The following is a 72,089-nucleotide window of genomic DNA, read 5'->3' on the forward strand; positions in this document are numbered from 1 at the left end:
CTCTGTCTCAGCTGTCCCTTTGCTGCAACATTGTGACTGGCTCTTCTAGCTTTTGGGAAACTGTATGGCTGTGTTTTCTCAGATCTGTGTATTATGGATGATGGAGTAGTAATTACAAATGTGCTTTCTCTTATGTGGCATGAATTAATAATAATATCAATGGTAAAGATCATAGTAGTAATAAGAATTCAAGTTTAGACTCAAGAATACCCCCTGCTTTTACACGTTCTTTCTCCTCTTTTTATCCCTCTGAATTAAAAAAGAACAAAAACTAACAAACAAACAATCAATAAATAAATGTCCAGCTATTTTCACTGAAAGGACCTTTCAGTTTCAAAGGTCTGAGAACTAGTAGTTTTGTTGTTTTTTTTTTTTTTTGTAGGTTTTAAAAAATTTATTTTTTAAAAGTTAACATGTGCGTAAAAGGAAATTGAAAAACACAAGAAGCAAAGAACAAAGTCATCCATAATCACAAGCAGTTGACAGTTTGACTTCTAGGTCCCATGTGTGTATCTACAAAAGTAAGCATTTTAATGTAATTAAGATCATAGTTATGTATCATGCTTTTTTACACACCATGAATATTTACCATTTCAAAGTCCCCAAACTATGAGTATGTAATGACTGTTAATGTGTGTGCGCGTCTCTTTGGCTGTACTATAGGAATACATTAAGTGGTTCAATGGAAACATACCCTGTTGCTAATATTTGAATAGTATAGATTGGATAATGAATTCTTTTAGAAATATTATACATTGTGTCCTCTTACTTATGTCTGTTTAATTGAACATTAAAGGAATGCAGTATTTTAATGGTAACCCTGCCAGTATCTTTATCTAGAGGCCTGTTGTCATTTTTGTCTTCTCTGAAATCTTTGTCACCGAGAAAGGCAGGATTACACTTTTTTCTTTCAGATGGAGTTGGTGTAATATATTCTTGATTATAGAACTAATAGTTTTTGATAACTGTTAATTATGTGGTTTGGCTCTCATTTAGAAGAAACTGAGCATTTAAACACAAGCCCAGGTATGGTGCTACCATTATTCAATCTATGGGGCCCTAAGGGAATTTTTACTAGTCCTTGAATTACAACCTATCTCAAAGAATTTCTTCCTCCACTTTTTGAACATTTGAAAGATGACAATGTCAACTTCTTTTGAAATTATTGGTATTTTCTTATTCACAATCATGTTACCCAATTTATAATCATGTATGGAGGTACTTTAGTAAATGACCATCATATTAATAATTTTATTTTCCACTTATTTCTGAGACTGGTGACTTGCAATTATGTTTTAGAAATTCAAAATATAGCACTTGTATTTAATTCCTTTTTTGCATAATCCATTTTACTTTAATTTTAGAAGAAAAAAATCTCACCAATATTTTCTACAGCTCCAATTTCAATTTTTTCTTCAATATCTTCTGAGGTAATTTGATTGCAGCTATCCACAATAGATTGATGCCATAGGGACTGCTTTGTGAATAATTATTATCAGAGAATCTCTGACCTCCAAAACTCAAAAGCTGGCAGAAATCAGGTCTTTGTCATTCCTGATTTTTGTCTCCTACCTATTGAAATCTGAACTTCACAGCATATTTGGCAATAAATGCTGTTTTCTCTACTTCTTATAAGGTCTGTTTAAAGAGAGTGATGCAAAACGTTAATGACCTTGGGGAAAGGCTTTCTCCCAAAGTCTCCCTCCATATTCAGAAACACAATAGACAACTAACAATGAGCTTTAATTTCAAGAGGTCTTTTCAACTTGTTAAATTTTAAGTTTTTTTTCCTTATTTCCTAATTTAATTAATTTGTTTATTTACTTATTTAATTTATTTTTATTCCTATTACATTTATTGAATAAATTTTAAACCTATGACACATGGGTTTTTCACAGCTTTCATTAAGGTTGTTTTTTTTCACAGTTTTATTTTTTTAAGTTCAATTAGCCAACTTTTATTACATCATTAGTTTTTGGTGTAATGTTGAAGGATTCATTTGTTGCATATAATACCCACTACACATCACAACATGTGCCCTCCTTAATAACCATCACCTGGTTACCCCATCACCTCAATTTCCTCTCTTCTGTAAGAGTTTGTTTCCCAGAGTCCAGAGTCTCTCATGGCTTGTCTCCCTCTCTGATTTCTTCCCATTCAGGTTTCCTTCCCATCCCCTAGGGTTCTCTGCTATTCCTTATATTACACATACAAGTGATACCATATTATAATTTTCTTTCTCTGATTAACTTATTTCACTTAGCATAATCCCCTCCAGCTCCATCCATGTTGATGCAAATGGTGTGTATTCATAATTTCTGATGGTTGAGTTATATTCCATTGTATATATGAATCACATCTTCTTTATTCATCTGTTGAAGGACAACTTGGCTCCTTTCACTGTTTGGCTATTGTGGATATTGTTATGAACATTGGGGTACATGTGTCCCTTCTTTTCATTACATGTATATATTTATTGTGAATACCTGGTAGTGCAATTCCTGGGTCATAGGGTAGCTCTATTTTTAAGGTCTTGAGGAACCTCCATACTGTTTTCCAAAGTGGCTGTACCAATTTCATTCCCACCAACAATGTAATAGGTTTCCCTTTTCTCCACATTCTCACTAACACTTGTTTCCTGTCTTGCTAACTTTTGTCATTTTAACTGGTGTAAGGTGGTATCTCACTGTGGTTTTTATTTGTATTTTCATGATGGCTAGTGATCTGAACATTTTTTTGATGTGTCTGTTAGCCATTTATAGGTCTTTGAGAAAAGTCTATTCATGTATTTTGCCCATTTCTTGACTGAATTATTTGGTTCTGGGTGTTGAATTTGGTGAGTTCTTTATACATCTTAGATACCAGCCCTTTATCTGTAATGTCATTTGCAAATACCTTCTCCCATTCCGTGGTTTGCCTCTTAATTTTGTTGGCTGTTTCCTTTGATGTGCGGAAGGTTCTAATCTTGATGAAGTCCCAAAAGTTCATTTTTACTTTTATTTCCTTTGCCTTTAGAGACATGTCTTGAAATAAGCTGCTGTGGTTAATGTCAAAGAGGTGGCTGACTATGTTCTCCTCAAGGATTTTGATGAATTCTTGTCTCATATTTAGGTCTTCATCCATTTTGAGTTTATCTTTGTGTATGATGTAATGGAATGGTCCAGTTTTATTCTTCTGCATATGGTTGTCCAATTTTCCCAGCACCATTTATTGAAAAGACTGTCTTTTTCCCTTTGGATCTTCTTTCCTGCTTAGCCGAAGATTAGTTGACCATAGAGTTGAGGGTCCATTTCTGGGGTGTCTATCCTGTTCCATTGATCTATATGTGTTTTTGTGCCAATACCATGCTGTCTTGATAATCACACATTTGCAATAAAGCTTAAAATCAGGCATTGTGATGCTCTCAGCTTTTTTTTTTTTTTTTTTTCAACTTTCCCCTGGTGATTTGGGGTCTTTTCTGTTTCCACACAAATTTTAGGATTGTTTGTTCCAGCTCTGTGAATAATGTTGATAGTATTTTGAAAGGGATTGCACTGGAAGTGTAGATAGCTCTGGGAAGCATTATCATTTTAACAATATTTGTTATTCCAATCAATGAACATGGTATGTTTTTCAATCTCTTTGCATCTTCCTCAGTTTCTTTCATAAGTGTTCTGTAGTTTCTGGAGTACAGCTCTTTTACCTCTTTGTTTAGGTTTATTCCTAGTTATCTTGTGGTTTTTGGTGCAATTGTAAATGGAATCTATTCCCGAATTTCTCTTTCATCAGTCACATTGTTAGTGTATAGAAATACAACTAAATTATGTGCATTGATTCCATATCTTGACACATTGCTGAATTGCTGTATGAGTTCAAGTAATTTGAGTGTGGAGTCATTTGGGTTTTCAACATAAAGTATCATGTCATCTGCAAAGAGAGAGAGTTTGGCTTCTTCTTTGCCAGTTTGGATGCCTTTTATTTCTTTTTGTTATCTGATTACCATTGCTAGGACTTCTAGTACTATGTTGAACAAGAGTTGTGAGATTGGGACATCCTTATCATGTTCCTAATCTTTAGGGAAAGGTTCTCAGCTTTTCCCCATTGAGAATGCTATTTTTTGTGGTCTTTTCATAGATGTATTTTATGAAGTTGAGGAATGTTCCCTCTATCCTTAAATTCTGAAGAGCTTTAATCAGGAAAGGATGCTGCATTTTCTCAAGTGCATTTTCTGCATCAGTTGAGAGGAACTTGTGGTTCTTCTCCATTCTCTTATTAATTTGTTCTATCACATTGAATGATTTGTGAATGTTGAACCACGCTTGCATCCCAGGAATAAATCCCAATTGTTCATTATGAATATTCCCTTTAGTATACTATTGGATCCTATTGACTAGGATTTTGTTGAGTATTTTGGTATCCATGTTCATCTGGGATACTGGTTTGTAATTCTCCTTTTTGATGGGGTCTTTGTCTAGTTTTGAAGTCAGGATAACCCTGGTCTCATAGAAAAAAAAAAATGAAAGTTTTCCTTCCATTTCTATTTTTTTAAACAGCTTCATTAGAATAGGTATGATTTTTTCTTTAAATGATTGGTAGAATTCTGCTGGGAAGCCTTCTGGTCCCAGACTCTTGTTTTTGTTTTTGTTGTAGTTGTTGTTTGTTTGTTTGTTTTGTTTTTCTTTCTTTTTTTTTTTTTTTGAGACTTTTGATTACTTTACTTGCTGGTTATTGGTCTGTTCATATTGTACATTTATTCCTGTTTCAGTCTTCATAGTTTATAAGTTTCCAAGAATGCATCCCTTTCTTCCAGATTGCCTAATTTGTTGGCATATAGCTGCTGATAATAAGTCCTAATAATTGTCTCTATTTCCTCATGATTATATTAATTTGGCTCCTTTCTCCTTTCTTTTGGATAAATTTGGCCAGAAGTTTATCATTCTTATTAATTCTTTCAAAAAAACAGCTTCTAGTTTTGTTGATTTGTTCTACCATTCTTCTGGGTTCTATTTCATTAATTTCTGCTCTAATATTTATTACTTATCTTCTCCTGCTTGGTTTAAGCTTTATTTGCTGTTCTTCCTCCAGGTCCTTTTGGTGTAAGGTTAGGTTGTGCATTTGGGATTTTTCTAATTATTTTGATCGAGGCTTGGATGGCTATGAATTTCCCTCTTAGGACCACCTTTGCAGTATCCCATAAATTTTGAACTGATGTGTTTTCATTTTCATTGGTTCAAAAAATTGTTTAAGTTCTTCTTTAATTTCCTGGTAGACCTAATCATTCTTTATTAAGAAGCTCTTTATCCTCAAAGTGCTTGAGTTCCTTTCAAATTTCTTCTTCTGATAGGTCCAGTTTCAAAGCCTTGTGGTCTGAAGATATGCAGGGAATAATCTCAGTCTTTTGGTATCAGTTGAGACCTGATTTGTAACCCAGTATGTGGTCTATTCTAGAAAAAGTTCCATGTGCACTTGAGAAGAATGAGTGTTCTGTTGTTTTAGGATGCAATGTTCTGGATATATCTATGAAGTTCTCTTGGTGCAGTATGTCCTTCAAAGCTCTTGTTTCTTTGTTGATCTCCCTAGAAAATTTTTCCTTTGCTGTGAGTGGAGTGTTGAGGTGTCCTACCTTTAATATATTATTGATGTTTCTTTATTTTGGTTATTAATTGGATTATATAATTGGCTGCTCCAATGCTGGGGGCATAGATATTTAAAATTGTTAGATCTTCTTGTTGGATAGACCCTTTAAGTATGATATAATATCCCTCTACATCTCTTACTACAGTCTTTGGTTTAAAATCTAATTTGTCTGATATGAGGATTGCTACCCCAGCTTTCTTTTGAGGTCCATTCATGTAGTAAATTGTTCTCCATCCCATCACTTTTAATCTGAAGATATCTTTAGATTCAAAATGAGTCTCTTATAGATAGCATATGGATGGGTCCTGCCTTTTTATTCAATCTGAAGCCTTGTGTCTTTTGATAGGAGTATTCATCCCATTCACATTCAGAGTAACTAGTGAAAATATGAATTTAGTGTCACTGTATTGCCTGTAAAGTTCCTGTTTCTTTAGATTGCCTCTGTTACTTTATGGTCTATATTATTCTTGGGGTCTCTTCACTTACAGAATCCCCTTTAATATTTCTTGCAAGGCTGGCTTTGTGGTTAAATACTCTTTCAGGTTCTTCCTGTCCTGGGAGCTCTTTATCTCTTCATCCATTCTGGATGACAGTCTTGCTGGATAAAGTATTCTTGGCTACATGTTCTTCTCAGCCGGTATCATGAATATGCCTTGCTAGCACTTTCTGACGGATAGGTTTCTGTGGATAGGTCTGATGTTATTTTGATGTTCCTCCCTCCACTGCTAAGTAACCACCTCTCCCTGGCTATCCTCAGGATATTTTCTTTGGTTGTACTATTTGTAAGCTTCACTATTGTATGTCAGGGTGTTGATTTATTTTTTTTTTAACAAGTATTTTTTTTTAAGATTTTATTGATTTATTAGAGAAATGGAGAGAGAGCACAACTAGGCAAAGCAGCAGGCTGGGGGAGAAGGAGAAGCAGGCTCTCCACTGATTGGTGAACCCAATGCAGGGCTCGATCCCAGGACCCTGGGATCATGACCTGAGCCGAAGGTAGCTGCTTAACTGACTGAGCCACCCAGACGCCCCTGATCTATTTCTATTGATTTTCAGAGGGGTCTTCTCTGACTCTTGGAATTGAATGCTTGTTTTCTTCCTCAGATTAGGGAAGTTCTCAGCTATAAATGGCTTAAATATACCTTCTGGTCATCTCTTTCTCTCTCTTCACCCCCTCAAGAATCCCAATAATTTAAACCTGGGGGGTACCCAATCTGATTGTTTTGTCCCACAAATTGACCTCCTCCCATGAGCATGTTAATATTCCAGTGGGGATTCCCTGACACGGCGTTACGCCGGGCAGTTTCTGAGCTACACACTTGCCAAGCAGTTTTCCATATCAAGTATTGTCCACCAGACAGAGTTGCTTTTGCCATGTTAGTCCAATCGTCTGGGGTAAGGTTCATGCTACCGACTGCTTCCAAAAGTGAAAGTGTATAAGCAGCCTGTGGCCCATAAGTAGTGACTGCTTCCTTAAACTGTTTAATAAGTTTGAAGTCTAGTGGTTGATGAAACCTCTGTTGATTTTGATCTTCTAACACTGGGTATGCAAGAGGGGAGGGTTTAGTAAAGTCTGTAATGTCCCTCCATCCTGCATTTCTACATTCTGGACAACCGCTTGCCCCTCGGGAGCATGAAGTGTTATATGGTGGCGGCCATTCTGCAGGTGGCACTATAGGCCTACATTCAGGGGTAGGAATTCTTGACCTTCTGACAGAGGGCGCTAGGGAGTCATATTTTTTCCCCCGCTTCTTTGTATGTCTTTCCCTTTAAAGGTTCGCTAGGGACTTCCTCTTTTAATTTTAAGTATGTCATGGCTTCCCCAAGCTCATCTTCAGAGGACCTCTCCTCTGAATTTTCTCCGCCTCTGCTAGATCCTGCCTTAGAGGCTTCTCTGACCTGCTCCTCGATAACATTTTTAACCGTTTTATGGTTAGAGTCTAGAGGAGTGCCTTAGCCTTAAGCACTTCCGTTAGTAATCCTCCCATCTTAGTAAACTTTGATCCCATTATTTCTCGTCCTATGACTAGGAACCCTTTTACTTCTCGTCCTATACTTAGGAACTTTCTCACTTCTCGTCCTATACCTAGGAACTTTCTCACTTCTCATCCTATACTTAGGAACTTGCTTATCTGAAATTTTGTGCACACTTACCAGATCATTGCGTTCACTGAGAACTCCTCGGTGTAGGTTTCGGGTTTCCCGGGTTTCGGCACCACTTGTCGCTCTCGCCAGCAAGAACGACCAGGAGACCTCAGCGAAGCAAGCTTTATTTCTGCGTAGCTGTTGGGATCCCACTCTCTCCCTCCCGTGCATGTCTATATATACCAAGGTTGCACAACCAATCACTTGCAGCCACATAGATACAAAATCCTAAGTTCCGCCTACTGGCTCGCATCCAGCCGCCATCTTAATGGTGTGTTTACTTTCGGGCACCGACAAAGTCGTGCGGCGCCCGGGGCACCCCCGCGGGCCCAGCCGGAGCAGCTCTGCACCGTCGCCACCCGGTGGCAGCGGCGGCTTGAGGCAGCGGCGGCCGAGGCAACAAGCGGGCACGGCGGAGCCCAGAAGCATCACCGCGCATGAGCTACAAGCCTCTCAGGCACCCACATTTTTCCAAGTCCCTGATTATTCAGCCATTCCTTTGGCTAAAATTCATGAGTTAATATATGATGTACATCTGGCCATTTGTCTTTCCAAGAATGTGAATACCAGGTGCATTGGTTAAAGTTCTACCCATTGAAATAATTTCTCTTCACTACTGAACCTTATGGATTTTTCAGAATGGGGCTGTAGTTCTGTGTCTATTCTTTCATGAGTTACACCCACATATCAGTGTAGAATTTTCTGTATACCAGGCCCAAATCTTTTCTTCTTCTGTCAGTTGATCATAACGAAGCTCCACAAGACCTTGGGTGCATGCTGGGAGAATGAAGCCATCATAGTAAAAGTGGTGATCATGAACAATTGGGCACTTCTTCATGTAATTTTTCTTTAGTTCTTGCTTGGGCAGACCACCTATGGAGTTGTCCCTCCTTATGTGGGAGAAGAGATATGTTTCAAGACCCTCAGTAGATGCCTGAAACTATGGATAGTAATATATATATACTATTTTTTCTATACATTCATACCTCAGATATAGCATACTTTATAAATTAGGCACAGTAAAATATTAACAACAATAATAATAAATAGAAAAAATTCATCAATAGCTGTAACAAAAGTTTTCTGAATGTGGTATCTCTCTCTCTCAAAATACCTGTTTGCACTAGTCACCCTTCTTCTTGTGATGATGTGAGGTGAAAAAATACCATTGTGATGAAATGAAGTGAGGTGAATGACATGGGCATTGTGATGTAGCATTAGACTATTATTTATTTTCTGATGATATGTCAGAAGAACCATCATCTGTTTCTGAACTTCAGGTCACTGTGTCCATGGAAAACAAAACCATGTATAACAGGAGATTATTCTATTCCATAATGGAGTGCTGCTTCACACATCAACTGTATGGCTTTAAGGGTCTGAAAACACAAAGTTCATGATAAAAAATTCAGGTTTCATGGAAACTTGGTGGCCCATGGCTAAGCCCAGTAGCAGACCAAGAGCCATTTCTCAAAAGAATAATAATTATCCATAGAAGATGGCAGAATTTTGCTCCAATATTCTGAAAGTCTGCACTTCAGTTCATATAGGGAGGACTCCCAAGGCTGTCAACATCAACATAAAAGACTAATGTTGTACTATAAGTTAGCTAACTGAAATTAAATAAAAATGCCCACTTGGCAACCTTAAAAATATTTATTTTGAAAGAATAAATAATATAGGATAAAAACAGAGAGGGAGACAAACCTTAAACCATAAGAAAAAACTGAGGGTTGGTGGAGAAGTAGGTGGTAAGATGGGATAACTGGATGATGGGTATTAAGGAGGGCACTTGATATAATGAGCAGTAGGTGTTATAAGCAACCAATGAATCACTGCATTCTAAACCAAAAATAATAATACACCATATGGTAAGGACACTAAGTGCTGCCAAACCTTTCTTCCATCGACACATTAAGCACCATTGGATTTGCTGAATCATAACACCTATGTGGAATAGAAGCTTTCACCATAGCCTGGACATGTAACAGGACCTCTTCTTTTTTATGAGCTCCATGGAAACCAGCAGCTTTTTGATTCACTTGATAAATAGGCCAGAGTAAAATACCCAGAGGAAAAATCTTTCATCGTCCCAGTCCAAAGAGTCTTACTTGGTATTGTGTATCTTTTGATGTTGGAGGGGATAGATAGACCAAGATACCCTTCACCTTGAAAGGGACATTTTTTTTTTTCCTGGTTTCATTTAAATTCATTTGGTTACTAGATGGTGTTGGTGTTGTTGGGGTCCGTGATCAAAGGAAAGAGACTGATACAAAGCGAAAGTCAAGCAAAGCTTTATTTCACGCCAAGCATCAAGAATCTAACTGACCGGTCAGGGCTGTTTCTTACGAAAAGGGGATGACGACGACCCTGGCAAGTCCGCTCCCAATGTGGCTGCTCTGGATGAGGCCTCTCCCCAGACTATGCTGCTCCTGACTAGGCCTCTCACTGAGGAGGCCTCAAGTAGAGGAAGCTGCTCCCAGAATGAAGCTGCTCCTGCAAGGCATCTCGGTGAGGCCACGGCTTGGAGCAGTGGGGCTGCTGGTGGCCCTCACAACTCTCACAGCTCTGACAAGAGCTCTGACAGCTCTGACAGCTCTTACAAGAGCTCTGATGTCTCTGATGGCTCTTACAGCTCTTACAAGAGCTCTGATGGCTCTGACAGCTCTGACTCTCCCAGCTCTGATGACTCTCCTACTCCTCCGATGGCTCTCCTTCTTCTTCTCTGAGGGCTCTCCTTCTTCTTCTCTGAGGGCTCTCCTACTCCTCTGATGACTCTCCTACTCCTCCCCAGCCTCAGCCTTGCAGACTAACCTTTATAGGGGTGGTTGAGCCCCGCCTCCACACAGGTGGCCAATGGAATTTAAACTCACCTCAGTAAATATATGTGTGCCCCTCTGATTGGATATCTTCACCTGGCCTGACTCACCCTTGTATCTAGGCTTTGTAAGTAAGTTCCTCTGGGAGGGGCAGGGTCAATCTAAGTTCACTGCAACAAAATGGCTCCCTCTGGCCAACCAGGCCCTTACATTCCCCCCTTTTCTTTGGAGATTAGTCAAATCCTTGACTTTTCAGCAAGTTCTATGTTATATTGAGCATGTAAGACTAACATTTTATCACTCTAATTTTCTTTGGTACAAAAGACATTAGGGCATTTATAATACAGGAGTGAAAAAGTAACAGTAATATACAGTCGACTCATAAGTTAGCTATTCAACACTTTGTATAACCTTTTCCATTTTTCCTAATTCCGTTCATCTAATTTCCCACCTATACTTTACATAAACAGGTAACAATAGGAGCAACAATAAACTCAGTTTTTTTAGTCTTAGCTTTAGTCCATGGCCAGCAGGGTCTGTTGGCTGCAGCTTCCATCTCTGTGGGGCGTCCTTACTCTCAGCTCGTTTGACGTGACTCTCATGAACCCAGGCCCCAATGCCTTCTACTTTTACTGCCATGGGGGTGGTTAAGATAACAGTAAACAGTCCCTTCCAGCGAGGCTCCAAGTTCCCCACTTGATAGCGACATATCCAAACCAAGTCCCCGGGTTGGTAAGGATGTGGTTCCACCACTGTCTCCGTCCCAGTGTGGGCAGTTCAGATCCCTGCATGGCCTTTTAAGACAGACTGTAATGCCTGCAGTGACTGGAGTATAGACTGATCAGTCATTTCTGCTAGGGCAACCTCCTGTAGCCGAGGACAGAGCTGGGGAGGGGTCCCCCAAACATTATTTCAAATGGGGTCACCTTGTTTAAATAGGGTGTACATCGTGCCCTGAGGAGGGTGAAAGAAGGAGATCCACCCATCCACTGCCAGTCTCCAGAATTAGTTTTGTCAAGGTCTCTTTAAGAGTCTGGTTCATTCTCTCTACTTGCCCAGAACTCTGGGGCCAATAGGCACAATGTAGTTTCCAATTAGTGCCCACGGCCTTGGCCAATGCCTGTGAGACTGAACTCACAAATGCAGGGCCATTGTCTGATCCAATCGCAAGAGGCAGCCCAAACCTAGGAATTATTTCTTCTAGTAGCTTTTTGGCTACCACTCCTGCCATCTCATGTTTGGCAGAAAAAGCCTCTACCCAGCCTGAAAAAGTATCTACAAAAACTAACATATATTTGTGCCCATATTTTCCAGGTTTCATTTCTATAAAATCTATTTCCCAATAAATTTTTTTCCTTACCTCTTTCTCTTTTCCCTCTTCCCATTTTAGTTCTTCCCACATTAACTGCCTGGCATTGAGCACATCTATCAACTACATCCTGAACCATATGCCCTAATTTAGAAACCTGAAATTGCTTGCCTATAAGGTCCTTGAGTTTGCGTATCCCCAAATTAATACCCTGATGTATCTGGTCTATTAACTTCTTACCTAGTTTTCAAGGAAGAATTATTTTTCCTGCTTTAGTCTTATCCCAGTCCCCTTCATAGTCCAATTTAACCCATTTCTGTAAATACTTTAAATCTTCTTCTGAATAGTTCGGTTTTTCTGGTAGGGCTGGATCCAGGAGTGTAACCAGTTCTTGCACTGTTTCTCAGGCTGCTTGCTTTGTGGCTTGATCTACTAAGTGGTTTCCTTTTGAAATCAGATCAGTCCCCTTTTGGTGTCCCAGGCAATGCATAACAGCCACCTCTTTTGGGTCCCAAATAGCCTGGAGGAGAGCCAATATTTCTCCTCTGTTTTTAATTCCTTTTCCTTCTGCTGTTTTACCTTTGGCCATCTGCAGTGCCTTAGTGAATGCAATCAGTTCCACTTTTAGTGCCGAAGTTCCATGTGGCAGGGCTGCTATCCAGAGTTCCTGCTCAGGAGAAACCACCACAGCCCCCGCATACTTCTTTCCATCGACCATGTAGCTACTCCCATCTGTGAACAGAGTCATTTTGGCATCTGGGAGGGGAATGTCTCTGAGATCCAGCCTTATTCCTGTGACTTGGGTTAGGACCTCCCCACAGTCGTGTGGATGGTCAGCCAGCTCCTCTGGCAGCACTGTGGCTGGATTTAGCACCACTGGAGGCTGGAAGGTCATTCTTCGTTCATTGAGGAGGAGGGCCTGATACCCTGTCACTTGGGTGTTCATCATGCGTCAGTTGGGTGGAGTCCGGAGAAGGCCCTCAGTAGTGTGTGTGGTGGTTATGATGAGATTTTGACCCAAAGTCAATTTACTTGCATCCTTGACCAGGAGGGCCTGGTTGCAGGAGGGCGTTGCAGCAATTATGCAGAGGCAAGGGGGGAATCCAGCTGCAACTGGATTTAGTTTCTTGCTAAGATAGGCTACCGGCCTTCGCCAAGGCCCCAGAGTCTGAGTTAAAACTCCTTTGGCCACCCCTGCTTTTTCATCCACATATAATTGGAAGGGCTTGGTAACATCTGGGATGGCCAATGCTGGGGCACTCAATAAGGCTGTTTGTAATTCCCGAAATGCTCCTTCTGCCTTAGCTGTCCACTCTATCATAGTGAGCCCTCCTTTTGCCAGTTTATAGAGAGATCGGGCAATCTCCACAAACTGTGGTATCCACAGCCTACAGTAGCCCACCGTCCCAAGAAACTCCCTTACTTTTCAGGATGTGGTGGGGCGGGGGTATCGGGTGATCACCTGTTTCCTAGATTCAGACAGTGAATGCACTCCCTCGTGGATCAAAGCCTAGATAAGTGGCATGGCTCTGACAGAGCTGTGCTTTCTTCGCTGACACTCGATACCCTTTTTCCTGCAGAGTCTGTAAGAGAGCTCTCGTCCCCCGCAAACGACTCATAGTCCTCAGCAGCTACTAGCAAGTCATCAACGTACTATAACAGAGTGACTCCTGGGTTGGAGGTTCTATACTCACGCAAATCCTTGTGTAGGGACTCGTCGAAGATAGTGGGTGAATTCTTGAACCCTTGGGGAAGTCTTGTCCAGGTGAGCTGGCCTTGAAACCCTTTCTGTAGGTCGGACCACTCAAAAGCAAAAAGGGCCTGAGATTCCCTTGCTAAAGATATACAGAAAAATGCATCCTTAAGATCTAAGACGGTATATACAGTTCTTCTGGGGCCCAGGAGGAAGAGTAGGGTATAGGGGTTAGGCACTGTCGGGTGGATATCTTCAACCCATTTATTAACTTCCTGCAAGTCCTGGACGGGTCGGTATTCCCCAGTCTCAGCTTTTTTGATGGGCAGCAAATGTGTGTTCCATGGAGATTTGCAAGGAACTAAGATCCCGTCACCTCAGAGGCGATTAATGTGTTTTCTGATCCCTTCCTTTGCTTCCTGGGGAAGGGGGTACTGTGAATAGCCATACCTGTCACTTTTAATTGTACCACCACTGGAGGTTATTCCTTGGCCAAGCCAGAGGGCTTCCCTTCTGCCCAGACCTGGGGAAACTCGTCCTGTAGGATTTGGAGAAGTCTCCCCTCCTTTGTTTCTTCTGGTTTTGAGACTGGCTCGTAAAGGAGGTATTCATCTACTGCTGCCATAAGCACTTGTACAGTGGGCTGTCTCAAGGTTACAGTCATGTCTCCTTCTGAGAACTGAATGCCAGCTCTTAACTTGTGGAGGAGATCTCTTCCCATCAAGTTATATGGAGCATTAAGGAGGACCAAAAATCGATGTTTAACTACTCTGGAGGTCAAATTTAAAGTCCCTTCTGTTGTCCATTTATGTCTCTCTGTGCCACTTGCTCCTTGTACCCAAACTTCCTCTCCAGATAGTTTTCCCATAGGTTTAAGTAATGATGAAAATCGGGCTCCCATGTCCACCAAAAAAACAACTGATTTCCCCTCCACTTCAATTTTTACCTGAGGTTCAGAGAGGGGCTCCGAACCATGGCCCCTCATTCTCTGGTGGCAAGCACTGCTGTCTTCCTTTTAGGGCACTTCCTGGACTGATGTCCTTTTTCCTTACAGTAAGCTCACTGATCTGAATCTAAGTCTTCCCACCTGCCTTCTCTGTGCTTAGGCTTTTGCTTCCATTTACTATCCCCTACCTGTCTCCTTCCCGCCTTATGTAATGCCAAAACCTTAACCAGTTTTTTTGTCTGTTTTTCGTCCTCTTGTGCATCCCTGTTGTTAAACACCTTTTCTCTATTCCCACTAACTTGGGCAGATTCTTCCCTTCAAATCCCTCAATTTTCTGAAGTTTCCTCCTTACATCTGGGGCTGACTGACTGGCAAAAGCAAGATTCATTGCCCTCTGATTTTCAGGTGCCTAAGGATTGATTGGGCTGTACATTTTATAGGCTTCAATTAGCCTTTCTAGGAAAGCTCCTAGAGACTCATTCTTACCTTGAGTCACCGTACTAATTTTAGATAAATTTATGGGTCTCCTTGCAGCTGCACGGAGGCTTCCCAGTAGAGCCTGGTGGTAAAAACGTAAGCTCTCCTTACCTTCATTGGAGTTTAGATCCCAGTTGGGAGGTTCCCTCGGGCAGTAGTCCTCCATTCGGCGGGGATCGAGGTCGCTGCCAAGTCTCTCGCTTATCACCTTATGGGTTTCTTGCATGATGTGATTCCACTCTTCCCCATTAAAGAGAGCCATAAGGAGCTGTTGAACATCCACCCAGGTAGGTTGATGAGTAAGAAAGACAGTTTCCAAGAGGCTAATTAAATGCTGAGGGTGGTCAGAAAAGGATTTGTGTTGGGTCTTCCAGTTATATATGTCAGAAGAAGAGAAAGGGATATAGCTTAGGTAGGGCTGCCCTCTCCCTCTGGCAGAGCAACCTCACGAAAAGACAACATTGGTGTGGACAGTACTGGTGAGGTAAAGGGAGACTGAGGGGGATAGAGGAAAGGGGAAGTATCAGGGCAGTCTCTCTGCTTGGTGGTCCCATAGGTGGACCCCGAACATCTATGAGGTGGACTGGTAAAGGCATTTCAGGACCGAGAGTCAGATTTAGAGGACAAATAAGGGGGGGGTGAATTTCACATCCTCCATATCTGATGGAGGTAGAACGGTCTTCTTCCTTCGTTCCCCCTCATCTGTCTGTTCTGGTTTTGGTGCTTTGACATGCCTTAGAGGGAGAGAAATGGTTTCATTAGCAGGGGGAAGGTGGGACTTGAGCCATGATGGTGGCTCTTCTATCAGATATCGCCAGGCCACAATGTACAGTATTTGGTCTTGATGTAGATCAAAGACCTCACTCAGGGTAGAATAGATCTGGGTCAAGGTAAACATTCCCTCTGGCGGCCACCCTGTGGAGAAAGTGGGCCACTCTAATTGGCAGAGTGTTTTTAGTTTTCCCGGGTAAACCTTGTCACCTGACTGAGTGGCTTTACCTTGAAAATCCTCGAAATGTTCAAGAACAAGATCTAGGGGTGTCACAGGCCCCTTACTCTCCGTTTGTCCCATTTCTCCAAATACAACAAACAGCACAAAAGACAACAAAAAAATAAGGCAAAGACAACCGCAGACCCAGCGATCCCCATCCAGAGCCTGCTGCTCATGGGGACTTTCTTGGCCCCCTGCAAACACAACAAACCACATAACAGACAACAAAAGAACCAGGCAAAGACAACTGCAGACCCAATGATTCTTAACCAAAACCTGCCACTGGTGGGGGCTTTCTTTATTCCCCAACCACCTATGGGGACTCGAACCCCTCAACTGTCTAGGGGGACTCATATCCCCCAACTGCCCAGGGGGACTTGAACCTCCCAACTGCCCAGAGGGACTCAAACCCCCCAACTGCCTAGGGGGACTTGAACCCCCTGTCGATCTACCAGCAGAGGAATGGGGCATCCCTGCATCCATTCCAGCCCTTGGTAGCATGGCTGCATCCAGCTTCTCCCCGGTGGGCTATACCCTGCAGCTCCAAACAGACAGATAGGATCCCGATACCTAAGATCCCAATACCCAAGATCCCAATACCTTTGGAGGCTTTTCCCAAAAATTCTGATGCTGGCTCAGTTCTCATCATTTGATCCCGGATGAGCCCCCAATGTTGGGGTCCGTGATCAAAGGCACGAGACCAGTACCAAGCGAAGGTCAAGCAAAGCTTTATTTCACGCCAAGCATCAAGAATCAAACTGACCAGTCAGAGCTGTCTCTGACGACGACCACCCCGGCAAGGCCATTCCCAAAATGGCCACTCTGGATGAGGCTGCTCCCCAGACAGGGCCTCTCCCTGGACAGGGGCTCCTCTGGCGAGTCCACTCCCTGAGGCCACGGCTCAGGGCGGCGAAGCCCCTGGAAGCTCTCATGGCTCTTACAGCTCTGACAAGAGCTCTGACAGCTCTTACAAGAGCCCTGACGGCTCTGACAGCTCTTACGAGAGCTCTGACGGCTCTGATGGCTCTTACAGCTCTTACAAGAGCTCTGATGGCTCTTACAGCTCTTACAAGAGCTCTGATGGCTCTGACAGCTCTGACAGCTCTCCCAGCTCTGACGACTCTCCTACTCCTCCCCAGCTTCAGCCTCGCAGATTAACCTTTATAGGGGTGGTTGAGCCCCACCCCCACACAGGTGGCCAATGGGATTTAAACTCACCTCAGTAAATATATGTATGCCCCTCTGATTGGATGTCTTCACCTGGCCTGACTCGCCCTTGTATCTAGGCTTTGCAAGTAAGTTCCTCTGGGAGGGGCAGGGTCAATCTAAGTTCACTGCATAGGGTCAATCTAAGTCCCTTACAGTGTATTATTATTTTTGGCATAGAATGCAATGATTCATTGGTTGCTTATAACACCTACTGCTCATTATATCAAGTGCCTTCCTTAATACCCATCATCCAATTATCCCATCTTGCCACCTACTTCTCTTCCACCAATCCTCAGTTTTTTCTTATGGTTTAAGGTTTGTCTCCCTCTCTGTTTTTATCCTATATTATTTATTCTTTCAAAATAAATATTTTTAAGGTTGCCAAGTGGGTATTTTTATTTAAATTCAGTTAGCTAACTTATAGTACAATATTTGGTTTTTTTATGTGGTGTTTCCATGATTCATTAGTTTAGTATAACACACAGTGCTCATCACAGCATATGCCCTCCTTAACACCTATCACCTTGTTACACCATCCTGCCATCTAACCTCCTCTCTCCACAACTTCAGTTTGTTTCCCAGAGTCAAGGGTCTCTTGTGATTTATCTTCCTCTCTGATTTCTTCCCTTCTGTTTGTCTCTCCCTTACCCTATGGTCCTCTGTGGTATTCCTTGTATTCCACATATGAGTGAAAACATATAATGACTGTCTTTCTCTGATTGACTTATTTCACTTAGCATAATAACCCCCAATTCCTTCCACGTCTATGCAAAAGGTAGGTTTCTTCCATATTGATGGCTGAGTAATATTCCACTACATACACGAACCACATATTTTCCCAGTCATCTGTTGACAGGCATCCCAGTTCCTCCAAATATGGCTATTGTGGACATTGCTGCTATGAACATTGGGGTGCATGGGCCCTTTCTTTTCACTACATCTGTTTCTTTGGGGTAAATACCTAGTAGTGCAATTGCTGGGTAATAGGGTAGGTCTACTCTTAATTTTTGAAGAAGCAAACACTTATTTAGCACTAAGCTTTAATAGGATTATGGGATCTTCATTTTCCCTGTTCCTGCCTCTCTAGGGCCATACCCTGTCATTTATCCTTTATAAACTCATTGTCTAGCACACTGTCTAGCACATGGTAAGAGTTCATTAAGTAATGTTGACTGAATAGATGAATTAACTACCATGACCACACTGAATTATCCAGATTTCCTACAAACTAATTTTCACACCTGACCTTGGTTATGTAATCCCTCTCTTAGGAATGCTCCTACACTAAATGATGTGTACATATTCAAACTGTGGACAGGATTTCATGTTTCAGGTTCCATTTTTGTATGTCATTTCATTAGAACCATTCCTGAACCTCTGGGTCTTTCTTTTGTGTTCCTCACAACATGCTTTCATAGCACCCCTTCGCTGCCACTACCTTACCATTTATAATATGGTGTTGTCATTTTCTGACCCTGCTGGGTGTCTCTCAGGTGATCTGAAGCTCTCTGAAGGCATGACCTAGGTTCCTCTCTATTTACCATTAAGATACAACCATCAATGTGTCTGATATATTCTTTGGGCTAAATAAATTTCTGTTGATATTCACTCTGTTGAGGAACAGAAGGAATAAATGGAATAAATTTATCCTGAAGTTGTTTTGAATGTAGATGGAAACGTATATTTTTTAAAATATCTATTCATAAATAAATGTTACCAAAAATTAAACTAATTAAAAGAGAAAAATAACATGAACAGTTCCCAATCATATGATGAAATCTTACTGAAAGCAGGAAGAGTAGCAAGTTAAGCTATTTGCTTTTTACTGAGAATCTGAGTTTCAATTTCTTTCTCATCACACATCTTAAGCAGGAGTTAAAACAAATTGAAGTTTCTTGAAGAGATCTAGTTAGAAGGCTCAGAGTCTGAATCAGACAAAAATGAGAAAATAATTCTATACACCCTCGTATTTTTTTTTTTACCTTCCTTTATACTTTTATTTTTCTTTCCACATTTATCATGGGCTAGACATTGTTCTACTTGTAGAAACTATTCTTTGTTAGCAGGCAAAAACTTTAAGGAGCAAAAATTTACATAAAGACTAGAAATTCTTGTATGGTACTTAAAAATCATTTATTTGAACATCACATTTTTTAATGGCTTCTCAGCATAAGATGGGTGATATGAATGCTATCAAATGATTCTGAGGTCAACAGGAAATTTGGAAACATGGTATAATATTCTTATTCCTAAAGTAGTTACAAAACATAATATTACAGTGATGTGTTATCATCACCTATGATAAATAAAATTAAGCAGAGTTGTTAATGGAATGTCTCTAGAATTTATTTCTAGTCACAAATTAATATAAATATAACACATAATTTTATATAACTATATGTCACTATGATATATATAATATAACATGTATATGCATGCTATATATATAACATTATAATACATATATATTATAATATATATTACATGTAATATGGAGTATGAGGCACTATCCCCAGTTCAATATATGGTAACTATTGCAATCATTTTTCTATCACCATTGCCTTGCATTGCATCATAACATTAAAGAGCATGGACTGAGAAATCAGGTAGATTCAGATTACTGACTCTTTGGTGTTCTTATTTTGAGACTTTCCCCTTTCTGCTTCCTCTCCTATAAATGGGGATAATGACACCCTCTTTGAGTTGTTATAGAGATTGTTGCTTAATACCAATATATTTTTAATTATTAAATTAGGTTGAAAGCATAAGAATCCATATACATGAATGAAGCTAGTAAAACTAAACCCCAGTTTGATAGAATTGTCCAAGCATTCAAAGAGTGATCCTGGCTTAGGGTTATTTTTCCTTTTCTTGTGCCCATTTTGCTCTTTCCAATGCAAAGTCTATGATTCATATCATTCATTTTTTTTTCTTCATTTTATAGGTGCTCTTTGCCAAAGCCATCCAAAATGTTTTTTTGACCTTTGCTCGAGTTGAATCAATGTAGATCTCCAGGCACATTATTTGGCATCTGAAATAGCTTTCTTACTACACAATTTTCTAATGGCATTTTTCATCTGATCATTTCTCAAGGTATAGATTAAAGGATTTAACATGGGTGTTATTGTAGTATAGAACACAGCAACTGCTTTATCAATAGATAAAGTAGCTGCAGGTCTCATGTACACAAATATGCAGGGCACAAAGAATAGGACAACCACTGTGATGTGGGAGACACAGGTAGAGAGGGCTTTGCGCCTTGCCTCCAAGCTGTGGTTCCTTAGGGAGCGCAGAATGACCACATAGGAAACCATCAAGAGGAGGAAGTTTAAGACACAGATGAAACCACTGTTGGCAGCAACAAAGAACCCTAGAGTGTGGGTATCAGTGCAGGCAAGATTGAGCAAAGGGTTAAGATCACATATAAAATGATCTATGATATTAGGGCCACAGAAGGGTAATGGGATGATAAAGAGGATTTGTATGGTTGCATGTAGGAAGCCTCCCACCCATACCACTCCCATTAGAAGGCTGCACACCTGCCGATTCATGATGGTCATGTAGTGCAATGGCTTGCAGATGGCCACATAGCGGTCATAGGCCATCACAGTAAGCAGGATAACATCAGCACCTCCAAAGAAATGCTCCCCAAATATTTGGATAATACATGCATTGAATGGGATGGTCTTCTTTTCACGGAGCGATTCTATGACCAGTGTAGGGGTATTTACAGAAGAATAGCAGGCATCAATGAAGGAGAGATAGGCCAGAAAAAAGTACATGGGGGACCCTGATAATGGGCTGGCAGTAATAGTGACTACAGTGAGCACATTTCCTACCACAGAGATGATGTAGATTACCAAAAACACAGTAAATACGATTTTCTGCATCTTTGGATTCTCTGTGAGCCCCAGTAGAACAAACTCTGTCACATTTTTCCTATTCTCCATCATTTCATTTTGTTATGTTACCTGAATTATGTTACCTGAAAAGAAATCATTTTTGATTAATGTAACCTTGACTATATTAAGCTTATTACCTAGTAAATAATAAATGCCTAAATTCCACTGAGTCATGAATTCTCATGCTGTTTTTTCACATATAAAGTAAGTTCAAGTTCTTGAAGATCATCTGTGCATACTTCATCATCTGAGATAACCAAGAGACCATGTTGTTGTAGTCAAGGCTATAAATACAAAGCCAGGATTTTTTCCTTTATCCTTAGAATTGACAATATGAGTGGAAGGATGAACAGAAGTTGGAGGAAAGATGCCACTTGGATAAAACTTTGGTAGCGATCTTTGTGTGTCTTGGATAAAGTCAGCTGAGCTCCAGTAAGGGGATGTAAGCAAGAGACAGAAAGCCCATTATCAGACTATTTAAAGAGTTGACAAAAATTGTAATAGGATATTTCTTATGGGAATATAATAAAAGGCTACAGGACCTACCATAAAAAATTGGTTGTAGCTGTGTAAAAACCCAGGAACTGGAAGTTATAGGCTTAGTGAAATGAGTCAATCAGAGGAAGACAATTATCATGCAGTTCACTCATATGTGGAATACAAAAAAATAGTGCATCAGATCATAAGTGAGGGCCAGGAAAACTAAATGGGAAGAAATCATAGAGGGAGGCAAAACCATGAAAGACTTTTTTTTTTTTTTTTTTTTAAGACTTTGCTTATTTGACAAAGAGTGAGATCACAAGTAGGCAGAGAGGCAGACGGGGGCGAGGGGGGGTAAGCAGACTCCATGCTCAGTGGAGATCCTGATGCGGGGCTTAATCCCAGGACCCTGAGATCATGACCTGAGCGGAAGGCAGAGGCTTAACCCACTGAGCCACCCAGGCACCCCAGGACTTTTAACTCTTGGAAACAAGCTGAGGGTTGCTGAAGGGGAGATTTTAGGGGAATGGTGTAGCTGGGTGATGGGCATTTAGGAGGGCAAGTGATGTGATGAACACTGTATGTTATATACAACTGTTGAATTATTAAACACTACATCTAAAACTTATGATGTACTATATGTTAGATAAAAAGTTTAAATAAAAAAAAAAAACTCCAGGAACAATACACTAGCTAATAAATATATACTTCTAATAATTGATTGCTATGTGCATGGATGACATGGTAGTAACCTGAATGCTTAGTATTACACCACCAATTTCGCAAATGAAGAAACAATTGCAGAACTGATGGAAATAAGAATAATAAATACAATATCAACCAAAACTTACCAGACTCTGTTTTTGCAGAAATGTAGTTATTTAATCCTCACTACAAACCTCTAAGATGATTACCACTATTTTTATACTTCTTTTACATAGTAGAAGATGCAAACTTAGGGAAGAATTAAGGATCCTGGCTACATCCAGCAGATAGTAAAGAGTAGAGCCAAGCTTAGATCAAATTATACTTGCTATTTTTTTTTTTTGCTCCAAATTTTTAATCTTTACCCTACCTTGTCATGTTCCAGTAAACAATCCTGAAGTAGTAATCTCCTTTTCACAAGGCCATAATAATTATAGTGACTTTCATGCCATTTTGGAGGCAAGTATATATGAAGCAGTTTCATCAAAACACACACATAGACACATTGGAATCCTTAAATATTAACAAAAAATGTGGCACTGCTTTCATTGAGGAGCACTCTTACTTTGGCTTTTTGTGCAGACCTATTAGCTCCCTTTCTCAATCCCCTTACAAGCATAGGTCCCCAAATTTTTCTGCACAACCTTGAAAATGACTACAAGAGTGGTTGAGTGTACTGTATTGGTTTGAACTTTAGAAAGACTAGACTAGAACATTGCCTTTTATGCTTGCAACTTCCTTTATTCAAGGTATATTTCTAGACAATGTACATCCTTGTTTCTTCATCTTTGAAGTGAAAATGATCATATCCGTATCCTAGGTGTTACAAGAATTGATTGAAAAAACATATACACATACCCACCACATTAAGGGGGGCACATAAGAATTTTCACTTATTTTTATGACTGTGTATGCAACTAGGAGATTTGAATAATTGGTATTTTGAGTGATGTATGCATAAACCTTTAACCATGCAATCAGCTCACAAAGGTTCATCTCCAATTTTACTTCTCAAGAAGCCACAGAGACTCACATTATCCATAACAGTTAACCTCAGGAAGGAGTCTTCATGGTCTTGCATGGACTAAATGACTGTGATTTATGCCATTTATTACTCATATTTTTGTATTTTCTCTATGTGTGTGTGTGTAGTGTATTTACATTTGATTTTCATGCTTGTGATTAGTCTTGAATGGGAAAGGAGGTGTCTCATGGCAAAAAGAAAAGCACCTGGTGTCAGAGAGCTGGGTCCTACAAATTATATAATCTCTATAGCCTCAAAGCTTACATTTGCCAAATTAGGTTAATGACATTTGCCAAGTATCTATTGGATAATTAGTGTGAGGATAAAATATTGTTATATTTGACAAGCTTTGAAACAAATGATTACTACATATAGAAAGGATCAATCTTTAAGATGATTCAACACTAATGAAAAACTTACCTTATAGACTTAGATGATCTTAATGATATTTAATGGCTTTCAGAAATAATTCCATCTTCAAACTGATGCCTTCTTGGATAGGGGTCTTTTAATATGAAAAATATGACACACTCAGACATGGACTATTTAGGTAATTTGATAACCAATCAACAGTTCTTGAGAAAGTAGTTTCTATTAGTCTAAAACTTTCCTCCTAGCCTAAAGCTTCAAAATTCTACTCAGAAAAACTGAGATTTGAATTTAGAATGGATTCTTCTGACACTCTGTGGAGAAATGATCTCCAGATGGCTCTGGCCCCATAGGCAAGAGGCAAGAAATATGGAGGCAACACTTTCAAATGGGTCATTCCTACCATAATGAATCTTGCTCTGGAAAGGTGAACCTCCCACAACACCTTCATCTGGCACTGCATGGATATTTAAAGAGGTTTCTAGAAAGGTTCAAGGACCTTGGCTTATAGCTATTGCTTTCTCCCTCTGGAATTAATTATCTCTTCTGATGGAAAGGCTTTTTCTTAAAAACAGGTGTGCTGAAGAGACGTGTTTGAGAAACATGCAGTTTCGAATAGGGAATTACATTCCTTGTACTTGGAACCCAAACAAAATTTCTCTTTGGGGAATTTGGTTCCTCTTCTTTCCTTTTTTGAAATACTTTATTTATTTATTTATTTATTTGCTTGACAGAGTGCAAGTAAATATTTTATTTATTTACTTGACAGAGTGCACAAGCAGGGAGAGCAGGAAGGGAAAAAGCAGAAGACAGACAGTGCTCACCAGGGAGCATAAGGCTGTGTTCAATCCCAGGACCCTGGGATTATGACCTGAGCCAAAGGCAGAAACTTAACTGATTGAGCCACACAGATGTCCCATGAACTTTGACTTCTTAGAAAGCTAAATATCATGTAAATAGAAAAATGGCATAATTTCATTGTGGGGACTGTGATATATTTAACCTGTTGACTCCAGATCCACAGAGAACTGCTTCCTTAACAATATTAAAACTTTTGGGGATACTGCTATTTATTGCATCTGAGTTTGAGCAGTGAGGGTATAAAAAATGGAAAGGTAGCCATTAATGTTCTTTACTCCAAAAGCTATTTTACACATTCACTAGAAAGATAGAAAAGTAAATAGAAACTCTAATAGGATCTCAATTAATAATCTCTGGAATTCATGATCTGGTCAGTAAGAAATACTAGGTAACATTAAAATTGTGGCAAGACATCAAAACACAAGCAGGAAGTTGTAATTTTAACCAGAAGAATTGTTCCACATTCTTGTCACCTGATATCATTACTCATTTTTCTTTTAGGCATCCAAGGAGTTATGTGGTAATATAGTATTGTGGTTTTAATTTGCTTTTCCTGATGACTAGTGATGTTGGACACTTTTTAATGTTATTATTGGATATATAATATATATTATATATAAATGTCTTCATTTAAATTCCAGTTAGTTTCCATACAGGCTAATATTATTTTCATGTGTACAATATAGTGATTCAACAGCTTGATACAATGCCTAGTGTTCATCACAAGTGTTCTCCTTAATCTCCACCAGTTACTTAACTCATCCCCTACCCCCCTCCCTTATAGTAACCATCACTTTGTTCTCTAGAGTTAAAAGAGTCTGTTTCTTGCTTTGCGTCTCTATCTCTCTCTCCACTATCCCTCCATACTGGTTTGCTTTATTTCTTAAATCCAAATATGAATGAAATCATACGTTATTTGTCTTTCTCTGACTGACTTGTTTCACTTAGCATAATACTCTCCAGCTCCATCCATGTCATTGCAAATGGCAAGACTTCATTCTTTTTGATGGCTAAATAATATGCCATCACATATAATCACCTAATCTTTTCTTTCTTTTTTTTTCCATCACCTATTCTTTATCCATTCATCAGATGATAGATATTTGAGCTGTTTCCATAATTTAGCTATTGTAAATAATGCTTCTATTATCAGGGATGCATGCATTACTTTGAATTAGTGTTTTTCTATTCTTTGAGGAGATACCTATGAGTGCAATTTCTGGATTGTTGGGTAGCATCCTATATAAATATAAATATAAATATAAATATAAATATAAATATATATATATATATATATATAATTATCAAACTCAACACCCAACAAACATATGATCCAATTAAAAAGGGGCAGAAGAATTGAATACACATATATCCAAAGTAGATATACAGATGGCTGAGAGACACAGGAAAAGATGCTCAACATCACTGATCGTCTGGAAAACACAAATCAAAACTACAGTGAGGTATCACTTCATACTTGCCAGAATAGCTAACATCAACAATGGAAGAAACAACAGATATTGGTGAGGATTGGAGGAAAGGGAACACTCTTGCACCATTGGTGGGAATGTGAAGTTTGCAGCTGCTGTAGAAAACATTACAGTTTCCTCAAAAAGTTAAAAATAGAACTACCCAGCATTTGTACCCTACTTTGAGAATTTCTTTTCAAGTCCTTTGTAGAGTATAAAATAGTAATTCTGGGTTTCTTATTACTTAACTATAAGTGCTTTTTATATATTCTAGATATAGGTATTTTTGTCATATAGATGTTTTACACATTAAAAAATAAATAAAAACAAATAAATATAAACCATATATTTATATATAATTTAAATACACAATTGCATATAATATAAAATGTTTATACATAAGTGCATATGCTATATTTTTTTCCTAGTCTATGAATTGTTTTTTTTTTAATGACATCCAATGAACAAAAGACTTAAAATATTAACAAGTTTCAATTTTCGGTTTTTCTTATAGCTTTGGCTAATTGTGCAATATTTAATAAAAATAATCTTTCTATTATTTTTATAGGTTTAGCTTTAAATCTATGTCTCTGCTTCATTTTGAGTTAATTTTTGTGTATGGTGTGAGGTAGAAGTCCATGTTCATTTTATTTTTTTTTCATATGGGTATCCAATTGACCCAACATGGTTAGTTGAAAAAACATCTATTCTTTCTTGACATTTTTGTTAAAAAAAAAAAAAAATCTCACATTTAGGTCTATTTATGGATATTCTATTTTTTCAATGATCTATATATTTATCCTTATAGCAATACCACACAGTGTTGTTTATGGGATATTTTATATATATAAATATACACAGGGGCACCTGGGTGGCTCAGTGGGTTAAAGCCTCTGCCTTCTGCTCAGGTCGTGATCCCAGGGTCCTGGGATCGAGCCCCACATCGGGCTCTCTGCTCAGCAGGGAGCTTGCTTCCTCCTCTCTCTCTCTGCCTGCTTGTGATCTCTATCTGTCAAATAAATAAATAAAATCTTTTAAAAAAAATATACACATAGTTTAGCTAGAATAAGTTCTCTCTCTCTTTTTTTTTTTTTTAAGATTTTATTTATTTATTGGACAAACAGAGATCACAAGGAGGCAAAGAGGCAGGCAGAGAGAGAGGAGGAAGCCGGATTCCTGCAGAACAGAGAGCCCGATGCAGGCTCAATCCCAGGACCCTGGGATCATGACCTGAGCTAAAGGCTGAGGCTTTAAGCCACTGGGCCACCCAGGTTCTCCTAGAATAAGTTCTCTAACTGCTCTCTTTATTCCTCTGAGATTTTACATACAAATGGTATCATAGTATTTGTCTCTTTTTTTCCATTTTTTAATTTATTTTTTTAATTTCTTTTCAGTGTTCCAGAATTCGTTGTTTATGCATCTCCCCCAGTGCTCCATGCAGTATGTGCCCTTCATAATACCTACCACCAGGCTCACCCAATCTCTCACCCCCTCCCCTCCAAAACGCTGTTTGCTTCTCAGAGTCCACAGTCTCTCATGGTTCATCTCCCCTCCAGTTTCCCCCAATTCACTTCTCTCCATCTCCTTTCTTTTTCCGGCTTATTTTACTTATAATGCTTTCCAGATTTACCATGTCTTTCTAAATGGCAGGATTTTCTTTTTTTTTAATGGCTGAATATTATTATATTCTTCATTCATCTATTGAAGGACATTTATATTTTTCCCCATAGCTTGGATATTGTAAATAATGTTAGCATAAATGTTGGTGTGTAGATATCTCTTTAAGATACTGGTTTATTTGTTTACTTTGTTCAGCCAACATGGGACTTGAGCCTCAGGTCCGGAGATCAAGAGCTTATGGTCTATGGGCTGAGCCAGCCAGGCACCCCCAAGATGCTGAATTAAGTCTTTCAAATATACCCAGAAGTAGGACTGCTAAATCACATATAAAGTAGATCATTTTTTTTTAAGGCATTGAATTATCACCATATTGTTTTCCATAAAGGCTATGCCATTTTACATTCCAACCAACAGTGTTGTGATTAGTGTGAGAGAGGTGTCCTATTTTATTCTTTTTCATATGGATATCCAGTTTTCTCAAAGCTATGTATTGAAGTTACTGTTCTTTCTGTACTGTGTGTTTTGGTACCCTTGTCAAAAATCAGTTCACTGTATATGCGTATGTCTATGTCTGGATTCTTTATTCTGTGCCATTTTTCTATGTTTTTATGCCAATATCATACTGTTTTGATTACTACAGCTTTGTAATACAGGTTGAAATCAGGTAGTGGGATTCTTTAAGCTTTACTCTTCTTTCTCTGGTTTCCTTTGGTTTTTCAGGTATTTTTGTGAGTCCAAAGAGAATACGGATAATTCTTTCTCTACCTGTGAAAAAGGCCATTGAAATTTTGATCAGGAGTGCATTGAATCTATAGATTGCATTAGGTTGTGTGGACATTTTCACAATATTTATCTTTCTAATTCCCTAAGCATGGAATTTTTTTCACTTATTTGTGTATTATTTGATCTTTTTCTAATATATCTTATGGTATTCAGTCTAAAAGCTTTCACCTCCTAGGTTAAATCTATTCTTCATCAATATTTTGTTGATTTTTCAGCTATTGTAAATAGGATCATTTTCTTAATTGTCTTTCAGTAGTTTGTTGTTAGTGTATAGAAGAGCAACTAATATCTGTACGTTGATTGTTTTATCTCGCAAATTTATTGAATTCATTTATTAGCTCTAATTTTTTGGTGGAATCTTTAGGATTTTATATATATGAAATCATGTGATTAGTTTTAGAGATAGTTTTACTTCTTTCTTCCTCAATTGGATGCTTTCATTTACTTTTTAATCTAATTTCTCTAGTAGAAACCTTTAGTAAACTGTTTGCTATAAGTAATGAGAGGGAACATCGTGGTGTTATTCTGATTTTAAGTGGGAAATATTTTGTGGATTGTGGTTCTTTGTATGTTTAGTGATTTTTTAAAATTATTTTTCTAAAATCCATATTCTGTGTGGTTACAGAGCTCTTCTATTAGCTTAGAGGTTAGCTAGCTATTTGGCAGAGACATCTTTAAACAATTTGTACAAAAAATGATAATAACATAGGTCTAGGTCTACCTTATGTTGTGCTCAGACTTTGGTGTAATGTCTCTTCAAAGTACATTGAGGCTTCTTCTTTTTTAATGACCTAATGCTTAATTGTGTAAGTATCCTATCTATCTATCTATCTATCTATCTATAAAATGTATATTCTTGTTAGATGTATAATTTTATGTATGTGTCTACAATACTTTTAAGTTGCATTTTTCAGATCTTTTCTGTTCTCCTGCCATAATGTTTGCTTTACTCATCAATAATTCAAAAAAAGGAGTATTGCAATTTTCTCCTGTGAAGATGGATTCATATTTTTTCATATGGATTTACTTAATTTTGTTTCATGCATTCTGAGGCTGTATTACTAAGTGTGCATATGAGTATGGGTTATGCAGCAAGTAAAAGACAAATGCTATAATTTAAGGGCAGTACTGGAAGAATTTACTTTCATGATGTGGACAGCTATAGAAGAAACCAAGGAGTGTGCAACATCCCAGGCTAGTGAAGTTGAGTGTGTTAGAGTATGGTGGGTGTAGAGAAGGGGCAAGCAGAAGTGGAGATGAGCAATGCAAAAAGGAAAAATATGTATAAAATAAAACCCTAGATGGACCTGGCGTGAACCCAGGAAGATCACCTGCGATGTACTAAGGGCTATGATTTCTCCACCTGTGCCCATGAGGTTCTACTGACACTCTATTTCTCTCTCACTCAAGGAGAGGGAGATAAAGCAAAGGAAGATAAAAACAAACAACAACAACAAAAAAAGCGGGGGTGGAGGGGAATGACTATGCACTGTGGCATTTCCAAATTCTAACAAGTGCCCAAACAAAGTAATATCCAGTAGCACAAAAAAGTTATAATTGGATTGATAAATAATTCAACATTTGTTAAATATATATTATGTATTATGATCAACAATAGAGACTTCAGTCTTCAAGGAAATTATTCTTGAAGAGGAGAGAGGGAGAAAGGGAGGGGGGTGGGAGATGGATTAGCCTGGTGGTGGGTATTAAGGAGGGCATGTATTGCATGGAGCACAGGGTGTGGTGCATAAACAATGAATCTTGGTACACTGAAAGAAAAAAAAAGTTTGTAAGATGTTGATAGACTTACAGAAATTAAATGGATGGCAACTTCAGAGAAAAAAATATATATACCTATAATTTTACATCAGGGCTATAACACTGCAAAAGTATTGAATCACTCATTAATAACTCTCACGAGATAAATGATAAAAGCCTCAAGAACATCTATATGACCTTATAAAAAATGTAGGCTTTATTTTTCAAATTATAACCACATAACGCACTGGCCACTGTAAAATGCCTGTGGGAGATTGTCCCTCAGGTCCTTCTTGTGCTTTTAATTCAAGGCAATCCCAGTAACACTTTCCTGAAAGCTTCTCTTGTATGGAAGATTCACAGGAGAGTCAGGGACATTCCACATGTGTTTGCTATTTTATAGCACAGGCACAGAAATTAAAATAAAAACAACACAGCCTAAAGGATCACCCTGACATTCCAAAGACATTTAAAACCTCACAGAAGTGAGCATCCTCATTACTATGTATGTATGTGTGCATGTGTATAATGTAATGTATGTTTATATATTAATGTATATATATATATATATATATATATATACACATAAATAAGTATGTTTAATTGGGAGGGAATAACTAGGATATTTAACAATTTATTTTACATAAAAATTCGATCTTATTGCATCCTTATCTTTAAGTTTAAATTCTTCTGGAATAGGGCGCCTGGGTGGCTCAGTGGGTTAAGCCGCTGCCTTCGGCTCAGGTCATGATCTCAGGGTCCTGGGATTGAGTCCCGCATTGGGCTCTCTGCTCAGCAGGGAGCCTGCTTCCTCCTCTCTCTCTCTGCCTGCCTCTCTGCCTACTTGTGATCTCTCTCTGTCAAGTAAATAAATAAAATCTTTAAAAAAAAATTCTTCTGGAATAAATTTTTTTGTTGGTTGTTTTCAAGAGTGGTCATTCAGGATATTCATGATAAAATCATGATAATTTGAGGGCAAAGGAAAGGTTTAAAGCTTTTATTTATGAGAGGGTATTTAAGCAAGATGAATAAAGTATGAGCTTCCAAACCACATTGAAAAGGTTTAGATACAGACTGCCCCTTCGTACTTGTGTAACCTTGGGTTCAAATTTCCTTATTTGCAAAACAGGGGCAATAGTACAATATACCTCATCAGGTCATAGTGTAGACAAAATGGTTGCTAAATGAAAAGGTTTTACTAAAGTGCCTAGAATATATTATTATTTCCCATTTGATTTTTAAACATTTTAGTATAAATGTCACATAATTGAGACTATAAATTTCAATTTCAAGTTTTTTCTTTATTATAGATGTGATAAAGTTAATTTTATTTATTTGACAGAGAGAGATACAGTGAGAGAGGGAACACAAGCAGGGGGAGCAGGCTGTCCACGGAGCAGGGAGCCCAGTATGGGGCTCAATCCCAGGACTCTGCGTCATGACCTGAGCCAAAGGCAGATGCTTAAAGACTGAGCCACCCAGGTGCCCTGGATGTAATAAATAGTTTTAAAAAGCCAGAAGAATCAGGGCATCTGGGTGGCTCAGTCAGTTCAGGATCTGACTCTTACTTTCCATGCAAGTCACAATCTCAGGGTCTTGAAATCAATCCCGGGGAATCCGGGGAATTCCCGGGGAATTCCAGTGTGGACTCTGCTTGAGATTCTCTTTCTCTTCTCTCTCTGTCCCTTAACCTGCCTCTGCTTGCTTGTTCTCCCTCTCTTCCTTTCTCTAAAATAAATAAATGAATGAATGAATAAATATTTTTAAAAAGCCAGAAAAATCATGTCAAATTGTCCTTGATGGATTTTTACGCTATCCATAGATTCTCGTGTCCTCAGTCATAAATTCCACTTCCAAATAAGCTAATGAAACTTCTTTTCCTTTTAACCTGTAGTTAACATATGTATGCAAAGAATTCCTCATAGATTTTTCTCAAGTGATTTAAAATCTAAGGAGCCGTTCGAGAGAAATTCCTTAAATAAAAAAGTATGTAAAGGTAGACTCTAAATTTACTCCAAACACCCTGTTCATACATATATACGGTGAGTGTGTGTATGTGTGTGTGTGTGTGTGTGTGTGAGAGAGAGAGAGAGAGAGAGAGAAAGATAGACCGAGAGAGAGAGAGGGAGAGAAGAAAAACAGGATTTTTATTTAATGGATTAAATAATGACCAAAAGGAAAATGACTCAAATATGAACAGAGGGTATTTATGCATAAGGCAACATTCCCAGAGATTTTTATGGTCACTGCTTTGTGAAAGCTTTTTTTTTTTTTTTTCCCCTATATGGGCTTATCTTTTCCCAACTAATATTCAGTCACTGTAAACTGAGCAATACCGGATCAGATGTTGAGAGATGTTGTGTCTTAACCAAGATAGAACTTGTTACAGCTTTGTTCTACAATTTTATGAAAAGTTGTCTATAAGTTCATATATATCCTTTAACTGATCATAGTCTGCCACATAAACAAGGAGTAAGTTTCGATAGTCTCAATTTGTATATAAATAAATATATTGTTAAGCTTTGTTTTATTAACCCAGAACAAATTTAAACTAACATCATTTTTTTCTTTGCATTCAATGTATGTCTAACATGAGCTCTTCAACTATCCCATTGTGGAAGAATATAAAATCCACAGGTAAATCCAATGAACTGACGAAGTACTGATAACTATCTTCTTATACAACAACTTGTTCCTTTCCATTTCGGGGAGCACTCTTCTTCAGACTTAATCATATCAGAATCATAAGCCTCTATGTTTTAATTCCCTAAAGGAACTTTATTTATTTTGCCCTTGAAACAGGACAGACAGATTCAGTATGATTGGTTCCAATACCAGCTGAAGAAAGAGGATCAGGGAGAATGAATTGCTCCATACTAACAAGAAAGGTAACAAGACATAGGACCTTGGACGCCCACCTTCATGATCATTAGACTAGAAATCTGTCCATTACATCATACTGTTCCTTCAGTGGCACCATTAAAATAATTCATTGACTTTAAGACTTTTAGGCAAATTACGTCCACTGTGGCAGACATTTGGTTACAGGTAAAAGGTGATGGCTCAACATAGTCACTCTCTGCTCCAAGGTCTATTGCATCTAGGTGGCTATGCTGCTTAACTGCATTATTAAACATGCAACACATTCTTCAATCACCTTGGGTTCTGCAATATGTCAATAGAAGAAAACTAGCTCTCCACAGTGCTTCTAGCATTTTAAACAGCAACCTCAAAATGTGTCTTTAAAATTATTAGAAAAAAGGGAAAGCTTGTATATAATAATAAACTGCTATAATAGACTGGGGGACTTATATTCAGATTCCAGATTGTGTCCCAGTTCCTTTTTCCCTGCCTCTCCATGTTCTGAATCTTCACCAAACCTGTCAAAAAGAGGACTCACTGAAACTATTATCAACTAATTATCAACTAATCTCTGCTATGATTCAGAGCCTTGATTTTGTCCTTATTTCAAGAATATACCTCTAGTTCTCCTGGATATATGGAACATTTTGTGTGATTGGGATATTATATATAAATTCCCAAATGTCCATTAACTGATGAATAGATAAAGAAGATGTGGCTTGTATGTACAGTGGAATATTAGTCATTAGAAATAATGAAATCTTGCCATTTGTAACAATGTGGATGAAGCTAGAGTGTATTATAGTAAGTGAAATAAATCAGCCAGAAAAAGACAAAGACCATATGATCTCACTTCTTTGTGGAATTTAAGAAACAAAACAGATGATCATAGGGGAAGGGAGAAAAAGAGAGAGAGGGAAGCAAGCCATAAAAGAATTTTTCCTACTGAGAACAAAATGAGGGCTGATGGAGGGAAGCTGGAGGGCTAGATGGATGGGTAATTGATATTAAGGAGCACACTAGTGATGAGCACTGAATGTTGTGTGATAAGTAATGAATCACTAGATTCTGTACCTGAAACCAATTTTTTCATATATGTCAATCAACTAGACTTGGTGGGTGTTATGGAGGGCATGTACTGCATGGAGCACTGAGTGTGGTGCATAAACAATGAATTATGGAACACTGAAAAGAAATTTTTAAAAATGAAATAGAAAAGAAATATGACAACCACATGCAACAAACACAAATAAATTATATGTATCGTAGAGAAGGGATGGGACTTTTTTAAAGTCATGTAGGTAGTTAATGGCAGAGGTGGAGTAAGACCCATATCTTCTAAGATGGTGGAAAACAGCTGCAAGACCATTGTTCAGTAGGTAATGTGGCATCAATGTTAAGAGAATGGAAAGAGCATCTGATACAGGTTCACGTCTTTGGTTGCTACTTAATACCTTAATGATTTGGTGTAATTAACTGAAGCAATCTATTTTTCTGTTTCCCCATATGTAAAATGAGTATCAGAACAGTAACCATTCGGTTGCTGTAAGTTAAACGCATGTAAAATGTTTATAATAGTTTCCAACATAAAATATGCTTTCATTAAATATAATTTAAAATATATTGATGCCTTTGATCTGAAAGGATTTTTTTTTAAGATTTTATTTATTTGAGAGAGAGATACATAGCTGGAGAGGGAACACAAGCAGGGGAAGTGAGAGGGAGAGGCAGGCTTCCCACTGAGTGGGGAGGCTGATATGGGGCTTGATCCCAGGACACTGTAAACATGACCTGAGCTGAAGGCAGATGCTAAAAGATTAAGCCATGGAGGCACCCCTGATTTGAAAGGATTTTAAAGATTGTAACAAAGTCTCTATAACCTACATCTTTTTTTTTTCCAATTTGTAAATATTACAAAACACGAAAAGTGCTATTAAAGATGTCATATGTTCTGTATTATTTCAGATAACTTAATTTTCTGTTGTGTCTCTGGAATATCCTCAAACTCATGGAAAATCAGAACAATGTCACGGAATTTGTCTTCATGGGTCCATGGGGAAATAAGCAAATGGAGCTACTGTTCTTTTTCTTCTTCCTGCTTTGTTATTTGGTAATCTTAATGGGAAATTTTCTCATCTTACTCACGATCACCTGCAGCCATCTAATCGAACAACCAATGTACTATTTTCTTTGTCACCTTTCCCTCATGGATCTCGGCTACACCTCCACGGTGGTCCCCAGGCTAATCAGGGACTTCATCGCAGAAAGAAAGATCATATCCTATAACGACTGTATGACCCAGCTATTCACTGTCCACTTGCTGGGGGGCGTGGAGATATTCATCTTGGTGTCCATGGCTTTAGACCGCTACGTTGCCATTGCCAAGCCCCTGCACTACATGGTCATCATGAACCGGCGGAGGTGTAACACGTTGGTCTTCATGGCCTGGGGTGTGGGGTTTTGGCACTCTGGAGCTCTATTGCTCACGGTACTCAATTTACCTTTCTGTGGTCCTAATCAGATCGATCACTACATATGTGATGTGAAGCCTCTTTTAAAACTGGCATGCCAAGATATTCATATTGTTAGTATCTTAGTGATTGCTAACTCAGGAATGGTGGTGGTTGCTGTCTTTCTCGTCCTGGTGGCTTCTTACATTCTCATATTATATAATCTTAGGACACACTCCTCTGTAGGGAGACGCAAAGCTCTTTCAACCTGCAGCTCTCATGTAATGGTTGTCATCTTATTCTTTGTGCCTTGTATCTATATTTATGTTCTACCTGCCGGGAGTGAGAACAAGGATAAGGAACTCTCTGTGTTTTACACTGTTATTGCCCCCATGCTGAATCCTCTCATATATACCCTGAGAAACATGGAGATGAAAATCGCCATGGGGAAGGTGTGGTCTAAAATGGCACATTCAGGGCGCCTGGGTGGCTCAGTGGGTTAAGCCGCTGCCTTCGGCTCAGGTCATGATCTCAGGGTCCTGGGATCGAGTCCCACATTGGGCTCTCTGCTCAGCAGGGAGCCTGCTTCCCTCTCTCTCTCTCTGCCTGCCTCTCTGTCTACTTGTGATCTCTGTCTGTCAAATAAAAAACAAATAAAATCTTTAAAATAAATAAATAAATAAATAAAAAATAAAATGGCACATTCAAAATTCCAGTAGGCGCACCAGGGTGGTTCACTTGGCTCAGGCCATGATCTCAGGGTCATGGAATCAAGTCCTGCATAGGACTCTCTACTCAGTAGGGAGCCTGATTCTCCCTCTGCCACTCTCCCTGTTGTGCTTGCTCTGTCAAATAAATAAATAAAATCTTTAAAAAAGATTTCGTGTAAAGATGATATTTATTTTACTTCTGACACTGTGTTCCCAGAACATTTATTATTTGAGATGTTGTAGAAAATATATAGCTTTCTTTGGTGAGCTGGACTAAATGATCTCTAACATTTTAAGAATCAAAGAAGAGAGTTCAGGTTGCAATCTGCATGCTAAAGTTTCCAACTAGTGGCAGATGTGGTTGAATGGGTTTGAGGAATGCTAGAAATGTCTTTCTAAAACACATGCCTAATCATAGCACAGCCCTCTCCAAAAATATAGATGGAACCCTATTTTCCTTGAATAAAATCCAAATTTCTCTCTTGCTTATCAAAATTGGTCCTGGCCAAATTTGTTAATCTCAGAAGGCATTACATTGGTAGAAATTATGGTGTTACAATGACAGGTTGGGGGGGTCAGGGAGAGCTGGGTGATTGCTGACTCACAAATTGCCATCTTTGTATCTTGGCAATTTGCTTTAATTGTATATGCATACTCATTTTTCAAATGTCTATGAAATGCATAATATTGTACTTTATAAAGTTGTAGCAGTACTTTGGCTAAAACATGTGAAGATTTTGGGAGGATATATGGCTACTGGAAACACATTATATCTCTTTCCTCTTTCCTTACCTTTCTTCATTTTTTCCCCCTTTGCTACGATGCTTTCAACCAATGACACCGAACTCCACATTCTTCAAACATACTCTAAAGTCTATCAGCTCTATGACTGTTTCTTCTACCTTTCCTACTTATAATGCTGCCCCCACTTTGTGTTAGGGTTCATGTCTTAAATGTAAGTCACACTCCTGATATTTTCTTTTTCCATAAGTTTTTGCTAATTCATGGATAGACTAGAAGTATTTCTGATTTTTCTCTGTTTTTCTGTTGTTATGAAACTGTACATTTACTCCCTTTAAATTAATCATCTGCTCCATATTAGTATTTTTTCTTCTGTTTTCCTGGTTTGAGTCTACTCAGTCAAAGATGCACTATATCTTTATTTTTCTTTTATCCATTTTCCAGCAATAACCCACACAGATTAAGAAATAAACAATTAATGAATTAAATTCAAATAATCTATCTTCTCTTTTTATTGACTTTATAGTTTGTTCTCACATATCCAGAACTTCACCATACACTAAGAATTATCATGAATTATTTATAAAATATAAAATGTCAGAAAGGTTAAAAATTCAACGTACATTTCATGTAACTATCAGGGAACAAATGAAAAGTGGCAGACTCTCAGCCACCTATTGGGTCTTTTTACTTATTTTCTGCATTTGGAGGTGCTGCTATTTCAATTTTAAGTTATCCCTTGTCTTTTGAACCACATAATCCAGTCAGCTCTGTGTTTTGGTTCCCATTTGGGAAGACGTTTCTCTCTGCCAAAGCCCTTGCCTTTTCTCGGCAGAATGATTGTATTGTTTCCACACACAGTTTTCTGAATTGAATTACTTCTGCCCCACAGCCAAGAAGAAGTCTAGGTAAAACCATAAATGAGGTAGAGCTTGTCTTTAATGTCAGGAAAGTTTCTTTAGTATTTCTGACCTTAAAAGTTTTCACAAGTCTAATTACTTTTTTCCCCCCCCTATGGTCGATGAAAACCTATGGAATAGGAAGGGAAAACATTCTGCCTATTTCATAGGAATTAAGTCTGTCTAGTATAGTTTGGTTTGACCTGGTTTAAACTATTAATTTTCAAAAAAATTGGGATTATTTTAAGAAGTATATTATTATAATACTTGTTTCTTGTATGTGTGATCATTTTTATCTCTGTGTGTGTGGTATGTGGGGTTTTGAGGGCCTTCAGGATGGGTCAAAGGAAATACTCAACCCATTAGAAAGAATGCTACACAACAGAACCAAAATCATTTCTGATTTGTTTTCCTTTCTCAAGAATCTGTAATATTTTATTGATAAAAACATAAAAATATTATATGGTAGGCCCACCAAAAATATATTGAACCTGATTAGTTATCCACCTGTAAGTTGTTCTCTCTAGAATTCACTTTCCAGCCTGCAAAACAATACCTAATATCTTCAAAAATACCTGAAATCTCAGTTTTGGAAGTAAGCTCAAACAACCCATAAAACAAATGGTTTTAGAAGGGAATTAGAAAAGAAGAAAAATATAACAAAATCGATTCTCAGAAGAGTGAGTTAATATGAACTGAGACAAATGCAGGGATTGAGGTGATAAATGAGGTACTTGTACACATCTCAAAGGAGTATGCTTATATGTTTGTGTGTGTCATTGGTAGACTTATGACCAATTATCTCCTGTGTATTGACACAAGGTCTGAGTGAATCTTGGTCAAAAGTATGCATTATGTTGAAATGGACAAACAGTAAAACACTGAGTTCTGATATCCATCATTCTGAAGTAATAGACTCTCTTATTTCCTCAGGGTTACTACACTTGCAAAGTGGAAGGCAAGCTGTAAATATATAAAAACCAGCTCCTTTCACTCATAGAAGGCACATAGTTCTTTTCCTTATTCTTATTTAGTAGCTCTGTGGGTAAATCTTTTTAACTTCTAGAGGACTGTACTCTTATTGAAACCAGAGAACTAACATTACTTAACTCAGAGGATGCACTATTGGGAGATGCAATGATACAATAAACTTAAAACACAAAATAATCTCTTGATAAATTGACTATTGTTATTATTATTGTTATTTTGTATCTGATAAGATTCTATAAAAATTGATCTCCTTAAGTTTAACATGCATAAAGGAAATTTTTTTAAATGTCTTATTTATTTATCTCACAAAGAGAGCTCAAGTAGGCAGAGAGGGAGGCAGAGAGAGAGGGGAAAGCAGGTTCTCCACTGAGCAGAGAGCCCTACATGGGGCTTGATCCCAGGACCTTGAGATGATGACCTGAGCCAAACGTAGAGGCCCAACCCACTGAACCACCCAGGCATCCCAAGGAAATTTTTTATATATCGATTTGTGTATGATGGAAAATCTGTTCTGTGAACATCAATGTGTACTTTTCTGGATGAACCAAATAACCCATACAAATGAACTTACATTGGCCCAGGACAAATGGTAAACAGAATTGCTGGGCATTGAGTGCTGATTTCTCCTCATATTTTTTTATATTCTCACTTAATGATGTAACATTTTTACCCTAACATGTGTAGCAAGAATGGATTATTTATTCTTTTTTCTTTATTTTCCTTCTGTCCTCCATTCCTCAGCCATCTATTCCATCACTGTTAGTCCCTAGCAATAAATAATGCAGGTTCCTTCATGATGGTGGGTCAATATTTTATTGATCTATCTACTCTATCCATGAAGGTTACTCTAGATAGTGATGCATATTGAACTGCATTGCATGTGTTTGTTTCTTTTTGTATTTTCCGATTTCAGAATATTCTGAAGCTAATATAAAAGAAATTTCCAAAATGGAGCAAGTAAGCCTACTTAAGAGAGTCTTTATTCATTTATTTATTTATTTATTTATTTTTGATATGATCAGGAGGTCTTAAGTGATAAAGAATTTATGCATGGCCCCATTAGAGAACCCAAGGAGATTTCTGAAACTTTCAGAGAGCTGTAAGCCCCAACCTGGACTTTACTTTCTCCTTGCCTTGACTCCTGAAACATTGCATCTTTTACTTCTAAAAGAGCTCCAAACTCACATTTCCATATTACCCCAACCAATCCAAGTAACCCTAATTCCCATCTCTGTTTTACATAGAGGGTCTGAATGAGAATTAGACTCATAGCCTTTCACCTGTATAACTCTGCTTCTCTTTGATTTCTTGGAAACACAATTTAAATTTCTACCTGAATCTGTATCTCTCAAATAGTCATTTTAATTGCCCAAATAAGTATATGTTTCTGTTTTCAGTAAAGTCTTTCTTAACCAACACTACCCTAATGCTATTCCATGCTGTATTATTTTAATTCAGAAAGCAAGATGAGTGCAAGTCAGGCAGAGTTTCTGAATTGCTCTTTCTGACTAGAGCATCATGGAGCCTCCTGAGAAAGTGCTTGAAACAAGCCAACACAAAGATGAGAAATAGTTATATCTAAAAATTGCCCACAGAAACCCGAGTCAATACCATGGAGAGCAATACAGAGGATTTTGGTGAAGATCTGTTCAGAAATGCCTCTGGGAATATAATTCCTTAGAGTTTCAAAGACCTATTAGTTCTTGTGTTGTCATATGTTATTTTCTGCTCTTCTGAATCAACTTTCTTTCAGCTATTGGCATAAAATAAGTGACTCCTAGAACTTAAAATGTGTATTTGTTTTTGCAAGAATTTCAAAATACTTAATTTTTCCTTCCTTCCTTCCTTCCTTCCTTCCTTCCTTCCTTCCTTCCTTCTTCCTTTTCTTTCTTTCTTTCTTTCTTTCTTTCTTTCTTTCTTAAAATCCACTTCTTACATCCCTGATGTTCAATGGATATTTAAGTTCTACTTCCTTTGCAAAATGTTCTAAGGCATGTTGAGATTCTCAAAATTATTACAGAGAATTAACTGAAATATGCTTGAATAATTGGTTTATAAATATCTGCATTTTATTTTATCTTTAGATAATGGAGAAGAATCATCAGAGTGAGTGCCTCAGAAGGGAGCTCCCCTGATTTCACCTAAAGCCAATCTTACAGCCACTGAGATCTAATGATCCATGAATTAACCATGCTGCTTTCATTGGAGAATGCTCCACCAACTGTGCTTTGGGGTGGTTATATACTATTTAAATTTATTCCACTTAATTCTATCCTTAAACCATATTTTCTCTAGCAGCATAAGATAACGTGATTACACAAAATAATTTCATGAACTATAGTCTTATTGTGCATTATGCATGAGCAGAATTCCACTTGAGAACATAAACAGTTGAGTTGAACTTAATGAAATTTTTAAGTTTCAGTGAACTTTATTGAATGTCTTTTTGGTGCTTTTGTATTTTCCATTATATTCTTATGAAGGAATAGCCCAATTTGTGATTGCATGTCCCAATGATGAGTAATTTTCTAACTTTCAAAATCTTGTCGTTCTAAAATGGACTAGATTTATCTGATTGAATTAATGGAACTATCATGGGCCATATTCTGATATCATTAGGAGAAAATCTGAACCTATGGTGGAAACTCTACTTTAACTATAAGAGTAATTATTCTTATTATCTAAATAGCACAATCAATACACAATGCAGAATTTTTATGCAATGCAACCAAAGAAATAAAATAATAATTTGATTGTATTTTTATAGTGCAGGGAAATTACTGGCCACTGATTAGTATTAAGAAGTCTCCAACGACAAACGATTTTTAGATTAATTTTTACTTCTTTTTATTAACAGATTGGAAACCCAGGGTTTGGATATATAAGTGATGTTCACTTTAAGTTGTTTATCTAACGATTAACTTTGAGTCAATTTGTTTTAGGCAAACACATCTCTCTGTAAACATTATGCCATCTCCTAAATTAGAAATCAGCACTGGCTCTAATAAGGAAAGGAGAAAATTGATCAATGAATCATAAAATCATTAACCTCTATTTAAGTACCATTCACTGTTGAACACTGTGAATTGATCATTATGTTTGCTTTGTTAAAAGAAGAGAGAGGTCTGTATATAAATAAAGTCTCGAGATTCTGCAAAAGATGGGAATTTGTGAATCTTTGATAGATTCATTGATGTAACATCTAGTTGCTGAGTGTTGAAACAAATGTCTCTTGGAGCTACGTTCTGTATCATTTTCTTTTGTTGATTTTTATTCACTAGATCATGTATAAAATACTGAAGTTCCTAGAAAAAGTCATGAAATACAAACAGTGTAAATATACTTCAGAGATTTCTTTTTATCTTTCATTTTTCACTTACCATCATGTGAATGATAATATTTTATTTTAAAATGTGCAATTGATATTGTTTGTCCACAGGGCAAGGAAGATAATCTTTTATATTTTTACTTTATTTTTAGAAAGGGAGAGACACACAGAGAGAGGGTGGGGGTAGAGGCAGAGGAAGATGGAGAGAATCTTAAGCAGCTCCACACCCAGCACAGAGCCTAATACAGGGCTCTATTTCATGACCCTGAAATCATGACATGAGACAACATCAAGAGTTGGACATTTAACCAACTGAGGCACCCTGGCACTCCAAAAACTGATATATTTTTAATAATTTTTCATTTCTAAGGACATACTCCCAAATAAAACAGAATTTGTCCAGATCATCCTGAAAGAAAAAGAGTTTCACCTATGCATAAACATGTACATTTCAAAATGTGCAAATTTTTTAACCATGTAAATTATAGTCCTTTTGCTCTCTAATTAATATAACTAATAATACAATTATTATATTACAATTATTGCTTTAACATCAACCTAACATTTGATTATTCCATCATTTGAAAATTACATCATTTTTCCTGTTAGAGAATAATTTACAATAGATTTCTAAAATAAGAGAAATAAAAAAGAAGCATAAATCTAGGTATCAGGAATAAATAATATTTATTTGAGGATATCAATTTGCTTTTAGGTAAATTTTATAGTATTGTTGCCATGCTGCTAATTTGTTATGCAGATTCCTATTTTTCCTTTCAGATATTTAACCCATCTGTTTATAATTTATGCCAGTCTGAAACACATGGAGAGCCAGAGGAATGTCTCAGAATTCATTCTCTTGGGACTTTCTTATGACCAGAACATGCAAATATTTTGCTTTGTGCTCTTCTTATTCTGTTATGTTGTCCTGTTGGCAGGAAACCTTCTGATCCTTGTCTCCATTCGATGCAGTTCCCTTTTTCACCAACCCATGTACTACTTCCTCAGCCACTTATCCTCTTGGGACATCTGCTATACCTCTAGCATTGCACCTAAATTTATTGCTGACCTGCTAGTGGAAAGAAAAACCATCTCCTATGGTAGTTGCATGTTACACGTCTTGACAATGCACTTCTTTGGAATGATTGAAGTTTTAATCCTTACAGTCATGGCCTTTGATCACTACGCTGCCATCTGCAAACCTCTCCACTACTTGCTTATCATGAACAGGACAAGGTGTCATCTCCTAGTCTTGGCTGCGTGGGCTGGTGGGGCTGTCCACTCCTTTCCTCAATTTCTTATGGTAATCAGGTTGCCCTTCTGTGGTCGTAATGAGATTGATCACTACTTTTGTGATATTTTTCCTTTGCTAAAGGTGACCTGAACCGATACCTACATCACTGGTGTCCTTATGGTTGTCAATTTAGGACTGGCTACCTTAGTGACATTTGCAGTTTTGTTTTTTTTTTCTTATATTATTATATTATTCAGTTTAAGGCATCACTCAGCTGAAGGAAGACACAAAGCCCTCGCTACCTGTGGGTCTCATATCACTGTGATAGCTTTATCTTTTGGGCCTTCAATCTTTGCCTACCTTTGACCTCCAACCACTTTCTCTGAAGATAAAATATTTGCTCTGTTTTACACCATCATTGCTCCTATGTTCAATCCCTTAATCTATACGCTGAGAAATACAGAGATGAAACTGGCCATGAGAGAAACTTGGTGTCAAACATCAGAGCTCAACATCTTTTTAACCAAACAGAGGGCCAGCTAGATGTGCATAGGAAACGGAGGAAATCATCTCAAAATGAACTTGTTCAACTGGTATCATGTTTATGAGTGACAGAACTTGGGACTTAAGAGTTTAATAATAACTAGAAAGAAATATAAATTTAATCATACAAAAATAAGTTTAAAACATAGGTAATTTTGTAGACTTTGAGATGGTAAGAACAAGTTTACAGACACAAAATCAGTTATACGCACAGTTTTTGGAAGATAAACAAAAGGGGAAGGGAGCCTCCAGAAGGGACCCATTGGAAAGTAATACCCCAATACGAGAGTGCCCTGCGATGGGGGACCAGCATTAACTTGGAGTCTGGTTGAAAGCACTCAAAAAGAGCAAAGGATCATGGGGGGAGACTGTGGGAATCAGAGCAGTTAGGGACAGGGGCTTAAGTTCCCTGAACCAGGACAGCCACTGCTGGTGCTGAGCCAGAGAGAGTGTGGTGAAGAATCCAGGTCTTGGTCCCTGAGCCACCAGTGCTCCGATAGTGTCTCGGTGGTGGCTCCTGTAAGGATGAGAGAGGCTCACCATCTAGCAGAACCACAGACTTTTGCACTCTCCACACACGCCACGTGAATAGAATCTGAGTCACGCCCCACACCATCCCCTGAGAGATGTGTGTGTAGGTGCCAGCTGACACTCTCTTGGACCCCTGAGAGTGAGTACTCCCAGCCCAGGCCAGCAGGAATGTGCTATCACTGTTTGGGACCTCTCTGGTGGTCTGGAGCTGCCCAGACAGCTGCAGCTATCATGGTTTTGGGTACAAGCAGGAGTTCCTGTGACTCCATAGACCATGAGTGGGAACGTGCACTGCCAGTGGCAGAGAGGAAATGTATGTGCTCTGGAGCACCCAGAGGGAAACAGACTGAGGCTTCTCCTGAGAGGAAAGCCTGGGTGAAGTTTGCTTTCCTCTAAACTTCCAAACACCATCAAAAGCTGCCAAGGGGAGAGAAAACAAACAAAAAACAAACAGGAAAACCTCCAGAGAACAAAAGCCTAAAAAACCGGTTTCCTCAGAGCCCACTCTCTTGATGGGGACAGGAGTACTTAACTCTAGCAAGACTCCCTGAAAACACATGCAGCAGGCCCCTCCCCCAGAAAGACAATCCAAAAAAAAAAAGTCAAGAGCACAACCACCACTACTTCATAAGTACAGCTTTTATTTTTTAATTTGTTCCCATTATTCTGGTTCATTAAAAAAAAATATATATATATACTTTTTAACCTATTTACCATTACAATGAGCTGTCCAGTACATCAAATTCCATAATAACCTTCTTTTAACCTGAACTTTTTGATACATATACCTGTGTTTTTTCTTTGCTTTTCTATTTTTTTAAATTTTTTTAAATTTTATTTTATTTTAGTTTAGTTTACTTTATACATTTTTTATATTCATATAGAGGTATGTTTCAAGGTAATAATCCCCTTTCCCTAATCAATGCTACCCCTATAGGTAAACCAGTTTTTAATCCCCATTTATCTTAGGAAAGTTGAGTCCTTTAACAAAGATATCAAGAAATATCCAGGAAGAATCAAAATAACCTTCCTTGCCCACACTGAGAATTTATAACAACTCTCCCATCTTTTGCTTCTGCCAGTGTTCCTGTGTATTTGTTTTTGTCCTGGTAGTACATAAATCTTATATTTGAGGTTCTTTTTGCCAAGGTTCTTTTTTGTTGTTGTTTTTATTTATTTATTTTTATTTCTCTTGTCATCTACTTTTGTCCATCTTTTTGTTTGTCTGTTTTTGTTTGTATACTTGATAAATCTTACTTTAGGGGCCATTTGGGCTGGGCCTTCTCTTTTATTTTATCTTTCGGTTTTTCCTCTCTCTTTCTCTCTCTCTCTCTCTTTTTTTTTTCTTTTTTCTTTCTTTTGGGTGGGGACTCTTGATTGCTCAGAAGCATTCCAGGGTGCACCTTGCCTGCACCATGGTCGATACATTCAGCTACACATCCATTCAGCCATCTGTCACCAAAATGACTAGGAGGAGGAATGCCAAACAGAAGAAAAATTTAGAGACTGAGCCTTCTGCAACAGAGCTATTGGATATGGACATAGACAGTATGTTGGAAAGGGAATTCAGGCTAATAATTATCCAGGCAATAGCTAGGTTGGAGAAAGTCATGGATGACAAAGTGAAATTGATTAGGGCAGAAGTGAAAGCCACCACAGATGATGTTCATACTGTTCTCAATGAGTTCCAATATAATCTAAATTCTCTAAAAGCTAGGGTAACTGAAGAAGAAGATAGAATTAGTGATCTGGAAAACAAACAGAGAGAAAGGATCAGGAGGAAGCCTGAAGCAAACAGCTTAGAAGCCACAAAAACATAATTAGGGAAATAAATGATGCCATGTAATGTTCCAAAATCAGAATTATTGGAATCCCTGAGGGGGAGGAGAAAGAAAGAAGACTAGAAGATATAGTTGAACAATTTCTTAATGAAAAATTTCCAAATCTCGCAAATGGAACCCATGTTCATGTACTAGAGGCAGAAAAGTCTCCCCCCAAGATCATCAAATCTAGAAAGACCTCAAGACACCTGATAGTGAAAATGATGAATCATAATTGTAGACAGGAGCTCTTGAAAGCAGCTAGGACAAAGAAATTCCTTCTGTACAGAGGAAAGCCCATCAGAATAAATCAGACCTGTCCACAAAAACCTGGCAAGCCAGAAAGGGCTGGCAAGATTTATTCAGGGCACTAAATGAGAAGAACATGCAGCCAAAAATACTTTATCCAGCAAGACTGACACTCAAAATGGATGGAGAGATAAAGAGCTTCCAAGACAGGCAGGATTTAAAAGAGTATGCCACCACAAAGCCGACATGGCAGGAAATATTAAGGGGGGTTCTATAAAAGAAGAAAAATCCTAAGAATATCATTGAGCAGAAATATATGGAGACAATCTATAGAAACAAAGACTTCATGGGTAACATGATGTCAATAAAAATGTATCTCTCAATAATCACTCTCAACCTGAATGGCTTAAATGCGCCCATATAACCACAAAAGGTTGCAGATTGGATAAAATGAGAGGACCAATCTATATGTTGTCTACAAGTTACCATTTCGAGCATAAGGATACAACTAGAAAGGGAAGGGATGGAGAAGCATCTTTCATGCCAATGGGCCTCTGAAGAAAGCTGGGGTAGTGCTTCTCATATCAGATAAATTAGATTTTAAACTAAAGATTGTAGTCAGAGATACAGAAAGACACTACATAATTCTTAAAGGGACAACCCACCAAGAAGATCTAACAACTGTAAATATTTATACCCCCCATGTGGGAGCAGCCAATTACATATGAAAACTGTTAAGATAAAGAGTCATATTGATATGAATACATTATTGATAGGAGATCTTAACACACCACTCTCAGTAATAGAGAGATCATCCAAGCAGAAAATCAATAAAGAAACAAGAGCATTGAATAGCACATTGGACCAGATAGACCTCATAGATATATAAAGAACATTCCACCCTAAAACAATCTGGAGAATAATCATTCTTCTCGAGTGCACATGGAACCTTCTCCAGAATAGACCACATACTGGGTCACAAATCAGGGCTCAACAAATTCCAAATCAGGCTCTTTCTATGGATGAGATATTTCCCAAAATAAAAGTTGGCCAATGTATAGCTGAACAAGGCTTAGTTCCTTTCCAGTCTTAAAAAATACCTATGCCATTGTTAATAACTTTTTATACCCTGAGGAGTTGGAGCACAAACTAAGAGTTCACTTCTCTTCGTTATTAATAGGCCATAAACCATGTGCTTCTTGTTGAAACAGATTCTGAGGAAGAGTAGGGGAAAATGCCTCAGCAGAGATTAAACTAGAAAATGCCAAAGATGCCAAAGGCCAGCTTTTAAAGTCTGCTTTAGCACAGAATAAATTAATCAAGGAGTGGGTGGCAAACTTCTGTGTGCATCTTCATACTTCAATGGCCCTACTTCTTCCTCTAGCCCCCACATTGGCAACTGGTTTCACAGACTTAACTCTGAGAGCTGGTGTAAATTTATACACTTCCTCCTACAAATACCACAATGAGGATTTTGTTCAATAAAATGAAGAAAATGTTCCCCTAAAAGAAATAATATGCTTTTGTAATACAGGCAATCCAATTACAAAGATATAGAGTGGTAAATATGGTTAAAATAGCTAGAAAGGGGCACATAACTGAGGGAAGCTTGAGTAGCACATGATAATACCATTGACCCTTGAACAGCATGGGCTTGAACTGTGTGTTGTGTTTCATGTGGAATTTTTTCAATACATGCTGTATAGTACTATATTTTCTCTTCCTTATGAGTTTCCTGCTAACTAGTTTTTTTTTGTTATAAAAATATAATATATTACACAAATACAGATACAAAATATGTGTTAATCAACTGTTCATTCTATTGGTAAGGCTTCCCAGACAACAGTACATGGTTAGTAGTTAAGTTTGGGGCAGGAGACAAGATGGCGGGGAAGTAGGAGGAGGCGCCATTTCAACTTGTACCCTAAACTGAGCTGATTACCTACCAAAGAACTCCAATCACCCATGAAACCCACGTCTGGATCTCTACAGGGGCGGAAGACGCCAGTGGGCAGTAAAGCAGAGTGGGAACGTTGGACTGATATCAGAACATAAACAAAAGGGAGAGGGAGCCACCAGAGGTGACCAATTGGAAAGTAATACCCCTAATATGAAAGTTCCCTGTGTCTGGGGATCATCATTAACTTGGAGACTGGTTGAAAGTACTCAAAAAGAGCAAAGGATTATGGGGAGGGGGGGGAATCAGGGTGGCTAGGGACAGGGGCTTAAGTCCCCAGACCCAGGACAGCCTCCCCTGGTGCTGAGCCAGAGAGAGTGCAGCAGAGAAACCAGGTCTTAATACCTGAGCCACCAGTGTGCCTGGGAATGCATGGGGTCCAGCTCCTGTGAGGGGCTGGAAGCCTCACCAGACAGCAGAACGCTGAGCCATGTTAACAGAGCCTGAGATGCATGCGCCCCTCACCCTCCTCTGAGAGAGGTGCGTGAAGGCCTAGCCCGGCATTCTTAGACCCATGCCATTCTACCAGAGCCTGAGACGTGTATGCACCCCAAACCTTCCCCTGAGAGAGGTGCGCGAAGGCCAAGCCTGGTGCTCTCTGACCTGCGCCCTGCTACCAGAGCCTGGGACACGCGCGCAACCCACACCCTCCCCTGAGAAAGGTGTGTGCAAGCCCTACGCTCTTAGACACAGAAAGACCAGGCACACCCAGCCCAGGCCAGTGGGAAAATCTCAGGGTGCAATTGCTGCTTGGAACCTCTCTGGTCTGGGGCTGCCCAGATAGCCACCACTGCTGTGGTTTTGGGTACTAGCAGAAGATCCTGCATCCCCTGGGACTGTGACATGGAACCTGCTCTGCCAGTGCCAAGGGGGATTTTATATGAGCTCTGCAGCACCCACAGGGGACCAGACTGAGGCTTCTCTCTGAGAGGGAGGTCAGCGTGCAGTTTGCTTTCCTCTAAACCTACAAAAAACATCAAAAGCGGTCAAGGTGAGAGAAAAAAAAAAAAGTGAACAAACATAAAAACCTCCAGAGAACAAAAGCCTGAAAAAAACAGTTTCCTCAGAGTCCACCCCCTTGAGAGGGGCAGGAAGACTTAACTCAGGGAACATCATTGACTGAAAACCCACGTGGCAGGTCCTTCCCCCAGAAAACCAACCAGGAAAGAAAAAAAAAAAAAAAAAAAAGAATACAAGAGAACAACCACCACTACTTCATAGGACAACTTTTATTTTTAACTCGTTCCTACTATTCTGGTTCATTTTTTTTATATGTAGATAATTTTTTAACATATTTACCATCACAGTGAGATGTCCAGTACATCGAATTCCATAATGACCTTCTAACTTGAACTTTTTGATGCATACACCTGTGTTTTTTTCTTTTGCATTTCTATCTTTTAATTTTTTTTTAATTTTACTTTAGTTTAGTCTAGTTTATTCCTTTTTTATTTTTATTTTCTAATACTCATATTGAGTTAAACTTCAAGGTAATCCTCTTTCCCCGATCAATGCTACCCTTATAGGTAAACCGATTTTTAATCCCCCTTTATCTTAGGAAAGTTGAGTCTTTTAACAAGGATATCAAAATACATCCAGGAAGAATCAAAACAACCTTCCGCGCCCACACTGAGTATTTATAGCCACTCTCCCATCTTTTTCTTCTGCCAGTGTTTCTGTGTTTTTGAGTTTGTCCTGATAGTATATCTTATACTTGGGGTTCTTTTTGACGAGGTCCTTCCTTTATTTGCTTATATACATATATATTTTTATTTCTCTTGTCATATACTTTTATCAGTCTTTCATGTATCTGTTTTAGTTTGTATACTCCATAAATTTTACTTTGGAGCCCATATGGGCTGAAACTTCTCTTTTATCTTCCCTTTTTTTCCTGTCTCTCTCTCTCTCTTTTTTTCTCTTTTTCTTTTCTTTTTTCTCTTGTTTGGGTGGGGAATCCTGATTGCTCAGAAGCATTCCAGGGTGCACTTTGACTGCACCATGGTCAATACATCCAGCTACATCCATTCAGTCATCTCTCACCAAAATGACTAGGAGGAGGAATGCCAAAAGCTAGGTTGGAGAAAGTCATGGATGACAAAGTGAAATTGATTAGGGCAGAAGTGAAAGTGAACACAGATGAGGTTCACAATGCTCTCAATGAGTTCCAATCTAATCTAAATTCTCTCAAAGCTAGGGTAACTGAGACAGAAGATAGAATTAGCGATCTGGAGGACAAACAGATAGAGAGAAAGAGGCAGGAGGAAGCTTGGAACAAACAGCTTAGAAGCCACAAAAACGAAATCAGGGAAATAAATGATGCAATGAAACATTCCAACGTCAAAATTATTGGAAATCCTGAAGGGGAGGAGAAAGAAAGAAGTCTAGGAGATATAGTGGAACAAGTCCTTCATGAAAATTTTCCCCATCTCGAGAATGGAACCAGCTTTCATGTACTAGAGGCTGAATGGTCTCCCCACAAGATCATGGATTCAAAAAAAAAAAAAAAAATCAAGGCACCTGATAGTCAAGTGAGGAATCATGATTGTAGATATAATCTCTTGAAAGCTGCTAGGACAAAGAGGTTCCTTACTTACAGAGGAAAGCCTATCAGAATAATGTCAGACCTGTCCATAGAGACCTGGCAAGCCAGAAAGGGCTGGCAAGATGTATTCAGAGCACTAAATGAGAAGAACATGCAGCTAAGAATACTTTATCCAGCAAGACTGACATTCAAAATGGATGAAGAGATTCCAAGACAGGCAAGGCTTTAAAGACAATGCAACCACCAAGCCAACACTGCTGGAAATATTAAGGGAGGTTCTATAAAAGAGGAAAAATCCTAAGAATATCATTGAACAGAAAGATAGAGACAATCTACAGAAAGAAAGACTTCAAAGGTAACACGATGTCAATAAAAATGTATCTATCGGGCGCCTGGGTGGCTCAGTGGGTTAAGCCGCTGCCTTCGGCTCAGGTCATGATCTCAGGGTCCTGGGATCGAGTCCCGCATCGGGCTCTCTGCTCAGCAGGGAGCCTGCTTCCCTCTCTCTCTGCCTGCCTCTCCATCTACTTGTGATTTCTCTCTGTCAAATAAATAAATAAAATCTTTAAAAAAAATGTATCTATCAATAATCACTCTCAATGTGAATGGCCTAAATGCACCCATAAAATGACACAGGGTTGCAGATTGGATAAAACGACAGGACCCATCCATATGCTGTCTACAAGAGACCCATTTGGAACCTAAGGATACACCTAGGCTGAAAGTGAAGGGATGGAGAAGCATCTTTCATGCCAATGGGCCTCGAAAGAAGGCTGGGTGGTGATTTTCATATCAGATAAATTAGATTTTAAACTAAAGACTGTAGTCAGAGATACAGAAGGACATTACATAATTCTTAAAGGGACTATCCACCAAGATGATCTAACAATTGTAAATATCTATGCCCCTAATATGAGAGCAGCAATTACATAATAAAACTGTTAATCAAGATAAAGAGTCATATTGATATGAATGCATTAATAGTAGGAGATCTTAACACACCTCTCTCAGAAATAGACCGATCATCGAAGCAGAAAATCAATAAAGAAACAAGAGCATTGAATGACACATTGGACCAGATGGACCTCATAGATATATACAGAACATTCCACCCTAAAGCAATAGACTACTCATTCTTCTCAAGTGCACAGGAAACCTTCTCCAGAATAGACCACATACTGGGTCACAAATCAGGACTCAACCGATACCAAAAGACTGATTATTCCCTGCATATTCTCAGATCACAGTGCTTTGAAACCGGAGCTCAATCACAAAGAAAAGTTTGGAAAGAGCTCAAACACCTAGAAGGTAAAGACCATCTTGCATAAGAATGCTTGAATCAACCAGATCAAAGAAGAGCTTAAACAATTCATGGAAACCAATGAGAATGAAGATATTTTGGTCCAAAACCTATGGGATACAGCAAAGGCGGTCCTAAAGGGGAAATACATAGCCATCCAAGCCTCCCTCAAAAGAAATTGAAAAATCCAGAATATACTAGGTGTCTCTACACCTTAAAGAACTGGAGAATCAATAACAAATCAAACCAACTCCACACATAAGAAGGGAAATAATCAAGATTAGAGCAGAGATCAATGTAGTAGAAACAAGAGATACAGTAGAACATATCAATGAAACTAGAAGCTGGTTTTTTGAAGAATCAATAAGATCAATAAACCATTGGCCACACTAATCCAAAAGAAAATAGAGAAAGCCCAATTCACAAAATTATGAATGAAAAGGGAGAGATCACAACTAACACCAAGGAAGTAGAAACAATCATCAGAAATTATTGTCAACAGTTATAAGCCAATAAGCTAAGCAACCTAGATGAAATGGATGCATTACTGGAAAACTATAATTTCCCAAAATTGAACCAGGAAGAAATTAACATCCTGAATAGACCGATATCTAGTAACGAGATTGAAACAGTGATCAAAAACCTCCCAAAATACAGATGTAGTGAAAAGAAGGGCCATCTGTACCCCAATGTTTATAGCTGCAATGGCCATGGTCGCCAAACTGTGGAAAGAACCAAGATGCCCTTCAATGGAAGAATGGATAAGGAAGATGTGGTCCATATTCACTATGGAATATTATGCCTCCATCAGAAAGGATGAATACCCAACTTTTGCAGCAGCATGGACGAGACTGGAAGAGATTATGCTGAGTGAAATAAGTCAAGCAGAGAGAGTCAATTATCATACGGTTTCACTTATTTGTGAGCGTAACAAATAGCATGGAGGACATGGGGAGATAGAGAGGAGAAGGAAGTTGGGGGAAATTGGAAGGGGAGGTGAACCATGAGAGACTATGGACTCTGAAAACAATCTGAGGGTTTTGAAGGGGTGTGGGGTGGGAGGTTGGGGGAACCAGGTGGTGGGTATTAGAGAGGGCACAGATTGCATGGAGCACTGGGTGTGGTGCAAAAACAATGAATACTGTTATGCTAAAAAGAAATAAAAAATAAAAAAAATAATAAAATAAAATAAATCAGTAAATATTTTAAAAATAAATAAATAAAAGTTTGGGGCAGGGTTCAAAAGTTAAACATGCCTTTAATCCCCACATTGTTCAAGGGTCAACTGTAGATTATGAAAGGTACAACTGAAAGACTTTCTTATCTGAGTGAACAGTATGAACAAAGAATTGAGGCAGACTGAGAATGTCTGAAAATGATGCGTCGGTTATGGTCAGGACCAGATAAGGACAGTACGCAGACTCATTTGGGAGAGAAGTGAGGAATTTGGTTGTTATGAGGACAACCATAGTCTAAATAACATTGAAAACCATAGAGCTGGTTATTCCTATCTGTAGGAAAAAAATATATATTTGTTAAGTGGAAAAACATATAAGTTAATAATTTGAGAGAAAACTCTTATAATGTTTGTCTCTAAAAATGTTGACCTTATGTTTGAAAGAACATTTTTCCTATTTTACACACAAAAAATTTACTGATTTTCCACAAACTCCTTTGATGTGTTGAGATTCACAATGATTGGGGTGCTTGAATAATGTGTGAGCAATCACAGTTATAAGGATTGTAAACTGGCCTGCCTTCTGTTGGTGGCATCGGTAGGCTAACATAAAGGATAGGTAGTTATTACTTGGTTTACAGAACTTCAGGTAAACCATCAGGATGAGAGTTTTCCTGTTGCAGTTTGGTCTCCAGAAGACAAAATACAGACCCTGATGAAAATGAAGTCATGGGTCTGATCATAGGCATGAAAGGCTGTAAAGAGAACAGAAAACGCAGCCTTTATGGTGTCTTATGTCAACAACAGAACCACAAAAAGAAAAAAAAAATTGAAACAAATCTAAGATGATGTGGTTTGGGGTTGAATCTGAGAATTTTGTGAAGCCAAGGGCCCTGAACCCTCTGCACAATCAGAATCCCCTTCCTCCATATTGCTAGAGGAGAACAGATTCTCATGGCCTGGGGATGAGATAATAACATTGCTTGAGTTATTTCCTTGCAAAACCAAGCTTATTTTCTTAAGATCTGATAGGCTCTAGAAATTTTGATAAAATTCCTGCAAAATCATCTCCTTCCTCTGAGTCAACTCCTGCTGCTTTATAGGAAGCTGGCTGAAGAGGAAATATATGATGGTATCTGTTTATATTTAGTTCTTTCTGGCACCAGCTGAAATAAAATGTTGTAGCATTAAAGCCTCAAATACAAAAGCACCAAAAAAGATGGGGGTTAAGGAAAATCTTGTTAACAAATCCTCACCAGTGCATTTGATTGTCTGGTTTTGACAGACCCAGAGAGAACTAGAGGCCTAGATCTATTTCAATTCATGACAGTTGCTAAAGGTTTTACTTGTGTTTACGGACTTAATGTGGGAAGAAAGTGTGACTATATGGGTAGACCTCAGGGGCAAAATGTAAGTCATATGAATGCACACTACATGTTGTACACTGTGGAGGAAATTCTCAGTGGTGGTAGATGAGATGATATGTTCCATGGATCTCAGTCATCCTCTTTTCCCAGCTACCCAAGTTCTTGTTCTTGTTCATGTTCTTGTTAGATGTATAATTTTATGTATGTGTCTACAATACTTTTAAGTTGCTTTGTTCAGATCTTTTCTATTCTCCTGACATAATGTTTGCTTTAATCATCAATAATTCAAAAAAGAGTATTGCAATTTTCTCCTGTGAAGATGGATTCATATTTTTTCATATGGATTTACCTAATTTTGTTTCATGCATTCTGAGGCTGTATTACTGAGTGCACATATGAGTATGTGTTATGCAGCAAGGAAAAGACAAATGCTATAATTTAAGGGCACTATTGGAAGAATTTACTTTCATGATGTGGACAGCTATAGAAGAAACCAAGGAATGTGCAACATCCCATGCTAGTGAAGTTGAGTGTGTTAGAATATGGTGGGTACAGAGAAGGGGCAAGCAGAAGTGGAGATGAGCAATGCAGAAAGGAAAAATGTGTATTAAAATAAAACCCTAGATGGACCTGGCGTAGACCCAGGAGGATCATCTGTGATGTACTAAGGGCTATGATTTACTCAACCTGTGCCCATGAGATTCTACTGACACTCTATTTCTCTCTCACTCAAGGAGAGGGAGATAAAAAGCAAAGGAAGATAAAAACAAACCAAAATAAGGGGACAAAATGGTTATGCACTGTGGCATTTCCAAATTCTAACAAGTGCCCAAACAAAGTAATATCCAGTAGCACAAAAAAGTTATAATTGGATTGATAAATAATTCAACATTTGTTAAATATATATTATGTATTATGATCAACAACAGAGACTTCAGTCTTCAAGGAAATTATTCTTGAAGAGGAGAGAGGGAGAAAGGGAGGGCGGTGGGAGATGGATTAGCCTGGTGGTGGGTATTAAGGAGGGCGTGTATTGCATGGAGCACTGGGTGTGGTGCATAAACAATGAATCTTGGTACACTGAAAGAAAAAAAAAATTGTAAGATGTTGATAGACTTACAGAAATTAAATGGATGGCAACTTCAGAGAAAAATATGTATATATACCCATAATATTACATCAGGGCTATAACACTGCAGAAGTATTAAATCACTCACTAATAACTCTCATGAGGTAAGTGACAAAAGCCTCAAGCCATCCATATGACCTTATAAAAATGTGGGCTTTGTTTTTCAAATTTTAACCACATATGCACTGGCCACTGTAAAATGCCTGTGGGAGATTGTCCCTCAGGTCCTTCTTGTGCTTTTAATTCAGGGTATTCCCAGTAACACTCCCCCCCCCCCCCCCGCCCCCAAAGCTTCTTTTGTATGGAAGATTCACAGGAGAGTCAGGGACATTCCACATGTGTTTGCTATTTTATAGCACAGGCACAGAAATTAAAATAAAAAACAACACAGCCTGAGGATCACCCTGACATTCCAAAGAGATTTAAAATCTCACAGAAGTGAACATCCTGATTACTATGTATGTATGTGTGCATGTGTATAATGTAATGTATGTTTATATATTAATGTAGGTATATATACATAAATAAGTATGTTTAAATTGGGAGGGAATAACTAGGATATTTAACAATTTATTTTACATAAAAATTCGAACTTATTGAAAAAAATTGGAACTTATTGAATCCTTATCTTTAAGTTTAAATTCTTCTGGAATACATTTTCTTGTTGGTTATTTTTTAGAGAGGTCATTCAGGATATTCATGATAAAATCTTGATAATTTAAGGGCAAAGGGAAGGTTTAAAGCTTTTATTTATGAGAGGGTATTTAAGCAAAATGAATAAAGTATGAGCTTCCAAATCACATTGAAAAGGTTTAGATACAGACTGCCCCCTCATACTTGTGTAACCTTGGGTTTAAATTTCCTTATTTGCAAAACAGGGGCAATAGTACAACAATAGACCTCATCAGGTCATAGTGTAGACAAAATGGTTGGTAAATGAAAAGAAGTTACTAAAGTGCCTAGAATATATTATTATTTACCATTCTGGTTTTAAAGATTTAACTATAAATGTGTTGCATAATTGAGCCCATAAATTTCAATATCACATTTTTCTTTATTATAGATATGATAAAGTTAATTTTATTTATTTAACAGAGAGGAACACAGTGAGAGAGGGAACACAAGCAGGGGGAGTGGGAGAGGGAGGAGGAGGCTTCCCACTGAGCAGAGAGCCCAGTGTGGGGCTCAATCCCAGTAATCTGGGATCATGATCTGAGCCAAAGGCAGATGCTTAAGGACTGAGCCACCCAGTGCCCTGGATGTAATAAATAGTTTTAAAAAGCCAGAAGAATCAGGGCATCTGGGTGGCTCAGTCAGTTCAGGATCTGACTCTTACTTTCCATGCAACTCACAATCTCAGGGTCTTGAAATCAAGCCCAGGGCAGGCTCTGCATTCAGGTTGGAGTTTGTTTGAGATTCTCTTTCTCTTTTCCCTCTGTCCCTTAACCTGCCTCTGCTTGCTTGTTCTCTCTCTCCCTTTCTCTAAAATAAATAAATGAATGAATAAATAAATATTTTTAAAAAGCCAGAAAAATCATGCCAAATTGTCCTTGATGGATTTTTACACTATCCATAGATTCTCATGTCCTCAGTCATAATTTTCACTTCCAAATAAGCTAATGAAACTTCTTTTCCTTTTAACCTGTAGTTAACGTGTGTATGCAAAGAATTCCTCATACATTTTTCTCAAGTGATTTAAAATCTAAGGAGCTGTTCTTGAGAGGAATTCTTTAAATAAAAAAGTATGTAAAAAGGTGGACTCTAAATTTACTCCAAAAACCCTGTTCATACATATATATGGTGTGTCTGTGTGTTTGTGTGAAAGAGTGAGAAAGAGGGAGAGAGAGAGAGACAGAGAAGAGAAACAGGATTTTTATTTAATGAATTAAATAATGACCAAAAAGAAAATGATTCAAATGTGAACAGAGGATATTTATGCATAAGGCAACATTCCCAGAGAATTCTATGGTCACTGCTTTGCTGCTTTATAGAATTTTTTTTTTTTTTCTATATGGGTATATGTTTTCCCAACTAATGTTCAGTCACTGAAAACTGAACAATACTGGATCAAATGTTGAGAGATGTTGAGTCTTAACCAAGATCTGAACTTGTTACAGTTTGGTTCTACAATTTTATGAAAAATTGTCTGTAAGTCCATATATATCCTTTAACTGATCACAATCTGACACATACACAAGGACTGTTTCAATACTCTCAACTTAAACATAAATAAATATATTGCTAAGCTTTGCTTTATTAACCCAGAACAAATTTATACTAACATCATTTTTTTTTCTTTGCATTCAATGTACGTCTAACATGAGTTCTTCAACTAACCCCATTGTGGAAGAATATAAAATCCACAGATAAATCCAATGAACTGATGGAAGTACTGATAATTATCTTCTTATACAACAACGTGTTCCTTTCCATTTTGGGGAGCACTCTTCTTCAGACTTAATCATGTAAGAATCATAAGCGTCTATATTTCATATCCCTAAATGAACTTTATTTATTTTGCCCTTGAAACAGGACAGACAGATCCAGTATGATTGGTTCCAATACCAGCTGAAGAAAGAGGATCAGGGAGAATGAATTGCTCCATACTAACAAGAAAGGTAACAAGACATAGGAGCTTGGACGCTCAATTTCATGATCATTAGACTAGAAATCTGTCCATTACATCATACTGTTCCTTCAGGGGCACCATTAAAATAATTCATTGACTTTAAGACTTTTAGGCAAATTATGTCCGCTGTGGCAGACATTTGGTTACAGGTAAAAGGGGATGGCTCAACATAGTCACTCTCTGCTCCAAGTTCTACTGCATCTAAGTGGCTATGCTGCTTAACTGCATGGTTTAATATGCAACACATTCTTTAATTGCCTTGGGTTCTTCAATATATCAATAGAAGATAACTAGCTCTCCATAGTGCTTCTAGCATTTTAAATAGCAACCTCAAAATGTGTCTTTAAAATGATTAGAAAAAAGGGAAAGCTTGTATATAATAATAAACTGCTATAATAGACTGGGGAACTTATATTCAGATTCCAGATTGTGTCCCAGTTCCTTTTTCCCTGCCTCTCTATGTTCTGAATCTTCACTAAACCTGTCAAAAAGAAGACTCACTGAAACTATTGTCAACTAATTATCAACCAATCTCTGCTATGATCCAGAGCCTTGATTTTTGTCCTTATTTCAAGAATATATCTTTAGTTCTCCTGGATATATGGAAAATTTTGTGTGATTGGGATATTATATATAAATTCAGAAATGTCCATTAACTGGTGAATAGATAAAGAAGATGTGGTGTGTATGTACAGTCGGTTATTAGTCATTAAAAATAATGAAATCTTGGGGCACTTGGGAGGCTCAGTGGGTTAAAGCCTCTGCTTTCAGCTCAGGTCATGATCCCAGGGTCCTGGAATCGAGCCCCACATCTGGCTCTGTGCTCAGCAGTAGTCTGCTTCCTCCTCTCTCTCTCTCTGCCTGCCTCTCTGCCTACTTGTGATCTCTGCCTGTCAAATAAATAAATAACATCTTTAAAAAAATAATGAAATCTTGCCATTTGTAACAATGTGGAAGGAGCTAGAGTGTATTAGGTAAGTGAAAAAAAATCAGCAAGAAATCTACATATTTTGTCAATTTATAAATATTACAAAATTTTAAAAGGCTATTATAGATGTCATATGTTCTGTATTATTTCAGATAAATTAAGTTTCTATTATGTCTCTGGAATCACCTCAACCACATGGAAAATCAGAACAATGTCACAGAATTTCTCTTCATGGGTCTGTGGGGAAATAAGCAAATGGAGCTACTGTTCTTTTTCTTCTTCCTGCTTTGTTATTTGGTAATCTTAGTGGGAAATTTTCTCATCTTATTCACGATCACCTGCAGCCATCTAATCGAACAACCAATGTACTATTTTCTCTGTCACCTTTCCCTCATGGATCTTGGCTACACCTCCACAGTGGTCCCCAGGTTAATCAGGGACTTGGTCGCAGCAAGAAAAAACATTTCCTATAACAACTGTATGACCCAGCTGTTCACTGCCCACTTGCTGGCAGGTGTGGAGATATTCATCTTGGTGTCCATGGCTTTAGACCGCTACGTTGCCATTGTCAAGCCCCTGCACTACATGGTCATCATGAACCGGCGGAGGTGTAACATGTTGGTCTTCATGGCCTGGGGTGTGGGTTTTTGGCACTCTGTCGCTTTACTGCTGGTTGTACTTCATTTACCTTTCTGTGGTCCTAATCAGATTGATCACTACATATGTGATGTGAAGCCTCTCTTAAAACTGGTGTGCAAAGACATTCATGCTGTTAATATCTTAATGATTGCAAACTCAGGAATGGTGGTGGTTGCTGTCTTTCTTGTCCTGGTGGCTTCTTACATTCTCATATTATACAATCTTAGGACATACTCTTCTGTAGGGAGACGCAAAGCTCTTTCAACCTGCAGCTCTCATGTAATGGTTGTCATCTTGTTCTTTGTGCCTTGTATCTATATTTATGTTCTACCTGCTGGGAGTGAGAACAAGGATAAGGAAGTCTCTGTGTTTTATACTGTGATTGCTCCCATGCTGAATCCTCTCATCTATACCCTGAGAAACATGGAGATGAGAATTGCCATGGGTAAAGTGTGGTCTAAAATGACAGATTCAAAATTCTGGTAGGGGCAACTTGGTGGTTCATGTGGCTCAGGTCATGATCAGAATCATGGGACCAAGCCCTGCATAGGGCTTTTTACTGAGCAGGAAACCTGCTTCTCCCTCTGCCACTCCCCCCTGGTTTTTCTATGTCAAATAAATAAATAAAATCTTAAAAAAAAATTCAGGTAAAGATGATATTTATTTTACTTCTCACCCTGTGTTCCCTGCACATTTATTATTTGAGATGTTGTAGAAGATATATAGCTTTCTTTGGGGAGTTGGACTAAATGATCTCTAACATTTTAAGAGTCAAAGAAGAAAGTTACTATAGTTCAGGTTGCAATCTGCATGCTAAAGTTTCCAACTAGTGGCAGATGTGGTTGAATGGGTTTGAGGAATGCTAGAAATGATTTTCTAAAACACATAGCACAGCCCCTTCCAAAAATATAGATGGAACCCTATTTTCCTTGAATAAAATCCAAACTTCTCTCTTGCTTATCAAAATTCGTCCTGGCCAAATTTGCTAATCTCAGAAGGCATTACATTGGTAGAAATTATGGTGTTACAATGACAGGTTGGGGGGTCAGGGAGAGCTGGGTGATTGCTGACTCAGGTACATTTTCATCTTTGGGTCTTGGCAATTTGCTTTAATTATATATGCATTCTTATTTTTCAAATGTCTACGAAATGCATAATATTGTACTGTATAAAGTTGTAGCAGTACTTTGGCTAACACATGTGAAGATTTTGCTAGGACATATGGCTACTGGAAACACGTTATATATCTTTCCTCTTTCTTTACCTTTCTTCGTTTTTTTTTTTTTCCCTTTGCTAGGATGCTTTCAACCAACTACACCCAACTCCACATTCTTCAAACATACTCTAAAGTCTATCAGCTATATGACTGTTTCTTCTATCTTTCCTGCTTATAATGCTGCCCCCACTATGCGTTAGAGTTCATGTCTTTTTTTTTAAGATTTTATTTATTTATTTGACAGACAGAGATCACAAGTAGGCAGAGAGACAAGCAGAGAGAGAGGAGGAAGAAGGCTCCTCGCTGAGCAGATAGCCCGATGCGGGACTCGATCCCAGGACACTGGGATCATGACCTGAGCCAAAGGCAGAGGCTTTAACCCACTGAGCCACCCAGGCACCCCTAGAGTTCATGTCTTAAATATAAGTCACACTCCTGATATTTTCTTTTTCCAGAAGTTTTTCCCAATTCACAGATAGACCAGAAGTATTTCTGATTTTTCTCTGTTCTTTTGTTGTTATGAAACTGTACATTTACTCCTTTTAAATTAATCATCTGCCCCATATTAGTATTTTTTCTTATGTTTTCCTGGTTTGAGTCAACTCAGCCAAAGATGCACTATATATTTATTTTTCTTTTATCCATTTTCCAGCAATGAACCCACACAAATTAAGAAAGAAACAATTAATGAATTAAAATCAAATAATCTATCTTCTGTTTTTATTGACTTTATTGTTTTTTCTCACTATCCAGAACTTCCCATTACACTATGAAATATCATGAATTAATAAAATATGTAAAAAAATATGTAATGTCAGAAAGTTTAAAAATTCAACATACATTTCATGTAGTTATCAGGGAAAGAATGAAAACTGGCTGAATCTCAGCCACCTATTGGGTCTTTTTACTTATTTTCTGCATTTGGAGGTGCTACTACTTTAATTTTCAGTTATCCCTTGTCTTTTTAATCACATAATCAAGTCAGCTCTGTGTTTTGGTCCCATTTGGGAAGACGTTTCTCTCTGCCAAAGCACTTGCCTTTTCTCAGCAGAATGATTGTATTGTTTCCACACACAGTTTTCTCAACTGAATTACTTCTGCCTCACAGCCAAGAAGAAGTCTAGGTAAAACCATAAATGAGATAATGCTTGTCTTTAATGTCAGGAAAGTTTCTTTTAGTATTTCTGCTCTTAAACTTTTCAGAAATCTAACTAATTATGTTTTGTTTTGTTTTGTTTTGTTTCTTCATGGGTCTATGAAACCTATGGAATATCAAGGGAAAACATTCTGCCTCTTTCATAGGAAATTAAATCTGTCTAGTATAGTTTTGTTTGACCTGGTTTAAACTATTAATTTTCCAAAAAATATATGGATTATTTTTAAAAGTATAGAATTGTAATATTTGTACCTAATATGTGTGATCATTTTTGTCTCTCTGTGTCTGTGGTATGTGATGTTTTGAGGGCCTTCAGGATGGGTCAAAGGAAATACTCAACCCATCAGAAAGAATGCTACACAACAGAACCAAAATCTTTTCTGATTTGTTTTCTTTTCTCAAGAATCTGTAATATTTTATTGACAAACACATAAAAATATTATATAGTAGGCCCATCAAAAATATATTGAACCTATATATATATATATATATATATATATATATAAATAACCTAGATTAGTTATCCACTTTTAAGTTGTTCTCTCTAGAATTCACTTTCCAACCTATAGAACAATACTTAATACCTTCAAAAATACCTGAAATCTCAGTTTTGGAAGTAAGCTCATACAACCCATAAAACAAATGGTTTTAGAAGGGAAATAGAAAAGAAGAAAAATATACCAAAATCAATTCTCAGAAGAGTGAGTTAATATGAACTGAGATAAATGCAGGGATTGAGGTGATAAATGAGGTACTTGTACACATCTCTAAGGAGTATGCTAATATGTTTGTGTGTGTTATTGGTAGACTTATGACCAACTATCTCCTGTGTATTGACACAAGGTCTGAGTGAAGCTTGGTCAAAAGCATGTGTTATGTTGAAATGGACAAACAGTAAAACACTGAGTTCTGATATCCATCATTCGGAAGTAGTAGACTCTCTTATTTCCTCAGAGTTACTACACTGTCCAAGCTGGAGGCAAGTAGTAAACATGTAAAAACCAGCTCCTTTCACTCATAGAAGGCACACAGTTCTTTTCCTTATTCTTATTTAGTAGCTCTTTGGGCAAATCTTTTTAACTTCTAGTGGACTGCATTTTTATTGGAACCCGAGAACTAACATTACTTAACTCACAGGATGCACTATTAGGAGATGCAATGATACAATAAACTTAAAACACAAAATAATCTCTTGATAAATTGTCTATTATTATTATTATTATTATTATTATTATTATTTTGTATCTGATAAGATTCTGTAAAATTTGATCTCCTTAAGTTTAACATGTATAAAGGAATTTTTAAAAAAGATTTTATTTATTAAGTTAACCCTAAATGAACTCAAGTTGTATTTAAAAATTAATCACACATCAATAAGCTTGCATAATAAAATCTGATTTAAAATGATTCTCTGGCTTTAACTCTCTTGACTTCATATTGGATATAAAAATAAATTAGTGAAGATGAAGTGAAATCAGTTACTCAAGGTATTTAAAATATACTCACTGCTCTTCTACCTGTTGATCCATTAAAAAAAAAAAGTCCATAAAGGAACTGAATCATAATATGCCAGCAATTAGTAGGCAAGTCACTATTTATCAGATCCAGAGTCTTTCTTATGTACACAAGAAAAACATGAACAAAAGACAAATAAGAGCTAAAACTTCAATCAAAAAACCCTGTGACACAAATCATGGAAATGAATGGAAACAGCAAATCATCAGGGTGCCTGGGTGGCTCAGCAGGTTAAGCCTCTGCCTTCGGCTCAGGTCATGATCTCAGGGCCCTGGGATCAAGCCCCACATCAGACTCCTGGCTCAGTGGGGAGCCTGCTTCCCCCCTCTCTCTCTCTGCCTTCTTGTGATCTCTGTCAAATAAATAAATTAAAAAAAAAAAAAAAAAAGGAAACACAAATCATCTTAGTAAATAACATGAAAAGGAGATGCATGAAAAACATTTCCTAGAAGAACCCGAAAATATTTAATCCAATCTCAGCTTTGTGTTTTGGTTCCCATTTGTCTGGAGATTTCTCTCTGCCCAAACACTTGTGTTTTCTCAGCGGAATGATTGGATTGCTTCCAGAGTTTGATTTACTTTGTTATTCCTGCCCCAGTGTCAAGGCAAAATCCAAGAACACACATAGAGGCAGTAGTGTCTGTCTGTGGATGCCAGGATCTTCTTTGGATGTTTCAACTCTTAGAACATATATATACATATACATATACATATGTGTATAACTAATACTTTTTTTTTTTTTTTTTTGAGCAATGAAAAACTCTGAAATACCAGGGGACTCATTCTTCCCATTCCAAAGAATTTCCTCTGACTTGTTATTTATTCATAGATCTGTTTGCTCTGGTTTAATGTAACTATATTTCCAAAAAGTATTTGGATTATTTTTAAGTATAAAGATCTAATGTGTATATGTGTACCTTTGTGTGTGTGTGATTGAATCTGTATGATTGGGGACTTTGAGGGTCTCAAGGACAAGTCAGAAGGAATAAGCACTGGAAAGAACGTTATGCAACAAAACCAAAACGCTTTTATTATCATTTATTTTTTCTCATGATCCACAGTATTTTCAGAGAAAAGATATGAAAATATTATATAATAAGCTCACAAAAAATGTTCCAAACTAAGATTATTTATCTACTTGCCAGATGTTCTTTCTAGGGTTCATTTTCCAGCCTACTATATTTTTTTTAAGTTTTTTTTTTTTTTTTTTAAATTCATTTGAGAGAGATGGAAAGAGAACACAAGCAGGAGGAGGTTTAAAGGGAGAATAGGAAGCAGACTTCCTGCTGAGCATATTCCTGCTTTGCGGCTTGATCTCAGGACCCCAGGACCATGACCTGAGCCTAAGGTGGACACTACCAACCGAGGCACACAGGTGCCCTGCAATGTCTACTATCTTCGAAAAGATCAGTCAGGTAAATACATAAAAGAATTTCATAAGATGTATTGCTCTGCAGGTGCATTTAAACATAGAATATTTAAGTTTGCAAATGTGTAGTTTAAGAAATTCTACCCATTTCTACTGGGATTTATTGCTAATTAAAAAATACATTATCACAAGAAGAGACAAGATGGTGGGGTAGTAGGAGGAGGCAACATTTCAACCTGTACCCTAATGTGAACTGATTACCTAATAAAGAACTCTGATCACCCATGAAATCAGTCTGAAATTAGAATTATACACTTCTGCATCTCTGCAGGGGAAGAAGATGCCAGTGGACAGGTAAAGCAGAGTGCAAACATTGAACTGATATCAGAAGATAAGACAAAATAATGGGTCACTTCTGGGAGCCACCAGAAGTGACCCATTGGAAAGTAATATCCCAATAGGAGAGTACCCTGAGATTGGGGACCAGCATTAACTTGGAGTCCAGTTGAAAGCACTCAAAAAGAGCAAAGGATCATGGGGGGAAATTTTAGGAATCGGGGCGGTTAGGGAAAGGAACTTAAGTTTCTGGACCCAGGACAGCCACCGCTGCCGCTGAGACAGAGAGAGTGCAACGAAGAAAACAGGTCTTGGTCCCTGAGCTGCCAGCACGCCTGAGAGCATCTGGGTGGCAGCTCCTGTGAGGTGAGGGAGCCTCACCAGCGGGCAGAACCACACAGCCTTTTGCAGTCTCCACACACATGCCATGCTACCAGAGTCTGAGTCGCGCCCCACACCCTCCTCTGAGAGAGGTGCATGCAGGCACCAGCCAGCACTCTCTCGAACCCGGAGAGTCTGAGCACTTCCAGCCCAGGACAACAGGAAAATCTCTAGTGTGCTATTGCTGCTTGGGATCTTTCTGGCGGTCTGGAGCTGCTCAGACAGCTGCAGCTATCCTGGTTTTCCATACAAGCTGGAGTTCCTGTGACCCCAGAGAACATGTGTGGGAATGTGCTCTGCCAGTGGCAGAGGGGGAATTAATGTGCTCTGGAGTACCCAGAGGGGAACAGACTAAGGCTTCTCTCTGAGAGGGAGGTCTGGGGGCAGTTTGTTTTCCTCTAAACCTAAAAAAAACATCAAAAGCTGCCAAGGCTAGAGAAAACAAACAAACAAACAAACACTTCAGAAACAAAAGCCTGGAAAACTGTTTTTTTTCAGAGCCCACCCCCTATGTGGGACAAGAGTCCTTAACTCCAGCAAGACTCCCTTAAACCCTTGTGGCAGGCCCCTCCCCCAGAAAGCCAACCAAAAAAAAAAAAAAGACAAGAGGACAACCACCACTACTTCATAGACACAACTTTTATTTTTAATTCGTTCCCACTATTCTGGTTCCCTTTATATATATATATATATATATATATATATATATATATATATATATAGGTTTTTAACCTACTTACCATCACAGTGAGATGTCCAGTACATCAAATTCCATATAACCTTTTAACCTGAACTTTTTGATACATATAACAGTGTTTTTTCTCTGCTTTTCTTTTTTTTTTAATTTTTAAATTATATTTTAGTTTAGTTTAGTTTATTCTTTTTTTATATATATATTCATAAGAGTTAAGATTCAAGGTATTCCCCTTTCCCCAATCAATGCTACCCCTATAGGTATACCAGTTTTTAAACCCTTTTATCTTAGGAAAGTTGACTCCTGTAACAAAGATATCAAGATACATCCAGGAAGAATCAAAATAACCTTCCTCCCCAACAACAAGAATTTATAACCACTCTCCCATCTTTTAGTTCTGCCAGTGTTTCTGTATATTTATTTCTGTCCTAGTAGTATATAAATCTTATACTTGGGGTTCTTTTCGAAGAGGTTTTTTTTTTTTTTGTTTTTATTTATTTATTTATTTTCTCTTCTCATCCACTTTTGTTGGTCTCTTTGTCTGTTTTTCTTTTTGACAAAGTTCTTTTTTGTTTGTTGTTTGTTTGTTTTTCTTTATTTTTATTTCTCTTGCTATCTACTTTTGTCCATCTTTTTGTTTGTCTGTTTTGGTTATATACTTCATAAGTCTTACCTGGGGCCCATTTGGACTGAGCCTTCACTTTTATTTTATCTTTCTTTTTTTTTTCTTTTTTTTTCTTTTTCCTATCTCTTTCCTTCTCTCCCTCTCCCTCTTTTTTTTTTTATTCTTTTCTCTTTCTTTTGGATGGGGCCTCTTGATTTCTCAGAAGCATTCCAGGGTGCATCTTGCCTGCACCATGGTCAATAAATTCAGCTATACATCCATTCAGCCATCTCTCACCAAAATGACTAGGAGGAGGAATGCCAAACAGAAGAAAACTTCAGAGACTGGCCCTTCCGCAACAGAGTTATTGAATGTGGACAGAGACAGTATGTTGAAAAGGGAATTCAGGCTAACAATTACCCAGGCAATAGCTAGGTTGGAGAAAGCCATGGATGACAAAATGGAATTGATTAAAACAGAAGTGAAAGCCACCAGGGATAAAGTTCTCAATGTTCTCAATAAGGTCCAATCTAATCTAAATTCTCTAAAAACTAGGGTAACTGAGGCCAAAGATAGAACTAGTGACTTGGAGGACAAACAGATAGAGAAAAAGGATCAGGCGGAAGCCTGGAACAAACAGCTAAGAAGTCATGAAAACAGAATTAGGGAAATAAATGATGCCATGAAACATTCCAATGTCAGAATTATTGGAATCCCTGAAGGGGAGGAGAAAGAAAGAATAGAAGATATAGTTAAATAAATTCTCCATGAAAATTTTCCCAATCTCGCAAATGGAACCTTCATGTACTAGAGGCATAAAGGTCTCGCCCCAAGATCATTGAATCTAGAAAGACCTCAAGGTACCTGATAGTGAAAATGATGAATCATAGTTGTATACAGGAGCTCTTGAAAGCAACTAGGGCAAAGAAATTCCTTACATACAAAGGGAAACCCATTAGAATAACATCAGACCTAACCACAGAAACCTGGCAAGCAAGAAATGGTTGGCAAGATGTATTCAGGGCACTAAATGAGAAGAACATTCAGCCAAAAATACTTTGTTCAGTAAGACTGACATTCAAAATGGATGGAGAGATAAAAGTCTTCCAAGATCAGCAAGGTTTAAAGAGTATGGGACCACCAAGCCAACATGACAGGAAATATTATGGGGGGTTCTATAAAAGAGGAAAAATCCTAAGAATATCATTGAACAGAAACATATGGAGACAATCTATAGAAACACAGACTTCACCGGTAACACAATGTCAATAAAAATGCCTCTCTCAATAATCACTCTCAACATGAATGGCCTAATGTGCCCATAAAATGACACAGGGCTGCAGACTGGATAAAACGATAGGACCCATCCATATGTTGTCTACAAGAGACAATTTTGAACCTAAGGTACACCCAGACTGAAAGTGAAGGGATGGAGAAGCATCTTTCATGCCAATGGGCCTCAAAAGAAGGCTGGGATAACTATTCTCATATCAAATAAATTAGATTTTAAACTAAGACTGTAGTCAGAGGTACAGAAGGACACTATATAATTCTTAAAAAATCTATCCACCAAGAAGAGCTAACAATTGTAAATATTTATGCTCCCAATACAGGACAGCTAATTACATAAGAAAACTGTTAATCAAGATAAAGAGTCATATTGATACAAATACATTAATAGAAGGAGATATTAACAAGCCACTCTCAGTAATAGACAGATCATCCAAGCAGAAAATCAATAAAGAAACAAGAGCATTGAATGACACATTGGACCAGATGAACCTCATAGGTATATACAGAACATTCCACCCTAAAACAACAGAATACTCATTCTTCTCAAGTGCACACGGAACCTTCTCCAGAATAGACCACATACTGGGTCACAAATCAGGACTCAACTGATACCAAAAGACTGAGATTATTCCCTGAATATTCTCAGATCACAATGCTTTGAAACTGGAGCTCAATCACAATGGTAAGTGTGGAAGGAACTCAAACACCTGGAAGCTAAAGACCACCTTGCTTAAGACTGCTTGGATCAACCAGGAGATCAAAGAAGAACTGAAACAATTCATGGAAACCAATGAGAATGAAGACACTTTGGTCCAAAACCTATGTGATACAGCAAAGGTGGTCCTAAGGGGAAAACACATAGCCATCCAAGCCTCCCTCAAAAAAATTGAAAAATCCAGAACACACCAGCTGTTCTACACCTTAAAGAACTGGAGAATCAACAACAAATTAAGCCCACTCCACACATAGGAAGGGAAATAATCAAGATTAGAGCATAGATCAATGAGATAGAAACTAGAGATAGAGTAGAATGCATCAATGAAAGTAGAAGCTGGTTTCATGAAAGAATCAATAAGATCGATAAACCATTGGCCAAACAAATCCAAAAGAAGAGAGAGAAAGCCCAAATTACTAAAATTATGAGTGAAAAGGGAGAGATCACAACTAACACAAAGGAAATAGAAACAACCATCAGAAATTATTATCAACAATTATATGAGAAGAAGTTAAGCAGCCTAGTTGAAATGGATGCATTGTTGGAAAATTATAAACTTCCAAAAGTGAACCAGGAAGAAATTGACAACCTGAATAGGCTAATATCTAGTAACAAGATTGAAGCAGTGATCAAAAACTTCCCAAAAAACAAGAGCTCACGACCTGATGGAAACCCTGGGGAATTCTACCAAACTTTCAAAGAGGAAATAACACCTATTCTCCTGACGCTGTTTCAGAAAACTGAAGCAGAAAGAAAAGCAGAAAGAAAACTTCCAGACTCTTTTTATGAAGCAAGCATTACCCTGATCCCCAAACCAGGCAAAGACCCCACCAAAAAGGAGAATTTCAGACCAATATCACTGATGATTATGGATGCTAAGATTCTCAAGAAGATCCTAGCAAACAGTATCCAATAGCACATTTAAAAGATTATCGACCATGACCAGGTAGGATTCATCCCTGGATTACAAGGATGGTTCAACATTCACAAATCAATCAATGTGATAGTAAAAATCAAAAAAAGAAGAGAGAAGAACCACATGGTCCTCTCAATTGATGCAGAAAAAGCATTTGACAAAATCCAGCATCTGTTCCTGCTTAAAATGCTTCAATGTAAAGGGATAGTGGGAATATTCCTGAACTTCAAAAAATATATCTATTAAAAACCCACAGCAAATATCATCCTCAATGGGAAGAAAACTCACAGCCTTCCTGTTGAGATCAGGCACACAACAAGGATGCCCACTCTCACCACTCTTGTTCAACATAGTATTAGAAGTCCTAGCAACAGCAATCAGACAACAAAGAGAAATAAAAGGTATCCAAATTGGCAAAGAAGAAGTCAAACTCTCTCTCTTCGCAGATGACATGATACTTTATATGGAAAACCCAAAAGACTCCACCCCCAAACTACTAGAACTCATACAGCAATTCAGTAATGTGGCAAGATACAAAGTCAATGTACAGAAATCAGTGACTTTCTTATACACTAATAATGAAAATACAGAAAGGGAAATTAGAGAATCGATTCCATTTATTATAACACCAAGAACCATAAGATACTGCGAATAAACCTAACCAAAGAGGTAAAGGATCTGTACTCGAGGAACTACAGGACACTCATGAAAGAAATTGAAGAAGGCACGAAAAGATGGAATACCATTCCATGCTCTTGGATCGGAAGAATAAACATCGTTAAAATGGCTATACTGTCTAGAGCAATCTATACTTTTAATGCCATTCTGATTAAAATTCTACCGGTAATTTTCCAAGAGCTGAAGCAAAGAATCCTAAAATTTGTATGGAATCAGAAGAGACCGCGAATTTCTAAGGAAATGTTAAAAAAGAAAAACAAAATTGGGGGCATCACGTTACCTGATTTCAAGCTTTACTACAAAGCTGTGATCACCAAAACAGCATGGTACTGACATAAAAACAGACACATAGACCAGTGGAACAGAGTAGAGAGCCCATATATGGACCCTCAACTCTATGGTCAAACAATCTTTGATAAAGCAGGAAAAAATATACAGTGGAAAAAAGACAGTTTCTTCAATAAATGGTGCCAAGAAAGTTGGACAACTATATGTAGAAGAAAGAAACTCGACCATTCTCTTACACCGTACACAAAGATAAACCTGAAATGGATAAAAGACCTCAATGTGAAGCAGGAATCCATCAGAATCCTAGAGAAGAACATAAGCAGTAACCTCTGCAATATCAGCCACAGCAACTTCTTTCAAGATAGGTTTCCAAAGGCAAAGGAAACAAAAGCTAAAATAAACTTTTTGAACTTCATTAAGAGCAAAAGCTTCTGCACAGCAAAGGAAACAGTCAACAAAACAAAGAGGCAACCCACGGAATGGGAGAAGATATTTGCAAATGACAGTACAGACAAAAGGTTGATATCTAGGATATATAAAGAACTTCTCAAACTCAACACACACAAAACGGATAATCATGTCAAAAATGGGCAGAAGACATGAACAGACACTTCTCTAATGAAGACATAGAAATTGCTATCAGACACATGAAAAAAATGTTCATCATCACTAGCCATCAGGGAAATTCAAATTAAAACCACATTGAGATACCACTTTACACCAGTTA

At 38.0% G+C, this 72,089-nt stretch overlaps 3 protein-coding genes and 1 pseudogene across 3 annotated transcripts; 3 read left to right on the forward strand and 1 right to left on the reverse strand.

The window, feature by feature from the left end:
* Positions 1–20,225: 20,225 nt before the first annotated feature.
* On the reverse strand, positions 20,226–21,158 carry LOC122914394 (olfactory receptor 4C46-like). Its single transcript, XM_044261009.1, has one exon. The coding sequence runs from the start codon at positions 21,156–21,158 to the stop codon at positions 20,226–20,228; it is 933 nt and encodes a 310-aa protein (XP_044116944.1).
* A 13,888-nt stretch (positions 21,159–35,046) lies between these two features.
* LOC122913625 (olfactory receptor 4P4-like) lies at positions 35,047–41,742 on the forward strand. The gene is made up of 2 exons (XM_044260280.1): positions 35,047–35,982; positions 41,686–41,742. Exons 1-2 carry the CDS (start codon positions 35,047–35,049, stop codon positions 41,740–41,742), a joined length of 993 nt encoding a protein of 330 aa, XP_044116215.1.
* Positions 41,743–42,979: 1,237 nt separating this feature from the next.
* Positions 42,980–43,933, forward strand: LOC122913626 (annotated as a pseudogene).
* A 15,824-nt stretch (positions 43,934–59,757) lies between these two features.
* On the forward strand, positions 59,758–60,687 carry LOC122913627 (olfactory receptor 4P4-like). Its single transcript, XM_044260281.1, has one exon. The coding sequence runs from the start codon at positions 59,758–59,760 to the stop codon at positions 60,685–60,687; it is 930 nt and encodes a 309-aa protein (XP_044116216.1).
* The last annotated feature ends 11,402 nt before the right edge of the window (positions 60,688–72,089 follow it).

This window comes from Neovison vison, chromosome 7, assembly GCF_020171115.1.
Source record: "Neovison vison isolate M4711 chromosome 7, ASM_NN_V1, whole genome shotgun sequence".
In the NCBI taxonomy this organism is placed as follows: domain Eukaryota; kingdom Metazoa; phylum Chordata; class Mammalia; order Carnivora; family Mustelidae; genus Neogale; species Neogale vison.

Excerpts from the sequence above, each read along its gene's own strand:
- LOC122914394 (XM_044261009.1), bottom strand. The coding sequence starts at position 21,158 with ATGATGGAGAATAGGAAAAATGTGACAGAGTTTGTTCTACTGGGGCTC.
- LOC122913625 (XM_044260280.1), top strand. The coding sequence starts at position 35,047 with ATGGAAAATCAGAACAATGTCACGGAATTTGTCTTCATGGGTCCATGG. Across the intron at positions 35,983-41,685 it reads CAGGGCGCCTGGGTGGCTCA|ATTGGAAACCCAGGGTTTGG; the intron begins GTGGGTTAAGCC and ends TTTTATTAACAG.
- LOC122913627 (XM_044260281.1), top strand. The coding sequence starts at position 59,758 with ATGGAAAATCAGAACAATGTCACAGAATTTCTCTTCATGGGTCTGTGG.